Source organism: Hyla sarda, chromosome 1, assembly GCF_029499605.1.
Source record: "Hyla sarda isolate aHylSar1 chromosome 1, aHylSar1.hap1, whole genome shotgun sequence".
NCBI lineage: Eukaryota > Metazoa > Chordata > Amphibia > Anura > Hylidae > Hyla > Hyla sarda.
The window spans coordinates 603,050,472-603,113,724 of record NC_079189.1 but is presented as its reverse complement, the minus strand read 5'-3'; the positions used below and the strand labels follow the sequence as shown (position 1 = coordinate 603,113,724).

The 63,253-nt window shown below is 45.7% G+C and overlaps 1 pseudogene; it reads right to left on the bottom strand.

Moving 5' to 3' along the window:
* Positions 1-5,656: 5,656 nt before the first annotated feature.
* On the bottom strand, positions 5,657-60,884 carry LOC130295682 (zinc finger protein 260-like; annotated as a pseudogene).
* Positions 60,885-63,253: the final 2,369 nt, after the last annotated feature.

The following is a 63,253-nucleotide window of genomic DNA, read 5'->3' as shown; positions in this document are numbered from 1 at the left end:
ACATTGCTGTGTTAGTTTTGGACCCTGTAAGCTAGTAACCCCCCCCCCCCCCCCCCACCAGATTTGCGATCTGTTGTAAGATCATATGATCCAGATGCTATTCACCTAGAGGGGCAGATTGTGACAGTCTGCCTGCCAAGGAGTTGGAACTAACTTTATTATATACAGCTTACTGCTAAAGGAAGGTCTCTGCCTGTATATATCAGTCAGACATTGCAATATTTCTGCAAGATTCCTCCTTTTTGTCTATGAGACACAAGGACGTTTTTATCTCATCCAAAGAAAGCTGGAGGAGATGTATGAACCCAGCCTGCCATTACCTTCCTGGCCAGGTTTTCAGCTTGGCCCCAAGTCTTCACAGGTGTCGAGGTCGATTACAACTAAACTTACAGAAGATGTAACTCGGTCTGCTTTGGGAGGCTGAGAGAAAACTGACTCTGATGGGAGCTTTATTCTTGAAGGCTGAATCCTCAAAAAGGAGACTTTGTGTAACACATTTGTTGATCGTTTGTTGGGTGGCTGGTAGTAAGCCACCTGTATAGTCGGGCGTTGGGGGAGATTTATCAAAACCTGTGTAATCTTAATGAGCCCAAGTATATTAATAAAATAATAAACCAATTAAGACCCCCCAATAAAGGGGAAGATCATTAACAGCCCACTGTGTTGTAATCAAGTAATAAATGGTAAAGGTGGGAAATTTGTGTGCTGCTGTTTGGACTAAGGGAAAACAAATTATCATTAGAAATTAACGATTCCCTCACATCCTACTAGCAGCACAGATGGGGAGATAGCAAGAAGATTACCCTATGGGGGGCCTCTCCTTCCTGGAAGCACTAAAATAATCTGCCCAAAGGCCGAATATTCAGCAATCTTTGCATCTAGCCTAGAATGCGAGATAAAAGTTGACTCAGAACTCCAGGAGGCAGCAGAACAAATCATCATCTAGAGAGGAACAGCCCAAGTTAAACGGGCATTAACAAACCCCAGTGGGTCCAGAGACTGGGAACACAAGAGAAGATTTTCTTCTTTCGTAAACTCCTTTGATCTATCCACATTGATCCGGAGGCATCTAAAGATGTGCAAGGGATGAGGAACACATTCCTGAAAAGAGGTAGAAGGTGCTGTTAAAACTGGGAGAGAATTTGACCTGAATAGTATTCCGAACGGAAGGAACTTTAGGCTGAAAAGATGGTAGAAATCTCAAAAGGGCTCTGTCTTGAAGAAAGTTAGTATAGGGTTCGTAAGCTGAGAAAGCTTGAAGCTCAGATACCCTCTTGGCTGAAGTCACAGCTAATTGGAAAGCAAGCTTCCAGGTGATGAACTTGAAATCCACCTCTTACAAAGGGGGAGACGTTAACCCCTTAAGAACTACTGAAAGATCCCATTGTGGAATATGTTTCAGTATTGTAGGCTTCAATCTTTTGGGTCCTTTCAGGAAACATTTTAGAGAGGGTCCTGAGAAACAGGCTTGTTGAAGCAACCTGAGATTGCTGAAACTTGAACTCTCAAGATTGATGTAGATAGGCTCTTGTCTAGGCCGTCTTGTAAAAATTTAAGTATAGCAGGAAGGGGCGGATGTGTAGATGCCACCTTCATAGAGGTACACCAGGATGAGAAGATCCAAATAATCCGTGAGTAAGCCCTCTTAATGGATTCTGCTATGGAGTGAGACAGTGTTCTCAGGACCGACTCTAAAAGCCCTTCTACTCTGGGAAGGGACTGATAAACCTCCAGGCTGTCAGGTTGAATCTATGCAGAGATGAGTGTATCACGACACCAGGGTCTGCTGAGGTGGGAGCATTCAGAATTGCCCTCGACTCATCTAAATGAACAAGGTGAACCAGGATCTCTTCGGCCACAACTGGATGATGGCAATCACGAGGCCTGATCCTGACTAATTTTAATCAATACCCCTGGATAAAGGAAAACGAAAGGAAGATATAAGCCAGCCTGAACCTCCAGGATATTGACAGAGCATCTACTGCCAAAGGGTCATCCTCCCTATAAAGGGAACAAAACCTCTCCACTTTGGCATTGAACCTTGTTGCTATGAGATCCACCTCTGGCATACTCCATCTGTGGAAATCGGATTGAAAATCTTCAGGTGAAGGGACTACTCCACAGTTGGAAGACCACGGCTCAGCCGATTTGCTATCATGTTGAGGGAGCCTCAAATGTGGATAAGTGGATAAAGTTTGACTCTGCCCAATCCAGAATCCCCCCGATCTCCCCGATAAGAGGGGAAGTGATCTTGTGCCTCCCTGCTTGTTCATGTTGAGTACAGTAATATTGTCTGACTGCTCACCCCTGAATTTGGAGAGTGAAATGAAGAAGGGCTAGCCGGATTACTTATATCTCTTAGAAATTGGACGAAAGAAGCCGTTTTTGAGATCAAGTTTCATGACCTGGAATGTCAGAAAGATGCAAGCCCCAGCCTACTTGGGACACGTCTGACTTCAATATGATCCAAGATGGTTGAATCATAAACCTCTTGTCCTTGAGGCTGATCCACCACCTGAGGGAGTAACGATAGCATCTTCATGAGAGTCCAAATTGGGACTCAGTGGGATACAGACAGGAACTCTGCAATGCTCTCTATTCTAGAACTCCACGGTGCTCTCTATCTTCTCTCTGGGGTTAGCTGGAGCGATATCCCATGAAATGAATGATGAAGCCAAGGTCTTTCCCGGAAGTTGAAGGGCTTACATGTGACTTCTGCCAGTTGATGATCCATCCTAAACAGAGGAGAAATGAAAATGCTGAGGACTGCTTGAGAAGAAGCCTTCAGAATAACGGTTAGACCTTGAGGCCTGAGAGCCACCACCACAGCTTCTACAACCTTTGTGAAGGTGTGAGGGTGAGAAAAATGCCAAAAGGCAGGGCAACAAACTGGTGTATCCGGTGACACCCAAAACTTGGACTGCAATCTTGAGATCTGCTGGAGGCAAATACGCATCTTTGAGACCCAGAGTTGCCATCACGTCTACAGGGTTGAGGACGTGGATCACAGACCAGATGTTTTGCATAGAAACTTTCTTTTTCCTTATGTATTGATTGAAGAATCTTAAATCGATAATCATCCAGAGATCTCCTGACACCTTGGGAGCTAAAAAGACAGGAGAGTAGATTGCTAAGCCCTGCTCTCCTCCTCCAGAGCCCCCTTGAGATAATACTCTTGAATGTATGATTCCAGAATCTCTTGTTTGGAACCTAGAAGCTTTGTCTTAACGAATCTGTCTGGAGTAGAAGATCTATTGAGTAACCCTGGGAAACAATATTCAGCACCCCAGGATCTAGAATATTCTGAACCCATACTTCTTTAAAGTGCATTAGACAACCTCCAACAGGAGGCTGAGACATTGGAACAGGAAAGTGCTCTGAAGGAATGGCAGGAGTAATGGGGGCAACCAAGAGCCTCGAAAAGGCCCACAGTCAGGAGGAGGATTTCTTATCCCTGGCTGCACAGGAGTGCCACAAACCACTTCCCTGCGCTCCCCAGTCCCTCACGGATCTTAACTTCTGGGCAGACTTATGACTTTTGGGGAAGACTCTTCCCCATTTTTTAAGATAGGCCCTCCATAATTTTATCTAATTCAAAATCTAAAAGCCAACCTGGCTCAAATGGAAGGCCACATAAATTATATTAGGAAGCATCAGTAACCCACAGTAGGGGCCATGTACTTGGCCCCTACCTTCAGCTGGAAGTCCATCGCCAGGTTAGTGGTTTTAAAGGCCGCAACGATGTCACGAAAAACCTTTTGCTTGATGTTTGTTTGGATCTGGTTCAATCGGGTCCTCAGAAAGGTGGAGACTTCGGATGCAGTAATGGCCATGGAGGTAAAGCAGCAGTTGCAATATATCTGCATCTAAAAGCGCACTCTGGCCTTTTATCCATAGGGTTCTGAGTGTGCTTGGCAATTTGGCAATTGCCATGTCCACCTTGGGTATGGAACCCCATGATTGCACCAAGGAGTTTCTTCCACTCTGTCTTCACGAGGTCTGAAAATACTAAGAATAAAGAAATATAAAACACTCAGGGAGGGAAGTAAACATCCCAAAACCCAGGGCAAAATTGCACTAAAAACCAGCTCCGCAAGAGCGAGGAAAACTGAGGCCAAGCTGGATTGCGCCGGAAGTGATGCCCCATGGGTCTGACGTCACTTCCCCCAAAAAGGGAGCTGCCAAATCCGCAATAGCAGTGGAAGGATGCAGCTGAAAAAAAATGTGAGTATGAGAACTTTTTTTTAGGAGAAAGTACTCCCTACTGAACAATGGAGATTCAAGAAGAATCCCCAGAATAAAAAACAACAACACTATCCATGAGGACTGAAAAAACACACTGGACTGTGTCAATTGATTTATTTAATTCCTATACTTGAGCTCATTAAAATTCCATCGGTCCTACCAGTCCAAGGTAGTTGGATAACCTCCATCTGTGCTGCTGGTAGGACGTAATAGAGGCAGGATTTACGTTGCTTTTATGCCTTCATGTAAAAGCTGTATTTCTTGTTGCTGGAAAATAAGACAGGAGAATCCCTGGTTTGACCTATACGTCTGTGTCACTGTCTCAGACTGCTGTTTTAGTGTTATTTGCCTGGCTCTACCGCACTAATCTTTTACAACATGGAGAGAAGGAACAAAGAACAGTGTCCAGTGCTACTCCCGTTAAAACAATGCTGTTTTATTTCATAATACACCACAGGTACATAGACAAAGTAGACACAGGTGACGTGTAACCTGTGTCCACTTTGTCTATATACCTGTGGTGTATTATGAAATAAAACAGCATCATTTTAACGGGAGTAGCACTGGACACTGTTCTTTGTTCCTGGCTTGTGCATTGGTGAAGTCCGCGACAGTCCATGCGCCACGGGACGCGGTGGTGAGCTGAATACCGACACACAGCTTCTAACAAGGAGAGAAGATACAGAAAGAATCCTGATCATAAGAAGAGACTAACATAATTTCAACAGATATATAAAAATGATAAAGTATTTATCATAACAAAACAGGACAACGCGTTTCGAAGGTCAGACCACCCTCTTCGTCAGGTTCATTATAAAAGCAGTGTATACAGTTCTAAATACACACAAAAATGTCCGTAACCTGACAGGACTTACTCTTTCACAACAATAAATGAGGCGCAAATTTCATAAAATAACACAAAAACCTCTACCTATCCGATCCGCTGGTGTTCCTATCCAGAAGGCCGCTCCACCGTTGGTTTACTAAACCGTCTTTTTTGGATAAATGTACACACTTTTTGATCATAATTTATTGCTCTTAATTGCTTTCTCGCGGTTGTATCTTTATCTTGTACTATTTGTAAATAAAACTAGTTACAAAAAGAAAATGCAAAGAAAGAAAGGAAAAAATCCACTCACGCTTCCAGCAGAAAGTCCAATAGTCCCGAAGTAGCCAGGTGTACGGGCGTGACAGCCACAGTGTAGCCACAGTGTAGACTGAGAGAAACTACTCCGAGTGGGAGAAATCCAGCACTCCTGGCTCCATTCAGGATATATAAAATTAGAAAGATTTATTTCATCTTTTAAAAACCGTTATAAAACAGGGGGTAAAAAGGATAAAATAGCATATAAACACTGAGGCGTTTCGGGGACGATCCCATAAAGGGTCCTCCCGAAACGCGTCAGTATTTTTATGCTATTTTGTCCTTTCCCCCCCATTTTGTAATGGTTTTAAGAAGACAAAATAAAGCTTTCTATTTTTATATATCCTGACTGGAGCCTGGAGTGCTGGATTTCTCCCACCGGGAGTTGTTTCTCACAAAAACAAAATGGCTACATCCCCGTGTAAATTCTTTGGTGTTGAATAGGTAAAATGCTTCCCACATTATGATCATTAAATTGTTTTTCCTGTGTGAGTTCTCTGATGTGTAATTAAAACTGACTTTTGGCTAAAAGACTTTCCACATATGGTACATAAAAAATGCTTCTCCACTGTGTGAATTTTCTGATGTTTAGCAAGATATGATTTCATTAGAAAAGATTTCCCACATTCTGTACATAAAAATGGCTTCTCCCCTGTGTGAGTTCTCTGATGATCAACGAGATGTGATTTTCGTCTAAAACATTTTCCACACTCTAAACATGGAAATGGCCTTTCCCCTGTGTGGAGTGTTTGATGTTGAACAAGATTTGATTTCAAAATAAAACACTTCCCACATTCTGAACATGGAAATGGCTTCTCACCCTTGTGCAGTCTTTCATGTTCGTTAAGATAAGATTTCCGCATAAAACATTTCCCACATTCTGAACATGAATATGGCTTCTTCCCTGTGTGAGTTTTTTTCATGTTCGGTAAGATATGATTTCCTAATAAAACATTTCCCACATTTTGAACATGCAAATGGCTTTTTTCCTGTGTGGGGTCCTTTCATGTATAATAAGATTTGATTTATCGTTATAATTTTTCCCGCATTCTGAACATGAATATGGCTTCTCTCTTGTGTCAGCTCTTTGATATTCAACAACCCTCATGTAACTTTTATTATGATTAAACAGTCTGTGATGAACCAGGATATAGTACTGGTATAACAGGATGAGATGACAGATCTTGTCTGTGAAGGGCTGAGGGTGTATCTGGGATAATGGAATGTTCTTCATATGTATCTTGTGTGATATCATCATCTGCTTTATAATATGAAGATAGAAGATTCTCCTCTGATCTCACTGGTACTAGTTATCTGCAGAGAATAAAAACATATTTTATTGTTTTTGAATAATTTACCGTAAATATTTTGCACATATTCATATTTAGTATATTTTGTTTGCCATCGCTTCATCTAACGTTATACGTATAGATCAAAATCTGACATGGAACTTTCTCCCCATCCTACCCGCTCTACCATATGACCTGATCATGCATTTTCTCATTCACAGAGGTTCCAACAACACTGATGGCACTACAAGGTCCAGTCTACACACTGCACAACAGATCCAAAATCTCACTCTGTCTCTAGTCAGGCAATGGATTTAATATGTTGCTGCTAAAATAGAAAAAAAATGCATAAATTTGCAAGTCAATATCAAAAAAATGAAAATTTCAGATTTTTTTTTGCTAATTTTATTCTAAAGAAAAAACTTAAAGGGGTATTCCAGGCAAAAAACATTTTTATATATATCAACTGGCTCTGGAAAGTTAAACAGATTTGTAAATTACTTCTATTAAAAAATCTTAATCCTTCCAATAGTTATTAACTTCTGAAGTTTTCTGTCTAACTGCTCAATGATGATGTCACGTCCCGGGAGCTGTGCATGATGGGAGAATATCCCCATAGGAGCTGGACAGCTCCCGGGACGTGAGTCATCAGAGAGCAGTTAGACAGAAAACAGCAACTCAACTTCAGAAGCTAATAACTATTGGAAGGATTAAGATTTTTTAATAGAAGTAAATTACAAATCTGTTTAACTTTCCGGAGCCAGTTGATATATAAAAAAAAAGTTTTTGCCTGGAATACCCCTTTAAATTTCACATGGACGTAAGGACGCTAAGACCATTGAGAAACAAGATTCTGTGGTCTGATGAAACCAAGACCGATGTGTTTGGCCTCAAATCTAAGTATCATATCTGGAGAAAACCAGGCAATGCCCATCATAGGCTGGGACAGGGAGACTGGTCAGGGTCGAGGGAAAGCCGAATGGAGAAAAGTACAGAGATATTCATAGTAAAAACCTGAGTCCGAGCTCTGGACTTCAGACTGGGGTGATCATTCACCTTCCAACAAGACAATGACCCTAAGCAAACGGCCAAGACAACACAGGAGCGGCTTAGGGACAACTCTGTGAATGTCAGCCAGAGTATGAACCCAATACAACATCTCTTGAGAGACCTAAAATGGCTTCACCGACGGTCCATATCTAACCTGACAGAGCTGAGAGGATCTGTAGAAAAAAATGGCAGAAAATCCCCAAATCCAGGTGTGAAAACCTTGTGGCCTCATCCGCAAGAAGAATGGGAGGCAGGAATCACTGCATGAAGGAATTCAACTAGGCCCTGAGTAAAGGATCTGAATCTCTTTTCTGGATTTAGTGGTCAGCACTCACCTGGGCGGTTACCTGTAGAAATGTCCTCATTATACTGCTCATCACCGCTCACATCTGTCTCTTCTTCTTCTTTTATCTTAATGTCTAAACCATAAATATTGTTTAGACTGTTTCCTATTAGAATATCCTCCATAAACTGCTCATCGCTGCTCCCATCTGTCTTTATGTCTGTAGCATTAATATAGATCAGATCTTTCCCTGTGGGAATGTCCTCCTTATACTGCTCATCACCGCTCACATCTGTCTCTTCTTCTATTTTTATTATTATGTCTGGTGCCTTAATATAGTTCCAGTCGTCTCCCTGATTCATAAGCTGTGGAAGAAATATAGTAAAAGTCATCATACAGTAGAAGTCAAGGTTAGTTGAGCTAAATTGGGGTTCAAGATGTGATGTCTAGATGACTAGGTCACAGTTCACCATGTGTAGTATTTTAGTATTTGGTATCTAGCAAAGGTGATTCAAGAAAGGATAACCAGTCACAGTGTCAAGGATGTCTGAAACTTACTACAAGAGTTAAGCAAAGGTTTTAAAAAATTTGCTTTGCCAGCTTCACAAATATTATTAAAAGGATATTCAAAACGATTGTGTAGTGCCCATGTTCAAGCCACACATAGACACATAGCCCTTCTACAGATCATAGGGAATATCTCCATCTACCTGATCCTGATCCTGTGGAAGAAGAGGACGGGGACACCTCTCTGCTGCTGTTCTCTTACTGGATCTGACTGTAGGGAACACATACAGAGACTGAATTCATTCTTTACATACAAATAATGAGAGGACGTGTGTGTATATAGTCATGTCTATTACCTGCTGATGTGAGGGGCTGCTGATCCTCCATCATCACCTGATCCTTGTACTGATCCTTGTGTCCTTCTACATACTCCCACTCCTCCATGGAGAAATACACCGCCACGTCCTGACACCTTATAGGAACCTGACACACAATGATACAGTCATCACCCCGACCCCTCCAGTGGTGTTACTGTATAATGTCCCAGCATTCCCAGCAGTGTCACCTCTCCAGTCATCACCAGACCCCTCCATTACTGTATAATGTCCCAGCAGGGTCACCTCTCCAGTCATCACCAGACCCCTCCATTACTGTATAATGTCCCAGCATTCCCAGCAGTGTCACCTCTCCAGTCATCACCAGACCCCTCCATTACTGTATAATGTCCCAGCATTCCCAGCAGTGTCACCTCTCCAGTCATCACCAGACCCCTCCATTACTGTATAATGTCCCAGCATTCCCAGCAGTGTCACCTCTCCAGTCATCACCAGACCCCTCCATTACTGTATAATGTCCCAGCATTCCCAGCAGTGTCACCTCTCCAGTCATCACCAGACCCCTCCATTACTGTATAATGTCCCAGCATCCCCAGCAGTGTCACCTCTCCAGTCATCACCAGACCCCTCCATTACTGTATAATGTCCCAGCATTCCCAGCAGTGTCACCTCTCCAGTCATCACCAGACCCCTCCATTACTGTATAATGTCCCAGCATTCCCAGCAGTGTCACCTCTCCAGTCATCACCAGACCCCTCCATTACTGTATAATGTCCCAGCATTCCCAGCAGTGTCACCTCTCCAGTCATCACCAGACCCCTCCATTACTGTATAATGTCCCAGCAGTGTCACCTCTCCAGTCATCACCAGACCCCTCCATTACTGTATAATGTCCCAGCATTCCCAGCAGTGTCACCTCTCCAGTCATCACCAGACCCCTCCATTACTGTATAATGTCCCAGCATTCCCAGCAGTGTCACCTCTCCAGTCATCACCAGACCCCTCCATTACTGTATGATGTCCCAGCAGTGTCACCTCTCCAGTCATCACCAGATCCCTCCATTACTGTATAATGTCCCAGCATTCCCAGCAGTGTCACCTCTCCAGTCATCACCAGACCCCTCCATTACTGTATAATGTCCCAGCATTCCCAGCAGTGTCACCTCTCCAGTCACCACCAGACCCCTCCATTACTGTATAATGTCCCAGCATTCCCAGCAGTGTCACCTCTCCAGTCATCACCAGACCCCTCCATTACTGTATAATGTCCCAGCATTCCCAGCAGTGTCACCTCTCCAGTCATCACCAGACCCCTCCATTACTGTATAATGTCCCAGCAGTGTCACCTCTCCAGTCATCACCAGACCCCTCCATTACTGTATAATGTCCCAGCATTCCCAGCAGTGTCACCTCTCCAGTCATCATCAGACCTCTCCATTACTGTATAACGTCCCAGCATTCCCAGCAGTGTCACCTCTCCAGTCATCATCAGACCCCTCCATTACTGTATAATGTCCCAGCATTCCCAGCAGTGTCACCTCTCCAGTCATCACCCAGACCCCTCCATTACTGTATAATGTCCCAGCAGTGTCACCTCTCCAGTCATCACCAGACCCCTCCATTACTATATAATGTCCCAGCATTCCCAGCAGGGTCACCTCTCCAGTCATCACCAGACCCCTCCATTACTGTATAATGTCCCAGCAGTGTCACCTCTCCAGTCACCACCCAGACCCCTCCATTACTGTATAATGTCCCAGCATTCCCAGCAGTGTCACCTCTCCAGTCATCACCAGACCCCTCCATTACTGTATAATGTCCCAGCATTCCCAGCAGTGTCACCTCTCCAGTCATCATCAGACCCCTCCATTACTGTATAATGTCCCAGCAGTCACCTCTCCAGTCATCACCAGACCCCTCCATTACTGTATAATGTCCCAGCATTCCCAGCAGGGTCACCTCTCCAGTCATCACCAGACCCCTCCATTACTGTATAATGTCCAAGCATTCCCAGCAGGGTCACCTCTCCAGTCATCACCGGACCCCTCCATTACTGTATAATGTCCCAGCAGTGTCACCTCTCCAGTCATCACCAGACCCCCCCATTACTGTATAATGTCCCAGCAGTGTCACCTCTCCAGTCATCACCAGACCCCCTCCATTACTGTATAATGTCCCAGCAGTGTCACCTCTCCAGTCATCACCAGACCCCTCCATTACTGTATAATGTCCCAGCAGTGTCACCTCTCCAGTCATCACCAGACCCCTCCATTACTGTATAATGTCCCAGCATTCCCAGCAGTGTCACCTCTCCAGTCATCACCAGATCCCTCCATTACTGTATAATGTCCCAGCATTCCCAGCAGTGTCACCTCTCCAGTCATCACCAGACCCCTCCATTACTGTATAATGTCCCAGCATTTCCAGCAGTGTCACTTCTCCAGTCATCACCAGACCCCTCCATTACTGTATAATGTCCCAGCATTCCCAGCAGTGTCACCTCTCCAGTCATCACCAGACCCCTCCATTACTGTATAATGTCCCAGCATTCCCAGCAGTGTCACCTCTCCAGTCATCACCAGACCCCTCCATTACTGTATAATGTCCCAGCATTCCCAGCAGTGTCACCTCTCCAGTCATCACCAGACCCCCCCATTACTGTATAATGTCCCAGCAGTGTCACCTCTCCAGTCATCACCAGACCCCCTCCATTACTGTATAATGTCCCAGCAGTGTCACCTCTCCAGTCATCACCAGACCCCTCCATTACTGTATAATGTCCCAGCAGTGTCACCTCTCCAGTCATCACCAGACCCCTCCATTACTGTATAATGTCCCAGCATTCCCAGCAGTGTCACCTCTCCAGTCATCACCAGATCCCTCCATTACTGTATAATGTCCCAGCATTCCCAGCAGTGTCACCTCTCCAGTCATCACCAGACCCCTCCATTACTGTATAATGTCCCAGCATTTCCAGCAGTGTCACTTCTCCAGTCATCACCAGACCCCTCCATTACTGTATAATGTCCCAGCATTCCCAGCAGTGTCACCTCTCCAGTCATCACCAGACCCCTCCATTACTGTATAATGTCCCAGCATTCCCAGCAGTGTCACCTCTCCAGTCATCACCAGACCCCTCCATTACTGTATAATGTCCCAGCATTCCCAGCAGTGTCACCTCTCCAGTCATCACCAGACCCCTCCATTACTGTATAATGTCCCAGCATTCCCAGCAGTGTCACCTCTCCAGTCACCACCAGACCCCTCCATTACTGTATAATGTCCCAGCATTGTCACCTCTCCAGTCATCACCAGACCCCTCCGTTACTGTATAATGTCCCAGCAGTGTCACCTCTCCAGTCATCACCAGACCCCTCCATTACTGTATAATGTCCCAGCATTCCCAGCAGTGTCACCTCTCCAGTCATCACCAGACCCCTCCATTACTGTATAATGTCCCAGCATTCCCAGCAGTGTCACCTCTCCAGTCATCACCAGACCCCTCCATTACTGTATAATGTCCCAGCAGTGTCACCTCTCCAGTCATCACCAGACCCCTCCATTACTGTATAATGTCCCAGCATTCCAGCAGTGTCACCTCTCCAGTCATCATCAGACCCCTCCATTACTGTATAATGTCCCAGCAGTGTCACCTCTCCAGTCATCACCAGACCCCTCCATTACTATATAATGTCCCAGCATTCCCAGCAGTGTCACCTCTCCAGTCATCACCAGACCCCTCCATTACTGTATAATGTCTGTCCCAGCATTCCCAGCAGGGTCACCTCTCCAGTCATCACCAGACCCCTCCATTACTGTATAATGTCCCAGCATTCCCAGCAGTGTCACCTCTCCAGTCATCACCAGACCCCTCCATTACTGTATAATGTCCCAGCATTCCCAGCAGTGTCACCTCTCCAGTCATCATCAGACCCCTCCATTACTGTATAATGTCCCAGCAGTCACCTCTCCAGTCATCACCAGACCCCTCCATTACTGTATAATGTCCCAGCATTCCCAGCAGGGTCACCTCTCCAGTCATCACCAGACCCCTCCATTACTGTATAATGTCCCAGCATTCCCAGCAGTGTCACCTCTCCAGTCATCACCGGACCCCTCCATTACTGTATAATGTCCCAGCATTCCCAGCAGGGTCACCTCTCCAGTCATCACCAGACCCCTCCATTACTGTATAATGTCCCAGCAGTGTCACCTCTCCAGTCATCACCAGACCCCTCCATTACTGTATAATGTCCCAGCAGTGTCACCTCTCCAGTCATCACCAGACCCCTCCATTACTGTATAATGTCCCAGCAGTGTCACCTCTCCAGTCATCACCAGACCCCTCCATTACTGTATAATGTCCCAGCATTCCCAGCAGTGTCACCTCTCCAGTCATCACCAGACCCCTCCATTACTGTATAATGTCCCAGCAGTGTCACCTCTCCAGTCATCACCAGACCCCTCCATTACTGTATAATGTCCCAGCATTCCCAGCAGTGTCACCTCTCCAGTCATCACCAGACCCCTCCATTACTGTATAATGTCCCAGCATTCCCAGCAGTGTCACCTCTCCAGTCATCACCAGATCCCTCCATTACTGTATAATGTCCCAGCATTCCCAGCAGTGTCACCTCTCCAGTCATCACCAGACCCCTCCATTACTGTATAATGTCCCAGCATTCCCAGCAGGGTCACCTCTCCAGTCATCACCAGACCCCTCCATTACTGTATAATGTCCCAGCATTCCCAGCAGTGTCACCTCTCCAGTCATCACCGGACCCCTCCATTACTGTATAATGTCCCAGCATTCCCAGCAGGGTCACCTCTCCAGTCATCACCAGACCCCCTCCATTACTGTATAATGTCCCCAGCAGTGTCACCTCTCCAGTCATCACCAGACCCCTCCATTACTGTATAATGTCCCAGCAGTGTCACCTCTCCAGTCATCACCAGACCCCTCCATTACTGTATAATGTCCCAGCAGTGTCACCTCTCCAGTCATCACCAGACCCCTCCATTACTGTATAATGTCCCAGCATTCCCAGCAGTGTCACCTCTCCAGTCATCACCAGACCCCTCCATTACTGTATAATGTCCCAGCATTCCCAGCAGTGTCACCTCTCCAGTCATCACCAGACCTCTCCATTACTGTATAATGTCCCAGCATTCCCAGCAGTGTCACCTCTCCAGTCATCACCAGACCCCTCCATTACTGTATAATGTCCCAGCATTCCCAGCAGTGTCACCTCTCCAGTCATCACCAGACCCCTCCATTACTGTATAATGTCCCAGCATTCCCAGCAGTGTCACCTCTCCAGTCATCACCAGACCCCTCCATTACTGTATAATGTCCCAGCATTCCCAGCAGTGTCACCTCTCCAGTCATCACCAGACCCCTCCATTACTGTATAATGTCCCAGCATTCCCAGCAGTGTCACCTCTCCAGTCATCACCAGACCCCTCCATTACTGTATAATGTCCCAGCATTCCCAGCAGTGTCACCTCTCCAGTCATCACCAGACCCCTCCATTACTGTATAATGTCCCAGCATTCCCAGCAGGGTCACCTCTCCAGTCATCACCAGACCCCTCCATTACTGTATAATGTCCCAGCATTCCCAGCAGTGTCACCTCTCCAGTCACCACCAGACCCCTCCATTACTGTATAATGTCCCAGCATTCCCAGCAGTGTCACCTCTCCAGTCATCACCAGACCCCTCCATTACTGTATAATGTCCCAGCATTCCCAGCAGTGTCACCTCTCCAGTCATCACCAGACCCCTCCATTACTGTATAATGTCCCAGCATTCCCAGCAGTGTCACCTCTCCAGTCATCACCGGACCCCTCCATTACTGTATAATGTCCCAGCATTCCCAGCAGTGTAACCTCTCCAGTCATCACCAGACTCCTCCATTACTGTATAATGTCCCAGCAGTGTCACCTCTCCAGTCATCACCAGACCCCTCCATTACTGTATAATGTCCCAGCATGGTCACCTCTCCAGTCATCACCAGACCCCTCCATTACTGTATAATGTCCCAGCATGGTCACCTCTCCAGTCATCACCAGACCCCTCCATTACTGTATAATGTCCCAGCATTCCCAGCAGTGTCACCTCTCCAGTCATCATCAGACCTCTCCATTACTGTATAATGTCCCAGCATTCCCAGCAGTGTCACCTCTCCAGTCATCACCAGACCCCTCCATTACTGTATAATGTCCCAGCATTCCCAGCAGTGTCACCTCTCCAGTCATCACCCAGACCCCTCCATTACTGTATAATGTCCCAGCAGTGTCACCTCTCCAGTCATCACCAGACCCCTCCATTACTATATAATGTCCCAGCATTCCCAGCAGTGTCACCTCTCTAGTCATCACCAGACCCCTCCATTACTGTATAATGTCCCAGCAGTGTCACCTCTCCAGTCACCACCCAGACCCCTCCATTACTGTATAATGTCCCAGCATTCCCAGCAGTGTCACCTCTCCAGTCATCACCAGACCCCTCCATTACTGTATAATGTCCCAGCATTCCCAGCAGGGTCACCTCTCCAGTCATCACCAGACCCCTCCATTACTGTATAATGTCCCAGCATTCCCAGCAGTGTCACCTCTCCAGTCATCATCAGACCCCTCCATTACTGTATAATGTCCCAGCATTCCCAGCAGTGTCACCTCTCCAGTCATCACCAGACCCCTCCATTACTGTATAATGTCCCAGCAGTGTCACCTCCCCAGTCATCACCAGACCCCTCCATTACTGTATAATGTCCCAGCAGTGTCACCTCTCCAGTCATCACCAGACCCCTCCATTACTGTATAATGTCCCAGCATTCCCAGCAGTGTCACCTCTCCAGTCATCACCAGACCCCTCCATTACTGTATAATGTCCCAGCATTCCCAGCAGTGTCACCTCTCCAGTCATCACCGGACCCCTCCATTACTGTATAATGTCCCAGCATTCCCAGCAGGGTCACCTCTCCAGTCATCACCAGACCCCTCCATTACTGTATAATGTCCCAGCATTCCCAGCAGTGTCACCTCTCCAGTCATCACCAGACCCCCTCCATTACTGTATAATGTCCCAGCAGTGTCACCTCTCCAGTCATCACCAGACCCCTCCATTACTGTATAATGTCCCAGCATTCCCAGCAGTGTCACCTCTCCAGTCATCACCAGACCCCTCCATTACTGTATAATGTCCCAGCATTCCCAGCAGTGTCACCTCTCCAGTCATCACCAGACCCCTCCATTACTGTATAATGTCCCAGCAGTGTCACCTCTCCAGTCATCACCAGACCCCTCCATTACTGTATAATGTCCCAGCATTCCCAGCAGTGTCACCTCTCCAGTCATCACGGGACCCCTCCATTACTGTATAATGTCCCAGCATTCCCAGCAGTGTCACCTCTCCAGTCATCACCAGACCCCTCCATTACTGTATAATGTCCCAGCATTCCCAGCAGGGTCACCTCTCCAGTCATCACCAGACCCCTCCATTACTGTATAATGTCCCAGCAGTGTCACCTCTCCAGTCATCACCAGACCCCTCCATTACTGTATAATGTCCCAGCATTCCCAGCAGGGTCACCTCTCCAGTCATCACCAGACCCCTCCATTACTGTATAATGTCCCAGCAGTGTCACCTCTCCAGACATCACCAGACCCCTCCATTACTGTATAATGTCCCAGCAGTGTCACCTCTCCAGTCATCACCAGACCCCTCCATTACTGTATAATGTCCCAGCATTCCCAGCAGTGTCACCTCTCCAGTCATCACCAGACCCCTCCATTACTGTATAATGTCCCAGCATTCCCAGCAGTGTCACCTCTCCAGTCATCACCAGACCCCACCATTACTGTATAATGTCCCAGCAGTGTCACCTCTCCAGTCATCACCAGACCCCTCCATTACTGTATAATGTCCCAGCAGTGTCACCTCTCCAGTCATCACCAGACCCCTCCATTACTGTATAATGTCCCAGCAGTGTCACCTCTCCAGTCATCACCCAGACCCCTCCATTACTGTATAATGTCCCAGCATTCCCAGCAGTGTCACCTCTCCAGTCATCACCAGACCCCTCCATTACTGTATAATGTCCCAGCATTCCCAGCAGTGTCACCTCTCCAGTCATCACCAGACCCCTCCATTACTGTATAATGTCCCAGCATTCCCAGCAGTGTCACCTCTCCAGTCATCACCAGACCCCTCCATTACTGTATAATGTCCCAGCATTCCCAGCAGTGTCACCTCTCCAGTCATCACCAGACCCCTCCATTACTGTATAATGTCCCAGCAGTGTCACCTCTCCAGTCATCACCAGACCCCTCCATTACTGTATAATGTCCCAGCAGGGTCACCTCTCCAGTCATCACCAGACCCCTCCATTACTGTATAATGTCCCAGCAGTGTCACCTCTCCAGTCATCACCAGACCCCTCCATTACTGTATAATGTCCCAGCATTCCCAGCAGTGTCACCTCTCCAGTCATCACCAGACCCCTTCATTACTGTATAATGTCCCAGCAGTGTCACCTCTCCAGTCATCACCAGACCCCTCCATTACTGTATAATGTCCCAGCATTCCCAGCAGTGTCACCTCTCCAGTCATCACCAGACCCCTCCATTACTGTATAATGTCCCAGCATTCCCAGCAGTGTCACCTCTCCAGTCATCACCAGACCCCTCCATTACTGTATAATGTCCCAGCATTCCCAGCAGTGTCACCTCTCCAGTCATCACCAGACCCCTCCATTACTGTATAATGTCCCAGCAGTGTCACCTCTCCAGTCATCACCAGACCCCTCCATTACTGTATAATGTCCCAGCAGTGTCACCTCTCCAGTCATCACCAGACCCCTCCATTACTGTATAATGTCCCAGCATTCCCAGCAGTGTCACCTCTCCAGTCATCACCAGACCCCTCCATTACTGTATAATGTCCCAGCATTCCCAGCAGTGTCACCTCTCCAGTCATCACCAGACCCCTCCATTACTGTATAATGTCCCAGCATTCCCAGCAGTGTCACCTCTCCAGTCATCACCAGACCCCTCCATTACTGTATGATGTCCCAGCAGTGTCACCTCTCCAGTCATCACCAGACCCCTCCATTACTGTATAATGTCCCAGCAGTGTCACCTCTCCAGTCATCACCAGACCCCTCCATTACTGTATAATGTCCCAGCATTCCCAGCAGTGTCACCTCTCCAGTCATCACCAGACCCCTCCATTACTGTATAATGTCCCAGCATTCCCAGCAGTGTCACCTCTCCAGTCATCACCAGACCCCTCCATTACTGTATAATGTCCCAGCAGTGTCACCTCTCCAGTCATCACCAGACCCTCCATTACTGTATAATGTCCCAGCATTCCCAGCAGTGTCACCTCTCCAGTCATCACCAGACCCCTCCATTACTGTATAATGTCCCAGCATTCCCAGCAGGGTCACCTCTCCAGTCAGCAGCTCCATCATCTTTTTGGTGAGTTCTAGGATCTTCTGTTCATTTATTTTCTTTTGTGCTTCAGAAACTGGGGCCCGACTGCGCCCACTAGAGGCCTTTTTCACTACTGTGTAATCCTGTACATGGAGAGACACATTAATATCACTACATACATTCCCAGAATCCCTCACCTCTCCAGTCATATCCATCAGTTATTACATAGATAAGAATGAGGTCATGTGACATCACTCCCAGAATCCCTCACCTCTCCAGTCATTTCCATCTGTTATTCCATAGATAAGAATGAGGTCATGTGACATCACTCCCAGAATCCCTCACCTCTCCAGTCATATCCATCTGTTATTACATAGATAAGAATGAGGTCATGTGACATCACTCCCAGAATACCTCACCTCTCCAGTCATATCCATCTGTTATTACATAGATAAGAATGACGTCATGTGACATCACTCCCAGAATCCCTCACCTCTCCATTCATATCCATCTGCTATTACATAAATAAGAATGAGGTCATGTGACATCACTCCCAGAATCCCTCACCTCTCCAGTCATATCCATCTGTAATTACAGAGATAAGAATGGTCATGTGACATCACTCCCAGAATCCCTCACCTCTCCAGTCATATCCATCTGTTATTACATAGATAAGAATGAGGTCATGTGACATCACTCCCAGAATCCCTCACCTCTCCAGTCATATCCATCTGTTATTACATAGATAAGAATGAGGTCATGTGACATCACTCCCAGAATCCCTCACCTCTCCAGTCATATCCATCTGTTATTACATAGATAAGAATGACGTCATGTGACATCACTCCCAGAATCCCTCACCTCTCCAGTCATATCCATCTGTTATTCCATAGATAAGAATGAGGTCATGTGACATCACTCCCAGAATCCCTCACCTCTCCAGTAAGCCGGAAGAGTATCTGTAGGGTGAGGTTTATTATCCTGTCGGCCATCTTGTTCCTGTCTCTCTCCATGGTTGATCAGGAAACTTCTCTTATATAGAAGATATCAGCAGAGGATCCTGGGTTGGAGAAACCTGAAGGGAAGAAGAGGAGACGATGCAAAATCTAAACAAAATCCCATGTAAAAAAAAAAAAACACAATACAATTATAGTTGATATTATGGGCAAACATTTGAGGAGATTTACTGCCACATTAAAAAAAAAAAACCTTTGACATGTAAACATTTGGATTGTTCAGGGTCACTAGACTGATCACTAGATAGACCTAGCAGAAGTATGTGATGTTACTCACCCCCCATGCTCGCTCCACTGCTGACTTGTAGAAGTCGGGCTTCATATAACAAGGCGCCACTCACATGGCGGAATTTCCGTCTGGAAAAGTTTAAACAGATTAAACATTCCATTTGTGGCAGCTGCTGGCAGAAAAAGCCAGCACTAGGACCACTCGGAGATGCGTCGTCTCCATAGACAGCAACGTGCCGGAGCCACCTGCCTAGATTTAATACCGGTCTGCAGCGATGGGAGGTGGTCGGGAAAGCCGAAAACAGCCAAAGTGGGGAACGTATACAATTTGCATAGCTCCCAATGGCTAACCTGCTGGTCTACGCCATTTGCGCAATTCTTATTACAGTCAATGGGGGTTACGCAAATTGCATAACTTCCCCACTTTCCCAGAAAACCCTGAGATACGGAGATGGGACATCCTCTTTATATCTTATCCCCACGGTGACCGTTCCGATGCAATGACCAGAATTACAATGATCTGATTGTGGGGTTCCGGTGGATTCTATGGCTTTATGCCGGACACCGAACTATTAGAGAAGTGATCGGCAGGTCATATGGTGAAGTTCTTTTGGGCATGTTTACATATAGGGGGGGGAGTGATTATTCCCTGCACCAATGCAGAGTGGAAAAATTGTACAAATGTTTGATTAAACCCCCCCCCCCCAAAAAAAGGTGCGAAAATAGAGCTTGAGTTAAAACTGAAGCCCGTCTTCGAGGGTGGGAACACGACTGCAACGAGGACAGGTGAGTAACTAGGCCCCCATACAGGAGATAGCGGGGAAGGGTACACCCAACCCCACCCCCTGATCAGAAACATTTCCCCAATTCTGTGGATAGGGAATACGTTTTGTTTTATTCCACCAAAATTCCCCTTTTATGCCCCAAAATTTTCTTTTCACTTTTCAATTGTCTTCTTCCATGTGCCGTAACTCTTTTCTTTTTTTTTTTTTTTTTTTTTTTTTTTGTCGACAAAGCCATACGAGGGCTTGTTTTTTGTGGGATAAGTTGTACAATCTACTGCTACCATCTTGGGGTTTACATGTCTTATTATTTCATTTTTATTAATGGAGAAGTCTAATACCAAAAAACGTATCCCCTAGCTGCAGGATATAAGGATACGTTTTAGATCGTGGGGGGGATCCGATTGCTGGGACCCTCCGTGATCTCCTGTATGGAGCCCCATCTCTCCCCAGGAATGAAGCATCATGACCCCTGCCTAAAGGGGAGCCCGCCACGTCCTCTGCATATATCTCTATGGGAAAGCCAAAAATAGCTGAACGACTCTCCCATAGAGATATATCGAGAGGCCGTGGCGGGCTCCCCTTTAGGCAGGGGTCATGATGCTGCATTCCTGGGGAGAGACACAGGGGGTCCGTACAGGAGACACAGGGGGTCCCAGCAGTCAGACCGTCTGAGATCTAAAAATCATCCCCTCTCCTATCTCTTTTAACGTTTGCAGAAGAACAAATGAAATTTTGTCATTCCACTTTTGCATTGTAAATTTACACTGTTCACCATATGATAAAAAAAATTTAGTTTATGAGTATGAAGGCAGCCATACATTTATATATATTTTTTCTTTACATTTTACTGATTTGGCACAATATGGACACTCCCCCCCCCCAATTTTTCCCTTTTATGGTAAAATTTGCAGTTTGTATTGGTATACCTTTTGAAATACATATGACTTAGAGGGGTACTCCGGTGAAAACCTTTTTTCTTTTAAATCAACTGGTGGCAGAAAGTTAAACATATTTGTAAATTACTTCTATTAAAAAATCTTAATCCTTCCAGTACTTATTAGCTGCTGAATGCTATAGAGGAAATTCCTTTCTTTTTGGAACACTGATGACATCACGAGCACAGTGCTCTCTGCTGACATCTCTGTCCATTTTAGCAACCATGCATAGCAGATATATGCTAAGGGCAGCATGGTGGCTCAGTGGTTAGCACTGCTGCCTTGCAGTGCTGGGGACTTGGGTTCAAATCCCACTAAGGACAACAATAAATAAAGTGTTATTATTATTATTATTATAACGTCAGCAGAGAGCACTGTGCTCGTGATGTCATCAGAGAGCATTCCAAAAAGAAAAGAATTTCCTCTGTAGTATTCAGCAGCTAATAAGTACAGGAAGGATTAAGATTTTTTAATAGAAGTCCTTTACAAATATGTTTAACTTTCTGCCACCAGTTGATTTAAAAGAAAAAAGGTTTTCACCGGAGTACCCCTTTAAAGACTTAATTATTTTATTTTCCCATTTATCGGGAGGCAGATTAATAAAATACAGCTATCATTTTATTTTATTTTTTTTGTTGTTGTTTTACAGTGCTGATTTAATAAGAATATAGTTTTATTGTTTGGGTCATTATGGATGAGTATTATTATAATTTAAAAAACATTTCATGTAGAAAAATCGAATTCTTTTTTTTTACATTTCATTTTAACTCCTTAAGGACTTTTCCGTTTTTGCACTTTCGTTTTTTCCTCCTTACATTTAAAAAAATCATAATTCTTTCAATTTTGCACCTATAAATCCATATGATGGCTTATTTTTTGAGCCACCAATTCTACTGTAATGACATCAGTCATTTTACCCAAAAATATACAGCGAAATGGAAAAAAAATCATTGTGCGACAAAATTGAAGATAAACGCCATTTTGTAAATTTTGGGGGCTTCCGTTTCTATGCAGTAAAATTTTCGGTAAAAATGACACCTGATCTTTATTCTGTAGGTCCATACGGTTAAAATGATCCCCTACTTATATAGGTTTGATTTTGTCGTACTTCTGGAAAAAATCATAACTACATGCAGGAAAATGTATATGTTTAAAATTGGCATCTTCTGACCGCTATAACTTTTTTATTTTTTCGTGTATGGGGCGGTATGAGGAGTAATTTTTTGCGCTGTGATCTGAAGTTTTTAGCGGTACCATGTATTGATTTGTATTGATCGGACTTATTGATCGCATTTTATTCATTTTTTCATGATATAAAAAGTTACCAAAAATACTCTATTTTGGACTTTGGAATTTTTTTGCGCGTACGCCATTGACCGTGTGGTTTAACTAATGATATATTTTTATAATTCGGACATTTCTGCACTTGGCGATACCACATATACCACAAACTTTTATTAGGGAAGGGGTTAAATGATCTTTATTAACTTTTTTTTGCAGTGTTATAGCTCCCATAGGGACCTATAACACTGCACACACTGATCTCTTACACTGATCATTGTTATCTCATAGGGACCTATAACACTGCACACACTGATCATTGTTATCCCATAGGGACCTATAACACTGCAGACACTGATCTCTTATACTGATCATTGTTATCCCATAGGGACCTATAACACTGCACACACTGATCATTGTTATCCCATAGGGACCTATAACACTACACACACTGATCTCTTATACTGATCATTGTTATCCCATAGGGACCTATAACACTGCACACACTGATCATTATTATCCCATAGGGACCTATAACACTGCACACACTGATCTATTACATTGATCACTGGTTTCTCATAAGAAACCACTGATCGATGATTCTGCCGCTTGACTGCTCATGTCTGGATCTCAGGCACTGAGCAGTCATTCTGTGATCGGACACCAGGAGGCAGGTAAGGGACCCTCCTGCTGTCCTACAGCTGTTCGGAATGCCACGATTTTGCCGCGGCGGTCCCGAACAGCCCCCTAAGCTAACCGGCAGCACTTTAGTTTCACTTTAGACGCATCGATCAACTTTGAACACCGCGACTAAAGGGTTAATAGCACGCTCCACCGCCATCAGTGCCGCACGCTATTAGCCACGGGGCCCGACTTGCTGTTATAGAACGGGAGCGGACTCAGGATGTACAGGTACGCCCTGAGTCCTTAAGGAATTAAAAAAGAAGAATGAGGGGTCCGACCGATGAGACCCCCCCGCACTAAGTGGTGGTTGACACGCCCCCACCATGCATCTCTATGAACCTAGCCCAGTGTTTCCCATCCAGGGTGCCTCCAGCTTTTGCATAACTACTACTACCAGCATGCCCGGACAGCCATCAGCTGTCCGGGCATGCTAGGAGTTTTAAAACAGCTGGAGGCACCCTTGTTGGGAAACACTGGGCTAGGTTCACACTCTCAATCCTGGCACGGTGAACTCGTGCTGCCATACTCTAGCCTGCCATAAAAGCATGGCGGGCTATAATAAGTATCCTTAAAGGGGTGCTCCACCTTTCAACATCTTATGCCTTATCCAAAGGATAGGAGATAAGATGTCTGATTGTTGGAGGTCTGGCTGCTGGGACCCCCGCAATCTCTGTGCAGCATCCCAGTCACCCGATGCACAGTGCTCCGTGTCAGATGACAGGCGATTATAGCCGCCACGCCCCCTCCCATAGACATGAATAGAGAGGGCGTGGCAAGACGTCACGAACACAGAAGCGCCAAGCTTCCGTGTTCACAGCGCCGCGGTGCCGACCAGGAGATCGTGGGGGTCCCAGTGGCCGGACCCCCAAAATCAGACACCTTATCCCCTATCCTTTGGATAGGGGATAAGATGTCTAGGGACAGAGTACCCCTTTAATGACTGCCGTAAAAAGGTGTATCGGTGCCCATTAAGAGGATTAAGAAACCCTTAATTTTACTGTAAAACAAAAAACGAGTATATATTTGTTGGCTGGAAAAAAAAACACAATTCTGCGACATTTGAGAAGGTTTCTGACGCCTTCCTACAGTAAGATTCTCTCTGTTGCCCGTAGCAACCAATCACAGCTCAGCTTTCATTTCTCATGCAGCTGTGGGTGGTAAAATGAAAGCTGAGCTGTGATTGGTTGCTACGGGCAACGGAGAGAATTAATAAATGAAGACAACCTGAATTCCCTTCGCTACATACCTTCTGTACGGGAGCCGTGTGCTGATAGGACCTGCGATGATGTCACAGTCATGTGATCGGTCACATGGAGGGGGAGGAGGAGTCACATGATCAGGGACTGCTGCTCTAGGCTCATCTGCTCAGTGTATGCAGGACTCTGCTGTGCTGGTTGTGATCGCTGCTGGATGAGCTGAAGTTATGTGTATGCAGCAGAGCTGTGTGTGTGTGATGTGCGTGGTGCAGAGCTGTGTATGTGTGTGTTATATATGTCTGCAGCAGAGCTGTGTGTAATGTGCATGTAGCTGAGCTGTATGTGTACACAGTAGAGCTGTATATGTGTAATGTGCATGTAGCTGAGCTGTATGTGTACACAGTAGAGCTGTATATGTGTAATGTGCATGTAGCTGAGCTGTATGTGTACACAGTAGAGCTGTATATGTGTAATGTACATGTAGCTGAGCTGTATGTGTACACAGTAGAGCTGGATATGTGTAATGTGCATGTAGCTGAGATGTATGTGTACACAGTAGAGCTGTATATGTGTAATGTGCATGTAGCTGAGCTGTATGTGTACACAGTAGAGCTGTATATGTGTAATGTACATGTAGCTGAGCTGTATGTGTACACAGTAGAGCTGTATATGTGTAATGTGCATGTAGCTGAGCTGTATGTGTACACAGTAGAGCTGTATATGTGTAATGTACATGTAGCTGAGCTGTATGTGTACACAGTAGAGCTGTATATGTGTTATGTGCATGTAGCTGAGCTGTATGTGTACACAGTAGAGCTGTATATGTGTTATGTGCATGTAGCTGAGCTGTATGTGTACACAGTAGTTTTCTACCTTCATATCGCTCTGTATTTTCTGCTCAGTCAGATTCACAGACTGGGAAGAGGCGTTCCCCATCAGGCGTGACATCATCTGAAGCCAGGGGAGAACGTCCTCCCTCACTCTGCTACACACAGCCCAGAGCAGTTAAGGCTGCACACATCCCCCTTCATCACTCCAGACAGCATTTACTGAACTCTTGCAGGAACTGCTGACACACTCCAGCCACATGAGGTCTAGCATTGTCTTGCATTAGGAGGAACCCAGGGCCAACCGCACAAGAATATGGTCTGAGGATCTCATCTCGGTACCTAATGGCAGTCGGGCTGGCAAGCACATGGGGGGGCTGTGCGGCCCCCCCCAAAGAAATGCCACCCCACACCATTACTGACCCACCGCCAAACCGGTCATGCTGGAGGATGTTGCAGACAGCAGAACGTTCTCCATGGCGTCTCCAGACTCTGTCACTTGCTCAGTGTGAACCTGTTTCATCTGTGAAGAGCACAGGGCCCCAGTGGAGAATTTGCCAATCTTGTTGTTCTCTGGCAAATGCCAAACATCTTGCAAGGTGTTGGACTGTAAGCACAACCCCCACCTGTGGATGTCGGGCCCTCATGGAGTCTGTCCGGGCATGCAGGGAGTTGTAGTTTTGCAACAGCTGGAGGCACCCTGGTTGGGAAACACTGGTCTAGAACAAGACAAAAGGTCCCATTCAAGAACCAGATGAATAATCACTGCACAAATCCTAGGAACCACAAATCTCTGTATGAGCGGCTCTTGCAAAACCTTTTACCCCAGAGCAGTAGACGATGCCAAAAGTTGCACTATTCCAAGATGTAAGACCCCTTATTATTTCCAAGATGTAAGACCCTTATCATTACCCCTTGTAGAAAATCCAGGACATTCTGGATAAGGCTGCATTCACACTATGTTTTTGCAATACAGTTCCCGTATCAGGTTTTTGATGAAAAACTGATTCCTCAAAACCGGACTAAACTGTATCGAAACGTGTGTACAAATTCCAACTCGTATACAGTTTGAAAAATGATGTCTGGTTGCATCCGTTTTTTTACTTTTTCACTCCATTATGAATAAAGTTTCACTTGTTTGATCGAAATTCCAAGAAAAAAAACTGTGCAAAGTCGAAAACCGGATGGAACCGTACGCACATACAGTTCTGTACGGTTCCCATTGACTCCCATGTTAAAAAATAAATAAAAAATAAAAAAAAAGTTTACGGTTTGATCTGGTTTTTACCCGGACCAAAAAACGTGGTAGTCTAGTTTTGGGTACTGGGAAAAAAACTGGACAAAACCGTATATGGGTGCAGTCACACCACATTTTTGCAATACAGTTCCCGTATACGTTTGCAATGTGAAAACCGCACTGGACCATATTGAAAACCGTATACAGTGACTCTCCATTGAAAACCATATGCCAAACGATGCATCAGGTTGTGTCCGTTTTGCATCCTGTACGGTTTTGTCATTTTTTTTACCTGTACTCAAAACCGTAGCCTACCACGTTTTTTGGTCCGGGTGAAAAACTGTATTAAACCGTATATGTTTTTTTTTTTGTCTTTTTTTAAATGGGAGTCAATGGGAACCGTATGTGCGTACGGTTCCATCTGGTTTTCACCATACGGTTTTTGACTTCGCACAGTTTTTTTTTCTTGGAATTTCAATCAAACAAGTGAAACTTTATTCATAATGGAGTGAAAAGTTAAAAACGTATACGTTTTTTTTTCTTACAAAATGGATGCAACCGGACATCATTTTTCAAACCGTATTCAGTTTTTAACCGTATACGGGTTGAAATTTGTACACAAGGTTTTGATACAGTTTAGTCAGGTTTTGAGGAATCCGTCTTTCATCAAAAACCTGATACAAGAACTGTATTGCAGAAACGTGCTGTACATGCAACTAGAGATGAGCGAACTTACAGTAAATTCGATTCGTCACGAACTTCCCGGCTCTGCAGTTGATGTCTTATCCTGCATAAATTAGTTCAGCTTCCAGGTGCTCCGATGGGCTGGAAAAGGTGGATACAGTCCTAGGAAAGAGTCTCCTAGGACTGTATCCACCTTTTCCAGCCCACGGGAGCACCGGAAAGCTGAACTAATTTATGCAGGAAAAGCCATCAACTGCCGAGCCGAGAAGTTCGTGACGAATCGAATTTACTGTAAGTTCGCTCATCTCTACATGCAACCTATGACGCAAAATGGACTAAACCGGATGATGCGTTTGACATATGGTTTACAATGTTAAAGGGTCACTCTCATTAAAACTAATTTTTGCTATTGCACTCCTTATGGCAAATAAATAATATTTCTAATATACTTTGTTTAAAAAAAATTATAGTTTTCTGTTTTACTTGTGCTTAAAAAAGCTCGAGCACATTTTTCCCCATCTTATACACAGACTTAGGACCGAGGTCCAAACACAGGAAGTGCAGCCTGGAGTGCTGAGGGGGGTGTGTCCAGCCTCGTCCAATCATAGCTCCTCTCACACTAAACTGCAATATGCTGTTGGTTGGACACACCCCCCTCAGCACTCCAGGCTGCACTTCCTGTGTTTGGACTTTGGTCCTAAGTCTGTGTATAAGATGGGGGAAAATGTGCTCTTGAGCTTTTTTAAGCACAAGTAAAACAGAAAACTTCATTTTTTTTAAACAAAGTATATTAGAAATATTTTCTATTTACCATAAGGAGTGCAATAGCAAAAATTAGTTTTAATGAGAGTGACCCTTTAAATGCATAATGTTTTCTATACGATTCCGTACGGTTTTTAACTTGAAACCGTATACGGGGACTGTATAGCAAAAACGTAGTGTGCACCCTAATAGGAGAGAAAAAAGGAACCAGGTTCCTGTAACACCCCCCACTACAGTGTGCCAGAACATTGATAACAATCCAAGCTAGATTTGACCTGTCACCTTTCAGGCTATGTAGGGCAGGGTAGCGGCCATCTTGAATAACCAGATTTTGTTATCTTTAAAAACCTCCCAATAAATTCCTCTGACCATCAACAATAGCGGCCATGTTAGGCCATGACTTAGGACTTTTCCCATTTGACCTTCTTGCAAGACCTTTGTGATCATCTGGAAAGGAATAAATATACACAATGGAAATTCCACAGGCCCATGGCCTGTCTCTCCTATACAGGGAGGCTACCTTGGCTTTCTTGGCCATTAAAGGGGTACTCCGGTGAAAATCTTTTTTCTTTTAAATCAACTGGTGGCAGAAAGTTAAACATATTTGTAAATTACTTCTATTAAAACATCTTAATCCTTCCAGTACTTATTAGCTGCTGAATGCTACAGAGGAAATTCCTTTCTTTTTGGAACACTGATGACATCACGAGCACAGTGCTCTCTGCTGACATCTCTGTCCATTTTAGCAATCATGCATAGCAGATGTATGCTAAGGGCAGCATGGTGGCTCAGTGGTTAGCACTGCTGCCTTGCAGTGCTGGGGACTTGGGTTCAAATCCCACTAAGGACAACAATAAATAAAGCATTATTATTATTATAATAACGTCAGCAGAGAGAACTGTGCTCGTGATGTCATCAGAGAGCATTCCGAAAAGAAAAGAATTTCCTCTGTAGTATTCAGCAGCTAATAAGTACAGGAAGGATTAAGATTTTTTAATAGAAGTAATTTACAAATATGTTTAACTTTCTGCCACCAGTTGATTTAAAAGAAAGAAGGTTTTCACCGGAGTACCCCTTTAAATCCACTTGTGAGAGACTCTAGAGGTCTGCAATCTGTTGGAAGATCATCAGATTCAGATGCTATTCACATAGAGGGGCAGATCATGACTTAAAGGGGTTATCCAGGAATAGAAAAACAGAACTAATTTCTTTCAAAAATGGCTCCACGTCTGTCCCCAGGTTGGTTGTGGTATTACAACTTGGCTCCATTCACTTCAATGGAACAGAGCTGCAGGACCACACCCAACATGGAGACAGACAGTTTTTGAAAGAAATTAGTTCTGTTTTTATATTCCTGGATAGCCCCTTTAAGGCTGCTTTCACACTGCCGTTATAATGTTCTGTTATGAAAACTCTTAAAAACTGCCGGTACAAAATCCTATTAAATTCGATGGGATTTTTACATTATCCGTTTTAACTTGTCATAGCCCGTTACTAATAACAGACGTTATTTTGCAACGCAAGAAAAATAGTTCATGTACGTTTTTTTTCTTCCGTCACAAATAACATCCGTTCTTAATAACGGGCTATGACGGGTTAAAACGGATAAACGGTAAAAATTCTATAGACTTTAATGGTATTTTCTAACTGCTGTTTTAAGGGTTTTCATAACGGAAAATTATAACGGAAATTTTTACTCGCCTTCCTGCGTTCCCCGGGAGCTGATTGGTCTTCTACAGCTGATCGGTCTTCTGGTCCGGTCATCTTCCTGCACGGTTCGTCACACGGCCCTTCAGCCTATCACTGGCCAAAGCAGGAAATCGCTGCGAACGGTGATAGGCTGAGCCCCGTGTGACGATCCGTGCACCAGAGGAACGCAGGAAGGTGAGTGAAAGTTCCTTTTGTATTTTTTTTTTTACAGCCCGGGCACAATGGAGTAGGAATAGTCTGCAGTAGACTACTCCATTAAAGGGTGTCTTTCATCAAAAAAACTTTTGATATATTATAGATTAATGTATGCAGAATAACTTTCCAATTGAATGTTATTAAAAAAATATGCTTCTTTCTACTTAATTTTCCACCATGAAAAAATGACCACTAGAGGTCTCCCTACCAGTCCTGGCTGCAAGACCCTTTGTATAGATTTCAGACTCATGCTGGAGTCCTAAATCTCAGACTGCAGCCAGGACACAGACAAGCTCAGCTGGCAGCTCTGAATCTTCTCCTCTCTGTTTACAACTGCATGTGCAGAGAGAAGAAAGATCGGAGCTCAGTTAGTAAAATTAATGAGGGCATGCAGAAAGGCAGAGTCAGGAGTATGCCCTGCTGTGCTATGAGCACAGTGCTGGCTCCTATCTGTCTGATTGACAGGCAGGGAGCAGTGCTGAGCTTGTCTGTGTCCCGGCTGCAGATTTAGGACTCCAGCATGAGTCTGAAATCTATAAAAAGGGCTGGTAGGGAGACCTCTAGTGGTCATTATTTCAAAGTGGAAAATTAAATAGAAAGAACCATATTTTTTAATAACATGCTATTGGAAAGTTATTCTGCATACATTAATCTATAATATATCAAAAGATTTTTTGATGAAAAGTACCCTTTAAAGGAGTACTTTTTTACTTTTATTTTTTTATCAAGTGGTGCCAGAAAGTTAAACAGATTTGTAAATCACTTCTATTGAAACATCTTGATCCTTCCAGTACTAATCAGCTGCTGTATATTACAGAGGAAGCATCTTAACCCCTTAACGACCACGGACGTAAATGAATGTCCTGGTTTGGCGGTACTTCGCGCACCAGGATGTACATTTACATCCTGTGTATGACCGCGAGCATTGCTCGCGTCATACCCGGCAGGTTCCCGCCGGTAATGGCCGACATCCGCGATCGTGCGGATGTCCGCCATTAACCCCCTCAGATGCCGTGATCAGTACAGATCACAGCATCTGCCGCAAATCGCATGTTAAAATAGATGATCGGATCGCCTGCAGCGCTGCGGCAGCGATCCGATCATCTGTAATGGTGGACTGAGGTCCCCTCACCTGGCTCTGTCCATCTCCCGGCGTCTTCTGCTCTGGTCTGAGATCGAGCAGACCAGAGCAGAAGATCACCGATAATACTGATCAGTGCTATGCCCTATGCATAGCATTGAACAGTATCGGCAATCAAATGATTGCTATAGATAGTCCTATCTATAGATAGTCCTATGGGGACATAAAAAGTGTTTAAAAAAGAAAGTGAAAAATCCCCTCCCCCAATAAAAATTGTCAGTTTTTCCCATTTTACCCCCAAAAAGCGTACATTTTTTTTTTTATAAACCTATTTGGTATCGCCGCATCCGTAAGTGTCCGAGCTATCAAAATATAATGTTAATGATCCTGTACGGTGAACGGCGTAAACGTAAAAAATGAAAAAAAGTCCAAAAATGCTGCTTTTTTGTCCCATTTTATTCCCCAAAAAATTAATAAAAAATGATCTAAAAGTTTTATATACGCAAATGTGGTATAGATAAAAAAGTACAGATGACGGCGAAAAAAATGAGCCCCCATACCGCCCTATATACGGAAAAATGAAAAAGTTCTAGGTGGTCAAAATAAGGCGATTTTAGATTACTGATTTTGTACAAAAAGTTTTAGATTTTTTTTTAAGCGGTACAAAAATATAAAAGTATCTAGTCATGGGTATCATTTTCATTGTATTGACCCACAGAATAAAGAACACATGTCATTTTTATCGTAACGTGCACAGTGTGAAAGCAAAACCCTCCAAAATGTGCAAAATTGTGGTTTTCATTTAAATTTCCTCCCTAAAAAATGATTTTTGGGGGGTTCGCCGTACAATTGGTCACACGAAAAACAAGCCCTTATATGGGTCTGTAGATGGAAATATAAAAGAGTTATGGATTTTAGGAGGCGATGGAGGAAAAAACGAAAACGCTAAAATAAAATTGGCCTGGTCCTAAAGGTTAAAATGGGCTTGGTCCTTAAGAGGTTAAATAGGTCAGGCAAAGGAGATATATATATATATATATATATATATATATATATATATATATATATGTGTGTAATTATTTATATATATATATATATATATATATATATATATGTGTGTGTATGTGTAATTATATATATATATATATATATAAACACACTTTGGGAATAAACATACCTACTTAGGCTGGGTTCACACCACGTTTTTCAAATATGGTTACCGTATACGGTTTTCCGCTAAAAAACGTATGGCAAAAACCGTATACAACCGTATGACTCCAAATTAAAACGTATACGGTTTTCCCCAGTACGGTTCTAACTGTTTGCATCCGTTTTTGCCAACGGTTTTGCTATTTTGTTGGAATTAGTTTTCCAGCAATTTAATAAAGTTACTATTGTTCTATTGAAATTCCAATCTGCGCATGTGTCAACTCCAAAAACGGACTAGAAAAACCGTGTACAACCGTATTCTGAAATTCTGTGTACGGTTCTCATAGACAACACTGTTAAAAGAACCGCATACGGTTTTCCAACCGGAGGCAAAAACGTGGTCGACAGCGTTTTTTGCCTACGGTTGAAAAATCGGCAAAACCGTATCTGAGGCAAAACGGATGCAACCGTACACAACATTTGGAATACGGTTTACAATGCATACGGTTCCAGATATGGTCGTGTACGTTTTTTTGCGGAAAACGGTATACGGTTACCGTATTTGAAAAACGTGGCGTGAACCCAGCCTTACTTCTCCGATCCCATGGTGATCCAATGCAGAAGCTTCTATGGACGCTCCCTGTTTACAATACGCTGACATGTGCACCCAATCGGTGGCCTCACTGGTCACATGCAGTACTACCGGCATCACCGCGCAGCAATGGAAGCCGTACGGCACATGACCGGTCTTTTTTGGAGATCAGACATCTACTGATAAACACACACTTTTTTATCATAATTTATTATTCTAAGTTGCTTTCCCTTTCTGTGACTATTACTGTAGTGTTTGTACTTTTTTCTTGTACTATACATCAATAAAACCAGTTACAAAAAAAAGAAAATTTCTACGCCCCAGTGTGAGTTCTTTGGTGTTTTGTAGGTAACATTTATTGCCACATTCTGGTCAGGACAATGTTTTCCCTGTGTGAGTTTTCTGATGTGTTATTAGAACTGACTTTTGGCTAAAAGCCTTTCCACATACGGTACATGAAAATGGCTTCTCCCCCACATGAATCTTCTGATGTTTAACAAGATATGATTTCATGATAAAACATTTCCCACATTCTGAGCATGAGAACGGTTTCTCCCCCGTGTGACTCCTCTGATGTAGGACAAGATGTGATTTCAATGTAAAACATTTCCCACATTCTGAACATGAAAATGGCTTCTCCCCTGTGTGAATTCTCTGATGTTCGACAAGCTGGGATTTCCGGCTAAAACTTTTCCCACATTCTGAGCATGAAAACGGCTTCTCTCCTGTGTGATTTCTTTGATGGAGGACAAGATCTAATTTACGAGTAAAATATTTCATACATTCTGGACATGAAAATGGCTTCTCCCCTGTGTGGATTTTGAGATGTTCAAAAAGATTTGATTTCCGATTAAAACATTTCCCACATTCTTGGCACGAAAATGGTTTCTCCCCTGTGTGGGTTTTTTGATGTTGAATAAGATTCGATTTCTGAATAAAATATTTCCCACATTCTGCACAGGAAAATGGCTTCTCTCCTGTGTGAATTCTCTGATGTTTAACAAGATCCGATTTGTGAATAAAATATTTCCCGCATTCTGAACATGAAAATGGCTTCTTCTGAGGTCTCTGACTTGATTTGCGAGTACATATCTCACAATGTGAACATGAATATGGCTTCTCAATTGTGTCAGCGCTTTGGTGTCCAACAACTCTTATGTGGGTATTATTTTGTGTAACAGTCTGTGATGGATCAGTAGACAGGACGGGTATAACAGGATGAGATGAGAGATCTTGGCTGTGAAGGGCTGAGGGTGTATCTGGGATAATGGAATGTTCTTCATATGTATCTTGTGTGATATCATCATCTGCTTTATAATATGAAGATATAAGATTCTCCTCTGATCTCCCAGTACAAGAATCTGCCAAAGATAAAACCAATATTATTTTTAAGTAATTTAATTATCGTACATTTATAGTCTTTTTTGTTTATTATGTTAACCCCTTAAGGATCCAGGGTTTTTTCCGTTTTTGCATTTTCGTTTTTTCCTCCTTACCTTTAAAAAATCATAACTCTTTCAATTTTTCCCCTAAAAATCCATATTATGGCTTATTTTTTGCGTCACCAATTCTACTTCGTAATGACATCAGTAATTTTACCCCAAAATCTCCGACGAAACAGAAAAAAAAATCATTGTGAGACAAAATAAATAAAAAAAAAACGCCATTTTGTAACTTTTGGGGGCTGCCGTTTCTAGGCAGTACATATTTTGGTACAAATGACACCTGATCTTTATTCTGTAGGTCCATACGGTTAAAATGATCCCCTACTTATATAGGTTTGATTTTGTCGTACTTCTGGAAAAAATCATAAATACATGCAGGAAAATGTATACGTTTAAAATTGCCATCTTCTGACCCCTGTAACTTTTTAATTTTTCCACGTATGGGGCGGTATGAGGGCTAATTTTTTGCGCCGTGATCTGAAGTTTTTATCGGTACCATTTTTGTATTGATCGGACTTTTTGATCGCTTTTTATTCATTTTTTCATGATATAAAAAGTGACCAAAAATACGCTATTTTGGACTTTTGAATTTTTTTTGCGCGTACGCCATTGACCGTGCGGTTTAATTAATTATATATTTTTATAATTCGTACATTTCTGCACGCAGCGATACCACATTTGTTTATTTTTATTTTTAAATGGGAAAAGGGGGGTGATTCAAACTTTTATTAGGGAAGGGGTTAAATGACCTTTATTCACTTTTTTTTCCTACCTGTAGAGCTCAGAGACAGGATTGTGTGAAGGCAGAGATCTGGGGGAAAAAAAAAAAAGCAAACTATTTTTGCGGCACTGAACGTTCCGCGCAGTGGCCTCCATAATTCTTACATGGAAGAAGGTCGAAACTATCAGAACTAGAGATGGCTACCCCACGAAACTTAGTAATTGTGCGAGCATGTCCTAGGTAACCTAATGTTTCTCCTTTCCTAAATAAAAGGCACTTAAAAGGGATATTCCTGGAAAAAACTGCCTCCAGAAAGTTAAACAGATTTGTAAATTACTTCTATTAAAAAATCTTAATCCTTCCAATAATTATCAGCTGCTGAAGTTGGGTTGTTCTTTTCTGTCTGGCAACAGTGCTCTCTGCTGACATCTCTGCTTGTCTCGGGAACTGCACAGAGTAGAAGAGGTTTTCCTATGGGGATTTGCTTCTACTCTGGACAGTTCCCGAGACAGGTGTCTTCAGAGAGCACTTAGACAGAAAGAACAACTCAACTTCAGCAGCTCATAAGTACTAAAAAGATTAAGACTTTTCAATAGAAGTAATTTACAAATCTGTTTAACTTTCTGGAGCCAGTTGATATATATATATGTTTTTTCCTGGATAACCCCTTTAAAGGGGTACTCTGCCGAAAAACATCTTACCCCCTATCCCGCGATCTCTGGGCCTGCAGCAGCGGCGTCCAGAACAAGGAAGCTTGGAGCTTCCATGTTCGTGATGTCACACCACTCCCCCTCCACTCATATCTATGGGAGGGGGGGTGGCGGCTGTAGTCGCCAGTCATCTGGCACGGTGCAGAGTTCGCCGGAGCCATGCCGGAGATCGCGGGGGTCCACAGCGGCGGCACCCCTACGATTAGACATCTTATCCCCTATCCTTTGGATGGTTTATTTTTTCGGCGGAGAACCCTTTTAAAAACTGCCTGAATGTTCTCTATTCTGGTATCCGTTTCCACCGAACCAAGAGAGTGCACTGTTCAGCTTGGATGGATTATGTCTGTGTAGTAGGGATCGACCGATATCGTTTTTTTAGGGCCGATACCGATAATCGGTGCAGGTTAGGGCCGATAACTTATACCGATATTCCGGTATAAGTTATCGGCTATTTAACCCCCTGCGACACGGCTGCAGATCATTGATTTAAAGCGGGCGCTTTAAATCAATGATCTGCAGTGGCTTTTGCGGGGCCATAGGCCGCCGCCACCACCCACTTCTCTCCCCCTACCTGTCAGGGAGGTCCGGGCCATCCATTCTTCCTTCCTGTAGTGTCCGGGGGCGTTCCGGGTGAAGAGTGAACCGGTCCGGGCTGTCCTTCTTCTCCGGCGGTCATCTTCTCAACTCCAGGCAGGCTCCGGCCTAGTACCCTGCATAGACGCCGCTGTGCAGTGACGCCCGTGCGCAGCGACGCACCTGAGACGCACCTGACGTCACGGCGTCTATGCAGCGTACTAGGCCGGAGCCTGCCCGGAGTGGAGAAGATGACCGCCGGAGAAGGACAGCCCGGACCGGTTCACTCTTCACCCGGAACGTCCCCGGACACTACAGGAAGGAAGGATGGATGGCCCGGACCACCCCCATTACTGGTAAGTTAAATTTTTTTATTGACTCGGAGGGTGGGGGAGGGGCCCGACCGGTATAGCGGTATGGGCAAAAATCCATACCGGTATACCGCCCAGCATCACGGTGGGGGGTGCGACGCGGTGCGGTCGGTCGGGGGGGGGGGGGGTCGGGTGGTGGTCGTGGGGCATTATCGGTAATTGCCGATACCGATAATGCCCAAAATCGTGATTATCGGCCATACCGATAATCGCTCGATCCCTAGTGTGTAGGTTCTGAGGTAACTTACAAAAAACTACTTGATAGATTTGTTTTAAACTTCATGTGACAATAAATTAGGGGCCTCGCAGAATTCTGTGAGCAGAGATTCCGTTCAAAATACTCAGTGTGAACGTACCCTTAGATTAGACTGATAATAACCAAGCTCCTTACTATATTACGAATGTACAGCGTGAGGTCTACTGTTCACTTAAAGGAGAACTCCAATGCAAATCTTTTCCTGTGACAATGAAGCAGTAATGAAAGTTATAAAAGTTAGGCTTGTACTTGCATTTCCTATTCTTTATTGAAAGCCGAGGTACGTGCTCTTAAATCACCCAAGTGCAAGTGTTGACACAAAAAAACGTGCACGAGGATGCGGTCTATCACAAGCCCTTCTCCGAAAGGAGAGAGGCCCCCCAACAAACCAAACCCTTTGCCTCCGGGCCAAAAGGCACCTGCAAGGTTCCAGGTACAATGTCCCCTTTCGCCGAAGCTACTCAGGGACCGAAAGTGTCCCCGGCAGACAACTAGGCGTTAACCAGGTTGTCACCAAGGAACCAGTAAAACCGGCTTGGCATCCTGCCGAAACAGGATGCTACGGGGTATAGCAGGGAGGTGAGGAACCTCATGGCCACACACACCTCCCCTAGACCGGCAGGAGGGACACCCAGAAGGGCTACCGCACCCTACCAAATCCTAGTGGACAAAACAAACACAAAAAGTGGACACAGTGACAAAAAGAATAAATAAATAAGTGGATGTGCGCAGTGTGTAATACTGCCCGGACATCGGACCGGATCTATAAAAATTCCCTGATCCTAGCCGGAAGGCCGGGATACTAAGGGTGAGTGCCCAGAAGAGTGAGAGAAAAAAAGCGTGCTCTGTGCTTTCCTTCAAGTGGTGTTGCCAATCCCAAGTGAATTCCGGCACCCTGGGGTCACCACTCCCAGGGCACTTGTGCACCTCTACCTTCACTCTCCCCGGACCTTAAGGCCAGAACAGGTCTCATCGGGGATGATTGCTGTGCTATACAGCCATCCCTGGTACACCCGTCCTACTGTGTGGTTCCACATCCTGCCTTGGTGGTCTTCCCCACCGCCAACTAACAGGAAAGGTACTACACTTCATCTTAGCCAAAAGGCCGAGAAGCGATCTCTGGCGCGGCACCCCACTTGCATTTCGTATTCTGTAGCTCTGATAGACATTTTCTGTTTTTTTCCTCCGACCGGATGTTCAGTAGTCCTGGCTGGAGTGATGACGCTCGACCTGTTTTTTTTTCTCATTGTGGCCGACATCTCTAGCCTGATGACTCCTCCTCCCAGCAGTCCTTGCGATCTTCCCCTGCTTCCTGGGCCAGTGTCGGCTACTCCCCATGTATGAATATTCATATATTTGGCGCTTGCAGAGCCCTAATTGGCCCATCTCTGCAAACGCCCGTCTTCTAGCCTCGCCCAATCGCATGCGCATTTTTCAGGGGGAGGGTAGAAGCGGACCGGACATTATGCTAAGGCATTATGGGAGATGTAGTCTTTTATGCTACACTCCCTATGCACTGTACACGGAAGTGACTGGATTTTCGGACGGGCATAGCGGAGGAACTGCTGGACCGATTCGCGTGAAAATGGGTATTACTTTAGTGCATCGGAGTTCTCCTTTAAAGCGGTGGAAAACTTTTTTTTTTTTAATCAACTGGTGCCAGAAAGTTAAACAGATTTGTAAAAAAATCTTAATCCTTCCAGTACTTATCGGCTGCTGTATGATCCACATGAAGTTCTTTTCTTTTTGAATTTCCTTTCTGTCTGACCACAGTGCTCTCTGCTGACACCTCTGTCCATGTCAGGAACTGTCCAGAGCAGAAGAAAATCCCCATTGCACACCTCTACTGCTCTGGACAGTTCCTGACATGGATAGAGGTGTCAGCAGAGAGCACTGTGGACAACACAAAAAATTAATTAAAAAAGAAAATAATTTCCCCTGTAGCATACAGCTGCTAAAAAGTACTGGAAGGGTAAAGATTTTTTAATAGAAGTAATTTACAAATCTGTTAAAGGGGTAGTCCAGTGGTGAAAAACTTATCCCCTATCCTAAGGATAGGGGATAAGTTTGAGATCGCGGGGGGTCCGACCGCTGGGGCCCCCCGCGATCTCTCTGTACGGGGCCCCGGCTCTCCGCCGAGATAGCGGGTGTCGACCCCCGCACGAGGCGGCGGCCGACACGCCCCCTCAATACATCTCTATGGCAGAGCCGGAGATTGCCGAAGGCAGCGCTTCGGCTCTGCCATAGAGTTGTATTGAGGGGGCGTGTCGGACGCCGCCTCGTGCGGAGGTCGACACGCCCCCTTCCCGTGGGCTGTCGGGGCTCCGTACAGGAGATCGCAGGGGGCCCCAGCGGTCGGACCCCCCGCGATCTGCAACTTATCCCCTATCCTTAGGATAGGGGATAAGTTGCTCACCACTGAATCACCACTGGACTACTCCTTTAAACTTTCTGGCACCAGTTGATTTAAAAAAAAATGTTTTCCACCGGAGTACCCCTTTAACTACTAGTATATCTTGTCTTAACATTAATTTGAAGATAAATAGAAGCCCCAGAATTGGGCAAATACTTTTCCCTCCTCAGTAGTGACAGCAGATCATGATGAAGTAGGAGTCCCTCACCTTTCATTTCTATATTCCAATTTTATTCTTCATCCATATTATAAATGTACACTAGAGGCTACTCACCTGGGCAGTCACCTATAGGAATGTCCTCCTTAAACTGCTCATCACTGCTCACATCTGTCTCTTCTTTTACTATTATATCTATAGCATTAATATAGTTCAGATCTTCATCCTGATCCATAACCTGTGGAGGAAATATTGTAAAAGTCATAAGACGGTAGAAGACATCATGTGAAAAGTTTTATATGAGAAGAAAAGATCATTAATAATCGTAAGGGCCAAAAATGACAGGAAGAGTTATGTGAGGTCCATAGCTACAGGTCTCCTAAAAGATGGACATAAGTACAGTATTGTATTAGATGATGGATCGATAACCAAAATCACATTTACTGATCAGTCATAACCTACGGGAGGCGAAGAGAATAACATGGATGATCTGGTGACAATGCCGCCTGCCAAGAGGTGGGATATTTTAGGAAGTTAGTGACTAGTCGGTTCATGGATGCAGGAAAATTAAAGTGTACCTGTCGTTAACGAAAACTTTTGATATAATGTAGATAATACTATTATATGTATATTTGTAATATAAATTGGTTAAAAGTTGTGTATATTTTTGGGTGAAAAAATGCTGTCCCTGCAGCTATTCCCTGTGTGTCTCTAGGAGGAGTCCAAACACAGGAAGTGAGGGCGGGACAAGAAGGGGTCTGTACAGGCTCCTGGCTTGTCAATCATCCTGATGTGTGAGCCGGGATCATGTCATAGAGCCTCACTGCACACTGTCCTGCTTTTCCCTAGTACACAGAGCCCTGCTTGTCCACTCTCACTTCCTGTATTTGGTCTCCTCACAGAGACACACAGGGAATAGCTGCAGGGACAAAAATATACACATTTTTTAACCAATGTATATTACAAATATACGTATAATGGTATTAAAGGACATCTGCAGTGTGATTAACAATTATCCCCTATCCACAGGATAGGGGATAAGTGTTTGATCGCGGGGGGTCTGACCGCTGGGACCCCCTGTGATCTCCTGTACGGGGCCGCAGCTCTCCCATGCAGGGGGCGTGCCAGCCGCAGCATGACGTTGCAGCCGGCATGCCTCCTCCATACATCTCTATGGAAGAGGCGGGGAGGCAGGGTTCGTGCCTCCCCATCTCCCCCATAGAACTGTATGGGGACGGGGGAGGAGACGGGGCGTCACCGTTGACCTCTAGGTCGACGCTACGTCACCATGGGCGCTAATGGCGGCGCCCAGTTAGGGAGATCGAGGGGGGTCCCAGCGGTCGGACCACCCCCCCCCTGCAATCAAACACTTATCCCCTATCCTGTGGATAGGGGATAAGTGTCATACGGCTGCAGTTGTCCTTTAACTACATTATATAAAAGGTTTTTGTTGACAACAGGTACACTTTAAGTTTAAGGTTCTGAGCTTGATGGATTAGGGTGAAGATGTGATGTCTAGATGACTGGGTCACAAAATATCCTCCAAAATTTCAGGTGCTCAAAGGTAAGATAACCAGAGACCAAACACAGGGTCAAGGTTGACCAAGACTGACTTAGGAAGGGTTGGAGGCTAGGCAGAACCCATGAGATCGAATCCCAATAAGTGTTAGTGCACCAGACTTTTTTGGAAACATGATAGTGGATATGATACAAAGGTGCCAGAGAACCCAGCACAGGAGGTTACAAAGCTGCAGACTGGTCATTGTGTCCATGTTTGACCCCCAAAGCCTTGATGTCTGATACCACAGGAGATTATCAGAAATCGTGTAGCATCAAGAAGGATATGACTGATCAGTGTATATCCCCCATGGCTAGACGGGCTTCAGGTTGTGTCAGTGGAGGAGATCAGCTCCTGCCAGACACCTCTGGGGTTTGTCTCGGGGGAAATAAAGGTCAGATGGGTATAAATCCAACCTGTTGTTTCCTTATTCCAACCAGCAGTCTCCATAGCCAGAAAACTGTGAGAAGATCCAGACAACATGTAATGTCTATGGTCGGCTTTATCCTGTTGTCACGATGCCGGCTGGCAGGAGGTGGATCCTCTGTGCCAGAGAGGGATTGGCGTGGACCGTGCTAGTGGACCGGTTCTAAGTCACTACTGGTGTTCACCAGAGCCCGCCGCAAAGCGGGATGGTCTTGCTGCGGCGGTAGTGACCAGGTCGTATCCACTAGCAACGGCTCAACCTCTCTGACTGCTGAAGATAGGCGCGGTACAAGGGAGTAGACAGAAGCAAGGTCGGACGTAGCAGAAGGTCGGGGCAGGCAGCAAGGATCGTAGTCAGGGGCAACGGCAGGAGGTCTGGAACACAGGCTAGGAACACACAAGGAAACGCTTTCACTGGCACAATGGCAACAAGATCCGGCGAGGGAGTGCAGGGGAAGTGAGGTATACATAGGGAGTGCACAGGTGAACACACTAATTAGAACCACTGCGCCAATCAGCGGCGCAGTGGCCCTTTAAATCGCAGAGACCCGGCGCGCGCGCGCCCTAGGGAGCGGGGCCGCGCGCGCCGGGACAGGACCGACGGAGAGCGAGTCAGGTACGGAAGCCGGGGTGCGCATCGCGAGCGGGCGCCACCCACATCGCAAATCGCATCCCGGCTGGAGGCAGGATCGCAGCGCACCGGGTCAGTGGATCTGACCGGAGCGCTGCAATAGCGAGAGTGTAGCGAGCACTCCGGGGAGGAGCGGGGACCCGGAGCGCTCGGCGTAACAGTACCCCCCCCCCTTGGGTCTCCCCCTCTTCTTGGAGCCTGAGAACCTGAGGACCAGACTTTTGTCTAGGATATTGTCCTCAGGTTCCCAGGATCTCTCTTCAGGACCACAGCCCTCCCAATCGACCAAAAAAAAGGTTTTCCCTCTGACCTTCTTGGAGGCCAGTATCTCCTTTACGGAGAAGATGTCCGAGGAGCCGGAAACAGGAGTGGGAGAAACAAGTTTGGGAGAGAAACGGTTGATGATGAGTGGTTTAAGAAGAGAAACGTGAAAGGCATTAGGAATACGAAGAGAAGGAGGAAGAAGAAGTTTGTAAGAGACAGGATTAATCTGGCACAAAATTTTGAAAGGACCAAGATAGCGTGGTCCCAATTTGTAGCTGGGAACACGGAAGCGGACATATTTAGCGGAGAGCCATACCTTGTCTCCGGGAGAAAAAATGGGGGGAGCTCTTCTTTTCTTATCAGCAAACTTCTTCATGCGTGATGAAGCCTGTAAGAGAGAATTTTGGGTCTCTTTCCAAATGGTGGAAAGATCACGAGTTATTTCATCCACAGCGGGCAAACCAGAGGGCAAGGGAGTAGGGAGGGGGGGAAGAGGGTGACGGCCGTACACCACGAAAAATGGGGATTTGGAAGAAGACTCAGAGACTCTGAAGTTATACGAGAATTCGGCCCATGGTAGAAGATCTGCCCAGTCATCCTGGCGGGAGGAAACAAAATGCCGTAAATAATCACCCAGGACCTGGTTAACTCTTTCTACTTGCCCATTGGACTGAGGATGATAAGCAGAAGAAAAGTTTAATTTAATCTTGAGTTGTTTACAGAGAGCCCTCCAGAATTTTGACACGAATTGGACGCCTCTATCCGAGACGATCTGCGTGGGCAACCCGTGAAGACGAAAAATGTGTACAAAAAATTGTTTTGCCAACTGAGGCGCTGAAGGAAGACCAGGAAGAGGAATAAAATGTGCCATCTTGGAAAATCGATCAACGACCACCCAAACAACAGTGTTGCCACGGGATGGGGGTAAGTCTGTAATAAAGTCCATACCAATCAGAGACCAAGGCTGTTCGGGGACAGGCAGAGGATGAAGAAGGCCAGCGGGCTTCTGGCGAGGAGTCTTATCCCGGGCACAGACAGTGCAGGCTCGCACAAAATCAACAACATCCGTCTCCAGAGTCGGCCACCAATAGAAACGAGAGATGAGTTGCACGGATTTCTTGATGCCCGCATGGCCTGCGAGATGGGAGGAGTGACCCCATTTGAGGATTCCGAGGCGTTGGCGTGGAGAGACGAAGGTCTTCCCTGGAGGAGTTTGCCTGATGGAGGCTGGAGAAGTGGAGATCAGGCAGTCAGGAGGAATGATGTGTTGCGGAGAGAGCTCTACTTCCGAGGCGTCCGAGGAACGAGAGAGAGCATCGGCCCTAATGTTCTTATCGGCAGGGAGAAAGTGAATTTCAAAATTAAACCGGGCAAAGAACAGAGACCACCTGGCCTGGCGAGGATTCAGCCGTTGGGCAGACTGGAGATTCTTGTGATCGGTGTAAATAATAACTGGAAATTTTGATCCCTCCAGCAGATGCCTCCATTCCTCAAGTGCCAATTTAATGGCCAGTAGCTCTTGATCCCCGATGGAGTAGTTCCTCTCCGCCGGAGAAAAGGTCCTAGAAAAAAACCCACAAGTAACAGTATGCCCGGAAGAATTTTTTTGTAGAAGAACCGCTCCAGCTCCTACTGAGGAGGCATCAACCTCCAATAGGAAGGGTTTAGAAGGGTCAGGTCTGGAGAGCACGGGAGCAGAAGAAAAGGCAGCCTTGAGCCGTTTAAAGGCGTCTTCCGCTTGAGGAGGCCATGACTTAGGATTGGCATTCTTTTTGGTTAAAGCCACGATAGGAGCCACAATGGTGGAAAAATGAGGAATAAATTGTCTGTAATAATTGGCGAACCCCAAAAAACGTTGGATAGCACGGAGTCCGGAGGGGCGTGGCCAATCTAAGACGGCAGAGAGTTTGTCTGGATCCATTTGTAGTCCCCGGCCAGAGACCAAGTATCCTAGGAAAGGAAGAGATTGACATTCAAACAGACATTTCTCCATTTTGGCATAAAGTTGATTGTCACGAAGTCTCTGAAGAACCATGCGGACATGTTGGCGGTGTTCTTCTAGGTTAGCAGAAAAAATCAGAATATCATCCAGATACACAACAACACAGGAATATAAGAGATCACGAAAAATTTCATTAACAAAGTCTTGGAAGACGGCAGGGGCGTTGCACAGGCCAAAGGGCGTGACCAGATACTCAAAGTGTCCATCTCTAGTGTTAAATGCCGTTTTCCATTCATCCCCCTCCCTGATGCGGATGAGATTATAAGCACCTCTTAAGTCCAGTTTGGTAAAGATGTGGGCACCTTGGAGGCGATCAAAGAGTTCAGAGATAAGAGGTAGAGGATAGCGGTTCTTTACCGTGATTTTATTAAGACCGCGGTAGTCAATGCAAGGACGTAGGGAGCCATCTTTTTTGGACACAAAGAAAAATCCAGCTCCGGCAGGAGAGGAGGATTTGCGGATAAAGCCCTTTTTTAAATTTTCCTGGATGTACTCAGACATAGCAAGAGTCTCTGGGGCGGACAGAGGATAAATTCTGCCCCGGGGTGGAGTAGTGCCCGGGAGGAGGTCAATAGGACAGTCATAAGGCCTGTGAGGAAGTAGAGTCTCAGCTTGTTTTTTGCAAAATACATCAGCAAAGTCCATATAGGCCTTAGGGAGACCGGTTACAGGGGGAACCACAGGGTCACGGCAGGGAGTACTGGGAACCGGTTTAAGGCAGTCCTTGAAACAAGAGGTACCCCAACTCTTGATCTCCCCTGTGGACCAATCCAGGGTTGGGGAATGGTGTTGAAGCCAGGGTAGTCCAAGGAGAATTTCAGAAGTGCAATTGGGGAGGACCAAAAGCTCAATTTTTTCGTGATGAGGTCCGATGCACATTAGGAGGGGCTCCGTGCGGAAACGTATGGTACAGTCCAATTTTTCATTGTTAACACAATTGATGTAGAGGGGTCTGGCGAGACTGGTCACCGGGATGTTGAACCTGTTGATGAGAGAGGCCAAGATAAAATTTCCTGCAGATCCGGAATCCAAGAAGGCCATAGTAGAGAAGGAGAAGGTAGAGGCAGATATCCGCACAGGCACAGTAAGACGTGGAGAAGCAGAGTTGACATCAAGGACTGTCTCACCTTTGTGCGGAGTCAGCGTACGTCTTTCCAGGCGGGGAGGACGGATAGGACAATCCTTCAGGAAGTGTTCGGTACCGGCACAGTACAGGCAGAGATTCTCCATGCGGCGTCGTGTCCTCTCTTGAGGTGTCAGGCGAGACCGGTCAACTTGCATAGCCTCCACGGCGGGAGGCACAGGAACGGATTGCAGGGGACCAGAGGAGAGAGGAGCCGGGGAGAAAAAACGCCTCGTGCGAACAAAGTCCATATCCTGGCGGAGCTCCTGACGCCTTTCGGAAAAACGCATGTCAATGCGAGTGGCTAGATGAATGAGTTCATGTAGGTTAGCAGGGATTTCTCGTGCGGCCAGAACATCTTTAATGTTGCTGGATAGGCCTTTTTTAAAGGTCGCGCAGAGGGCCTCATTATTCCAGGATAGTTCTGAAGCAAGAGTACGGAATTGTACGGCGTACTCGCCAACGGAAGAATTACCCTGGACCAGGTTCAACAGGGCAGTCTCAGCAGAAGAGGCTCGGGCAGGTTCCTCAAAGACACTTCGAATTTCCGAGAAGAAGGAGTATACAGAGGCAGTGACGGGGTCATTGCGGTCCCAGAGCGGTGTGGCCCATGACAGAGCTTTTCCAGACAGAAGGCTGACTACGAAAGCCACCTTAGACCTTTCAGTAGGAAACTGGTCCGACATCATCTCCAAATGCAGGGAACATTGCGAAAGAAAGCCACGGCAAAATTTAGAGTCCCCATCAAATTTATCCGGCAAGGATAGTCGTAGGCCTGAAGCGGCCACTCGCTGCGGAGGAGGTGCAGGAGCTGGCGGAGGAGATGATTGCTGAAGCTGAGGTAGTAGCTGCTGTAGCATCACGGTCAGTTGAGACAGCTGGTGGCCTTGTTGCGCTATCTGTTGTGACTGCTGGGCGACCACCGTGGTGAGGTCGGCGACAACTGGCAGAGGAACTTCAGCGGGATCCATGGCCGGATCTACTGTCACGATGCCGGCTGGCAGGAGGTGGATCCTCTGTGCCAGAGAGGGATTGGCGTGGACCGTGCTAGTGGACCGGTTCTAAGTCACTACTGGTGTTCACCAGAGCCCGCCGCAAAGCGGGATGGTCTTGCTGCGGCGGTAGTGACCAGGTCGTATCCACTAGCAACGGCTCAACCTCTCTGACTGCTGAAGATAGGCGCGGTACAAGGGAGTAGACAGAAGCAAGGTCGGACGTAGCAGAAGGTCGGGGCAGGCAGCAAGGATCGTAGTCAGGGGCAACGGCAGGAGGTCTGGAACACAGGCTAGGAACACACAAGGAAACGCTTTCACTGGCACAATGGCAACAAGATCCGGCGAGGGAGTGCAGGGGAAGTGAGGTATACATAGGGAGTGCACAGGTGAACACACTAATTAGAACCACTGCGCCAATCAGCGGCGCAGTGGCCCTTTAAATCGCAGAGACCCGGCGCGCGCGCGCCCTAGGGAGCAGGGCCGCGCGCGCCGGGACAGGACCGACGGAGAGCGAGTCAGGTACGGGAGTCGGGGTGCGCATCGCGAGCGGGCGCCACCCGCATCGCGAATCGCATCCCGGCTGGAGGCAGGATCGCAGCGCACCGGGTCAGTGGATCTGACCGGAGCGCTCCGGGGAGGAGCGGGGACCCGGAGCGCTCGGCGTAACACCTGTCATCTCCACCTTTCTCATTCCACAAGTATAAAGCATATAATACTGTAGGATAAAACAAGACTGAACACAAGAGCTTCACAGCCCTTCTACAGATCATAGGGAATATCTCCATCTACCTGATCCTGATCCTGTGGAAGAAGAGGACGGGGACACCTCTCTGCTGCTGTTCTCTTACTGGATCTGACTGTAGGGAACACATACAGAGACTGAATTCATTCTTTACATACAAATAATGAGAGGACGTGTGTATATAGTCATGTCTATTACCTGCTGATGTGAGGGGCTGCTGATCCTCCATCATCACCTGATCCTTGTACTGATCCTTGTGTCCTTCTACATACTCCCACTCCTCCATGGAGAAATAGACCGCCACGTCCTGACACCTTATAGGAACCTGACACACAATGATACAGTCATCACCCCGACCCCTCCAGTGGTGTTACTGTATAATGTCCCAGCATTCCCAGCAGTGTCACCTCTCCAGTCATCACCAGACCCCTCCATTACTGTATAATGTCCCAGCATTCCCAGCAGTGTCACCTCTCCAGTCATCACCAGACCCCTCCATTACTGTATAATGTCCCAGCAGTGTCACCTCTCCAGTCATCACCAGACCCCTCCATTACTGTATAATGTCCCAGCATTCCCAGCAGTGTCACCTCTCCAGTCATCACCAGACCCCTCCATTACTGTATAATGTCCCAGCATTCCCAGCAGTGTCACCTCTCCAGTCATCACCAGACCCCTCCATTACTGTATAATGTCCCAGCATTCCCAGCAGTGTCACCTCTCCAGTCATCACCAGACCCCTCCATTACTGTATAATGTCCCAGCAGTGTCACCTCTCCAGTCATCACCAGACCCCTCCATTACTGTATAATGTCCCAGCATTCCCAGCAGTGTCACCTCTCCAGTCATCACCAGACCCCTCCATTACTGTATAATGTCCCAGCATTCCCAGCAGTGTCACCTCTCCAGTCATCACCAGACCCCTCCATTACTGTATAATGTCCCAGCATTCCCAGCAGTGTCACCTCTCCAGTCATCACCAGACCCCACCATTACTGTATAATGTCCCAGCATTCCCAGCAGTGTCACCTCTCCAGTCATCACCAGACCCCTCCATTACTGTATAATGTCCCAGCATTCCCAGCAGTGTCACCTCTCCAGTCATCACCAGACCCCTCCATTACTGTATAATGTCCCAGCATTCCCAGCAGTGTCACCTCTCCAGTCATCACCAGACCCCTCCATTACTGTACAATGTCCGAGCATTCCCAGCAGTGTCACCTCTCCAGTCATCACCAGACCCCTCCATTACTGTATAATGTCCCAGCAGTGTCACCTCTCCAGTCATCACCAGACCCCTCCATTACTGTATAATGTCCCAGCATTCCCAGCAGTGTCACCTCTCCAGTCATCACCAGACCCCTCCATTACTGTATAATGTCCCAGCATTCCCAGCAGTGTCACCTCTCCAGTCATCACCAGACCCCTCCATTACTGTATAATGTCCCAGCATTCCCAGCAGGGTCACCTCTCCAGTCAGCAGCTCCATCATCTTGTTGATCAGTTCTAGGATCTTCTGTTCATCCATTTCCTCACGTATCAGGGAGTGAGGTGGGGGCCCCGGGATTGGACTCAGGGTTCCTTCCCATTCTTCACACACAAGGGCCCGACAGCGCCCACTAGAGGACTTCTTCACTACTGTGTAATCCTGTGTATAGAGAGACACATTAATATCACTACATACATTCCCAGAATCCCTCACCTCTCCAGTCATATCCATCTGTATTACATAGATAAGAATGAGGTCATGTGACATCACTCCCAGAATCCCTCATCTCTTCAGTCATATCCATCTGTTATTACATAGATAAGAATGAGGTCATGTGACATCACTCCCAGAATCCCTCACCTCTCCAATCATATCCATCTGTTATTACATAGATAAGAATGAGGTCATGTGACATCACTCCCAGAATCCCTCACCTCTCCAGTCATATCCATCTGTTATTACATAGATAAGAATGAGGTCATGTGACATCACTCCCAGAATCCCTCACCTCTCCAGTCATATCCATCTGTTATTACAGAGATAAGAATGAGGTCATGTGACATCACTCCCAGAATCCCTCACCTCTCTGTGATGTCCCAGTATGGATATAGTCCTGTACAGTCCTTAGGCCCTGTCAGGTTGAGTCCCTCTGTGTCCTAGGGGCTCTCCTGTAGTGTCTCCCCCATAATAACATATGTAATGTATAGTGTTATGTTACATAGTTAGTACGGTCGAAAAAAGACATATGTCCATCAAGTTCAACCAGGGAATTAAGGGGTAGGGGTGTGGCGCGATATTGGGGAAGGGATGGGATTTTATATTTCTTCATAAGCATTAATGTTATTTTGTTCCATGAATGTATCTAATACTGTTTTAAAGCTGTTAATTGTTCCTGCTGTGACCAGTTCCTGAGGTAGACCGCTCCATAAATTCACAGTCCTCACGGTAAAGAAGGCGTGTCGCCCCTTGAGACTAAACCTTTTCTTCTCCAGACGGAGGGAGTGCCCCCTCGTCCTTTGGGGGGGTTTAACCTGGAACAGTTTTTCTCCATATTTTTTGTATGGGCCATTTATATACTTATATACGTTTATCATATTCCCCCTTAAACGTCTCTTCTCAAGACAACAATTGTAACTCCTTTAATCGCTCCTCATAGCTAAGATGTTCCATGCCCCATGCCCCATGTATACAGGACCTTTAAGGACCTTTGAGTTAGTCACATGATAATGTGTTCACATGATGTGTTTGTTACCCAGAGAGCCCCAGCTAACCAGGTGACCTGCAGCTTGACCTATGGGCTTCTGGCTCAGCCCCCCTTTATAAGAGGGGCAGCCATTACAATCTCTCTCGCATCACTCCTGCTGAGGAACAGTAAAGACCAGACGTCCAGAGCCAGTGTCCAGCACATCTGAAGGCATCAAGACACCTACAGCCACATGTCAGTAAGTCAAGTCATCTATGTCTGCTGTCACTATCTACAACCCAGTCCAGTCTAAAGTCAAATCTATTATAGTCAGAGTGGCTGAACTAAAGTCTGTCAAAGTCACTACAAGTCCCAGCAAGCTGCAAGGTCCTTCTGTGTTACCGGCCACCTCTTTAGGATCCTGGCCTAGCTGTAAAGACTATTTCCATCTGTTTACCTCAGTAAATCTACCGTTAACCCTTACCTGGTTTTGGACTATTATTGCCCTGTCTAACATTGGGATAGAGGTACTACCGTTCGGGTGGTTACCGGGAAAACCCTGCACTGGCATCACAAACATTTATGGGTTAAGAACACCTTGCCCTTGGGCTACAACATCTGCCCCCTACACCTAACCTTCACACCCGACACATCCCGTGGGTTCGCCACAACTTTGGCGAACTTTGGCGAATCACGAACAGGATATGGGTGTGTGCCTTAGCCATAAAGCCGCAAGTCCTCCCCCCTAGTCTGAGTCTGAACTGTGTCCAAAGTAAATCGCATGCAGTTGCGAAAAAGTTTGCGCCAGAAGATTGTACGGGACTTTTTCATTGTAATGTGTTACTGCTGTGGCGCTGTTAAAGTAGAGTGGGAGGTGAAGAAAACTGTGTTGTTCATTGTAGAAAAAGTCTGTGAAAGTTTAATTGACATTGTGCAAGATCAGAACGGAGGCCAAAATGTCTGCTGTACCTGCAAGGGTTAACCTAATGGTCGAGAAGCGCGTGAAAGGTTCCCGCCAGAGCCAGCGTCCCACCCCTGGGCGCAGATATCATGTTGCCATGTCCAGTCCGAAGTGGAATTTGAAAGGTCCGCCCCTTGTTGCCAGGGGGGAGGACAAAGAGGATGCACCACTGAGTGGCTTCCGGTCCCAGGCCCCGCTGATGACGTCTTTCCGGCCAGCGGCCATCTTGTCGGAGACCAGTATAAGAAGCGACGTGGAGCGTGACCTCTTCAGTTCACCAGAAGCGCTGGCGAAGAGCAAGAAGATGGCAGAGTCGCAGCAAACCACGTGTGCCGAGAGTCCCAAGATGGAACTGGAGGATCGGCTGATTGCCACGGCGAAGGTGTTCCATGAGTTATTGGATCGCCTGTACAAGCTCTCCATTGGGGCCGAAGACGCCCACCTGAAGGTGCCCTTGCCAGAGGGCGATGGAGAGTGGGCCGCAACCCCGGCTGAAGGTACGCCGGAGTCAAAACGAGAGCTGTCGTCGGTGAGGCTGTCTCCCCATCACCGGAGCTGGGAATCCTAGGCCAAGATACAGTCAGAGGAGTCAGAAATAAGTACCTCGGCTGAGGCAGCGTTCTCTACCCCTCCATCTACCCCAGACCAGAGCCCGCACCCCAGGCCAAGCAGCCAACAGCACGTCCTTTGTCGCCACCATTACCCAGATGGCTGTTTGGCGACGAGCCCGCATTGATCAGATACATGAGAACATCTCCTTCCCTTGCCAGGGAAGCCCCTCCCCTTAGTTCCTCCGGCCCATCCTGAAAGGGCCAAAAGAGGCGCTGAGGTTGCTGCCATCATGGAGGAACTGAGGGCCCAGAGATTAGAGAGATGCGAACCTAAGCTGCTGCCGTTCGAGATACGCCAGAAACAGCAGCAGGACACCAAGGAGCTGGAGGTCCTATACATACAGAAGTTAGAGCACCCCCGAGAGGGTGAACCACCCCTGTAGCGCTGTCGTGTGAACAGGAGGGCAGTGCAGAGGGGCTATCTCCCCCCAGACATGCATTATCTCAAGAGCGGGGAGATTGTGTAATATACCCCAGTGCAAAGCCTGCGAGGGGAATGGGCAGCAGCCGTCACCAGGCTTAAGAACCCTACACAGATTCCTTTTGCCTATTTCCACTCTGAAGATTGGGAAGTAGATCCCTTTGGTCTTCTACCTCTAAGTGTCAAGGGAGCAGTTGTCCAAGAGGAGTATCCAGATCTACCTGCGATGGATCCCAAGTATCTACGTCAAAGCTCCTTTACAGATGTGCCCAGGCCTACTCCTAGGAGCGAGGAGGTTTGGCCTGATCATCGGGCACCAACAGAAGTACCAAGGCCTGCTCCTGCCGTTGAGGAGGTGTGGCCTAACCAGCGGGTAAGTGCCTCGGCCTACTCCAGCAGTTGCGGAGGTTTGGCTGGATCAGAGGGCACCAACAAGCTATTCCCCCAGAGGCGCAAGCTGCTGCGGTGCAGGTGGTAGTCGTCGTCAGTCAGACTATCACTGACTCCCGTTTGTCCCATGTTTCCTGGGACACTCATGTCGACCCCATGTGGGGAGCCCAGGCTCGCAACCCTAGATTCATCTCTCAACCTAGGGCCCAGTCCAACAGGCGAGGCTGGGAAAGAAAGTTGTCAAAATAACCCGTGTACAGTAAATTCAAAAGACTTGGTCGTATGACTAACTGACTTGAGTGTACAAGCACAAACTTTTGTTGTTTCAGGTTCTACAGTAATGTTCAAGAACAGTACCTGACGGACTCGTCAAGAAAGTTTTGCAGTAACCAACCTTGTAAGTGTTGTGCCTGGCTTTGGCCGAGAGACTCCTTAGGTACAGGAGATTTACCTGAGCTCTTAGCTAATGAACTCTATAGTGTATGTGGACTGCTGAGCAATACATGGACAGTCGTGTAAATATTCCAAAGTAATATATTTTCGTTGCTACTGTGCAAAAGAAAAAGAAACAAAGTGTTACGGTCTTGTACTGAAATGTTTATGGTCCTGTAGTTGTTGTACACAAAACGTCATAGGGGGACATTTATCATTATTTGTCTATTGTAGACACAGATCTACCCCTTTACACTGCTGTCTAATTTACACTCTTGCTCAAAATTTACTAAAGTTGTGCACTCTTTGATAAATTTTGTGCCGCGGTTTACACTATTCACTTCAGTTTTGTAAAAGTGGGTGTGTCCACGTATATTGTCTGCTTTACGTTATATTTTCAAAGGCATGAGAGTCCAGTTTACATAAAAAATTTCAAACCAGCTTTTTGATAGTGTAGAAATCACAGAAATGGTTGTAGTATTATTGTTTTTGTTTTCTTCTCATTTTAGATACGTGAATGCGGAGGACTACGTCAGATTCGGCGGATTGCGATGATGAACCGCGTTTTTTTAAATGTCAATAAAGGGTTAACAAGGGCTGTGGGGGGGGGGGTGTTTTTTTTTAATAAAACATTTTTTTTTCAATGTGTTGTATTTTTATAATTGAATTTTCAGGCTTAGTAGTGGAAGGCGTCTTATAGACAGAATCCATTACTAAGCCAGGGCTTAGCCTTAGCCCCAAAATCAGCTAGCACTAAGCCCAAATTATTGCTCCCCGGTACCCACCGCCACAGGGATGCCGGGAAGAGCCGGTACCAACAGGCCCAGAGCGTCAAAAATGGCGCTCCTGGGCCTAAGCGGTAACAGACTGGTGTTATTTAGGCTGGGGAGGGCCAGTAACAATGGTCCTCGCCCCACCCTGGTAACGTCAGGCTGTTGCTGCTTGGTTGGCATCTGGCTCATATTGAAAAAATGGGGAACCCCACACGTTTTATTTGTTTAAAATAAAATTTAAAAAAATAAAAACGCATAGGGTTCCCCCTATTTTCAGTATCAGCCATATGCCAACCAAGCAGCAACAGCCTGACGTTACCAGGGTGGGTGATGACCACTGTTACTGGCCCTCCCCAGCCTAAATAACACCAGCCTGTTAGCGCCTAGGCCCAGGAGCGCCATTTTTGACGCTGTTGGTACCAGCTCTTCCCGGCACCCCTGTGGCGGTGGGTACCAAGGTAATAATCAGAGGTTAGTGTTAGCTGATTTTGGGTCTAACGCTAAGCCCTGGCATAGTAGTGGATTCCGTCTATAAGACGGCTTCCACTACTAAGCCTGAAAATTCAATTATAAAAAACACAACACATTGAAAAAACATTTTTATTTAAAAAAACAATCTCCCATAGCCCTCGTTAACCATTTTATTGAAATTTAAAAAAACGCTGGTCATTGTCGCAGTCCACTGAATCTGATGTTGTCCTCCGCATTCACTGATCTGAAATGAGAAGGAAAGAAAAACAAGAAATATAGGTTAGTATATTTTTTGCGCTCTGCCCTGGGAAGAGCGCACATAATGCAGCGTGTTCATAAACAGGGAGCCTCCAATTGTTGCTAAACTACAACTTCCATCATGGGGGCTGTAGTTAAGCAACAGCTGGAGTCTCCATGTTTGGGAACACACTGCCAGAAAGGCTCTGTTCTCTACCCTTGGACTACTACTCCCATCATGGGACAGACTCTGTCCCATGATGGGAGTAGTTGTAGTACCGCAGTGCTGAGGGATGGAACTTGCACATCCCCCAGCTGCGGGACTTTTAGGACTACTACTCCCATTATGGACAGACTTCGTCCATGATGAGAGTTGTAGTCCAAGGGCTGAGGTGCAGATCGTACCAGGTCATTCTCCAGGGACCCCCTGCGATCGGCATTTATTAACTGTAAAAGCTGGTGGCACATGTGTTACACTGCGCTGCCGCCGGCTCCTGTATACTGTATCACATTTCATAATCCCCACCCGGGAGACGGGAGCTCTGATTGGTGAAAAGCTATTCACCAATCAGAGCTCCTGTCTCCCGGCGGCGGGGATTATGAATTATGAGAGATGTATACAGGCGCCGGCGGCCAGCGCAGTGTAGCCGCATGTTCCGCCGGCTTTTACAGTTAATAAATGTGGATCGCAGCGGATCTCTGGAGAATGACCCGGTACGATCTGCACCTCAGCCCCTGGACTACAACTCCCATCATGGGACTGAGTCTTTCCCATGATGGGGCGTAGTTTTAGTACCGCAGCGCTGAGGGATGGCACTTGCACATCCCCCGGCTTCGGCACTTTTAGGACTATTATTTCCATCATGAACAGACTCCGTCCATGATGGGAGTTATAGTCCAGGGACTGAGGTGCAGATCGCAGCAGGTCATTCTCCAGAGACCCGCTGCGATCCGCATTTATTAACTGTAAAACCGGCGGCACATGCGGCTACACTGCGCTGCCCGCCGGCTCCAGTATACACCGCTCATAATTCATATTACCCCCGGAGCTCTGATTGGTGAATTTCTTTTCACCAATCAGAGTTCCCATCTCTCGGGCGGGGATTATGAAATGTGATACAGTATACAGGAGCCGGTGGGCAGCGCAGTGTAGCCGCATGTGCCGCCGGCTTTTACAGTTAATAAATGCAGATGGCAGCGGGTCTCTGGAGAATGACCTACTGCGATCTGCACCTCAGCCCCTGGACTACAACTCCCATCATGGGCAGAGTCTGACCATGATGGGAGTAGTAGTCCTAACTGTCCCAAAATAGTTAATGGCTATGGAGAATTCTATCAGATTTTGCGCAAAAAAAACTCTTGCACAATTTCTGCGTTAAAAAATAGACAAAAAAAGAGCTCTATCTACAATGATAAATTCCCCCTATAGTGTACAGTATTTTTTTGATGTCTGGTAGTTTTCTTGTAGGGGTTGTCCTGAACCAATCAGGAGAAGCAGCATTTCATCATGTTATCTACAAAAATGTCTAGCATAAGAAAAATGTCTAGCATAAAAGTAACTAGTGTTCTGGGGAGAAGTGTGTAATGCCAAGGGACTCCAGTAGCCAAGGCATTGGGCAGAAAGCCTCAGGCAACCCAATCCGCCAGTGTCATGTCTAGTCTTGTATAAAGTATTGTTATGCATAGTCAAATGTCATAATATGCATAGTCAAATTGTTATAGTATATATAGTCATAGTCCATAAGTTGTGTTATACCATAGTCATAGCCACATGTCAGTAAGTCAAGTCATCTATGTCTGCTGTCACTATCTACAACCCAGTCCAGTCTAAAGTAAAATCTATTATAGTCAGCGTGGCTGAACTAAAAACTGTCAAAGTCATTACAAGTCCCAGCAAGCTGCGAGGTCCTTCTGTGTTACTGGCCACCTCTCTGGGATCCTGGCCTAGCTGTAAAGACTATTTCCATCTGTCTACCTCAGTAAAGCTACCGTTAACCCTAACCTGGTCTTGGACTATTATTGCCCTGCCTAACATTGTGATAGAGGTACTACCGTTCGGGTGGTTACCGGAAAAAAACTCAGACTGGTGTCCTGAACATTTAGTGGTTAATAACACCTTGCCCCCTGGGCTACAACATCTGCCCATACACCTCACCTTTACACCCCGAGACAACCAGTGGCTCCGCCACAACTCCAATTATATCCATTTACTCCATAGATAAGAATGAGGTCATGTGACATCACTCCCAGAATCCCTCACCTCTCCAGTCATATCCATCTGTTATTACATAGATAAGAATGAGGTCATGTGACCTCACTCCCAGAATCCCTCACCTCTCCAGTCATATCCATCTGTTATTACATAGAAAAGAATGAGGTCATGTGACATGACTCCCAGAATCCCTCACCTCTCCAGTCATATCCATCTGTTATTACATAGATAAGAATGAGGTCATGGGACATCACTTCCAGAATCCCTCACCTCACCAGTCATACCCATCTGTTATTATAGATAAGAATGAGGTCATGTGACATCATTCCCAGAACCCCTCACCTCTCCAGTCATATCCATCTGTTATTACATAGATAAGAATGAGGTCATGTGACATCAGTCCCAGAATCCCTCACCTCTCCAGTCATATCCATCTGTTATTACATAGAAAAGAATGAGGTCATGTGACATGACTCCCAGAATCCCTCACCTCTCCAGTCATATCCATCTGTTATTACATAGATAAGAATGAGGTCATGTGACATCAATCCCAGAATCCCTCACCTCTCCAGTCATATCCATCTGTTATTACATAGATAAGAATGAGGTCATGGGACATCAATCCCAGAATCCCTCACCTCACCAGTCATACCCATCTGTTATTATAGATAAGAATGAGGTCATGTGACATCATTCCCAGAACCCCTCACCTCTCCAGTCATATCCATCTGTATTACATAGATAAGAATGAGGTCATGTGACATCACTCCCAGAATCCCTCACCTCTCCAGTCATATCAATCTGTTATTACATAGATAAGAATGAGGTCATGTGACATAACTCCCAGAATCCCTCACCTCTCCAGTCATATCCATCTGTTATTACATAGATAAGAATGAGGTCATGGGACATCACTCCCAGAATCCCTCACCTCTCCAGTCATATCCATCTATTACACAGATAAGAATGAGGTCATGTGACATCACTCCCAGAATCCCTCACCTCTCCAGTCATATCCATCTATTACATAGATAAGAATGAGGTCATGTGACATCACTCCCAGAATCCCTCACCTCTCCAGTCATATCCATCTATTACATAGATAAGAATGAGGTCATGTGACATCACTCCCAGAATCCCTCACCTCTCCAGTAAGGCTGAAGAGTATCTGTAGGGTGAGGTCTATTATCCTGTCGGCCATCTTGTTCCTGTCTCTCTCCATGGTTGATCAGGAAACTTCTCTTATATAGAAGATATCAGCAGAGGATCCCGGGTTGGAGAAACCTGAAGGGAAGAAGAGGAGACGATAAAAAGTACAAGTCCCAGAAATAACAGAAAAAAGACATGAAAGAATTCTGGGTCATGTGATGGTCAATGGGGAAATAAAGAGCAGGTCCTGAAGGGGTTAATGGTGCTGTCCCCTCCCCCACCCCTCCTGATGACCTCACACATACCTCCACCTGCAGACTGTACAGAGCCGTGTACTTACCCTGTGCTTACACCACCTGCCATGATGTCACAGTCATGTGATCAGTCACATGGAGAAAGAGGAGGAGGAGTCACATGATCAGGGGCTGCTGCTCTAGGCTCATCTGCTCAGTGTATGCAGGACTCTGCTGTGCTGGTTGTGATCGCTGCTGGATGAGCTGAAGTTATGTGTATGCAGCAGAGCTGTGTGTGTGTGATGTGCGTGGTGCAGAGCTGTGTATGTGTGTGTTATATATGTCTGCAGCAGAGCTGTGTGTAATGTGCATGTAGCTGAGCTGTATGTGTACACAGTAGAGCTGTATATGTGTAATGTGCATGTAGCTGAGCTGTATGTGTACACAGTAGAGCTGTATATGTGTAATGTACATGTAGCTGAGCTGTATGTGTACACAGTAGAGCTGTATATGTGTAATGTACATGTAGCTGAGCTGTATGTGTACACAGTAGAGCTGTATATGTGTAATGTACATGTAGCTGAGCTGTATGTGTACACAGTAGAGCTGTATATGTGTAATGTACATGTAGCTGAGCTGTATGTGTACACAGTAGAGCTGTATATGTGTAATGTACATGTAGCTGAGCTGTATGTGTACACAGTAGAGCTGTGTGTAATGTGCATGTAGCTGAGCTGTATGTGTACACAGTAGTGCTGTATATGTGTAATGTACATGTAGCTGAGCTGTATGTGTACACAGTAGAGCTGTATATGTGTAATGTACATGTAGCTGAGCTGTATGTGTACACAGTAGAGCTGTATGTGTGTAATGTACATGTAGCTGAGCTGTATGTGTACACAGTAGTGCTGTATATATGTAATGTACATGTAGCTGAGCTGTATGTGTACACAGTAGTGCTGTATATGTGTAATGTGCATGTAGCTGAGCTGTATGTGTACACAGTAGAGCTGTATATGTGTAATGTACATGTAGCTGAGCTGTATGTGTACACAGTAGTGCTGTATATGTGTAATGTGCATGTAGCTGAGCTGTATGTGTACACAGTAGTGCTGTATATGTGTAATGTACATGTAGCTGAGCTGTATGTGTACACAGTAGAGCTGTATATGTGTAATGTACATGTAGCTGAGCTGTATGTGTACACAGTAGAGCTGTATATGTGTAATGTGCATGTAGCTGAGCTGGCTGTGTGTAATGTGCATGTAGCTGAGCTGTATGTGTACACAGTAGAGCTGTATATGTGTAATGTGCATGTAGCTGAGCTGTATGTGTGCACAGTACTGCTGTATATGTGTAATGTACATGTAGCTGAGCAGTATGTGTACACAGTAGAGCTGTATATGTGTAATGTGCATGTAGCTGAGCTGTATGTGTACACAGTAGAGCTGTATGTGTACACAGTAGAGCTGTATATGTGTAATGTACATGTAGCTGAGCTGTATGTGTACACAGTAGAGCTGTATGTGTAATGTACATGTAGGTGAGCTGTATGTGTACACAGTAGAGCTGTATATGTGTAATGTACATGTAGCTGAGCTGTATGTGTACACAGTAGAGCTGTGTGTAATGTGCATGTAGCTGAGCTGTATGTGTACACAGTAGTGCTGTATATGTGTAATGTACATGTAGCGGAGCTGTATGTGTACACAGTAGTGCTGTATATGTGTAATGTGCATGTAGCTGAGCTGTATGTGTACACAGTAGAGCTGTGTGTAATGTGCATGTAGCTGAGCTGTATGTGTACACAGTAGAGCTGTATATGTGTAATGTGCATGTAGCTGAGCTGTATGTGTACACAGTAGAGCTGTATATGTGTAATGTGCATGTAGCTGAGCTGTATGTGTACACAGTAGAGCTGTATATGTGTAATGTGCATGTAGCTGAGCTGTATGTGTACACAGTAGAGCTGTATATGTGTAATGTACATGTAGCTGAGCTGTATGTGTACACAGTAGAGCTGTATATGTGTAATGTACATGTAGCTGAGCTGTATGTGTACACAGTAGAGCTGTATATGTGTAATGTACATGTAGCTGAGCTGTATATGTACACAGTAGAGCTGTATATGTGTAATGTACATGTAGCTGAGCTGTATGTGTACACAGTAGAGCTGTATATGTGTAATGTACATGTAGCTGAGCTGTATGTGTACACAGTAGAGCTGTATATGTGTAATGTGCATGTAGCTGAGCTGTATGTGTACACAGTAGAGCTGTATATGTGTAATGTACATGTAGCTGAGCTGTATATGTACACAGTAGAGCTGTATATGTGTAATGTACATGTAGCTGAGCTGTATGTGTACACAGTAGAGCTGTATATGTGTAATGTACATGTAGCTGAGCTGTATGTGTACACAGTAGAGCTGTATGTGTGTAATGTACATGTAGCTGAGCTGTATGTGTACACAGTAGAGCTGTATGTGTGTAATGTGCATGTAGCTGAGCTGTATGTGTACACAGTAGAGCTGTATATGTGTAATGTGCATGTAGCTGAGCTGTATGTGTACACAGTAGAGCTGTATATGTGTAATGTACATGTAGCTGAGCTGTATGTGTACACAGTAGAGCTGTATATGTGTAATGTACATGTAGCTGAGCTGTATGTGTACACAGTAGAGCTGTATATGTGTAATGTACATGTAGCTGAGCTGTATGTGTACACAGGAGAGCTGTATATGTGTAATGTACATGTAGCTGAGCTGTATGTGTACACAGGAGAGCTGTATATGTGTAATGTACATGTAGCTGAGCTGTATGTGTAATGTACATGTAGCTGAGCTGTATGTGTACACAGGAGAGCTGTATATGTGTAATGTACATGTAGCTGAGCTGTATGTGTACACAGGAGAGCTGTATATGTGTAATGTACATGTAGCTGAGCTGTATGTGTACACAGTAGAGCTGTGGCTTAGGCCATGTTTACATGACGTCATTTCTGCCGGTGCCCACTATTTGCAGAATGTGTGCCGCGTTTCTTCCAGCCGGAAATTCTGCAAATATTGTGTGGAGTGAACAGACCTTTATCCATTACTCACCAAAGGCTTTGAAGTCGCTGACACAGCAGGAGATTTGGTCACTGGTCAGTTGTCAGATATGTTATCCAGTAATGTGGCTGCTGGCGCCTCCTCTGTGCGGTGGAGGAGTGGGGTAGCACCTAATCATTATGGGGGAGATTTATCAAAACCTGTGCAAAGGAAAAGTTGCCCATAGCAACCAATCAGATCCCTTCTTTCATTTTGCAGAGTCCTTGTTAAAAATGAAAGAAGCGAGCTGGTTGGTTGCTATGGGCAACCAGGCAACTTTTCCTCTGCACAGGTTTTGATAAATCCCCCCTATATCCCTCCTTTCACTGTGAATCGTGGCATAAATATTGGTGTCCAAGGATATTACCTCTTGCATTTTGTAAAAAAAAATAAAAAAAATATTGGAGATGATATATTGATGGACATTGGGGGAGATTTATCAAAACCTGTCCATAGGAAAAGTTGCCCAGTTGCCCATAGCAACCAATCAAATCACCTTTCATTTTGCAGAGGCCTGTGAAAAATGAAAGAAGCGATCTGATTGGTTGCTATGGGAAACTTTTCCTATGGACAGGTATTTATAAATCTCCCCCATTGTCTCCCAATCCTTTTTACCCAGCAGTTCCGAGCTGCAAAGCAGCCATGGACCTTCATTGATGTGCCAGATATACCTTAAAGGGGTACTCTGCCCCTAGACATCTTATCCCCTATCCAAAGGATGGGGGGGATAAGATGCCTGAGCGTAGGGGTTCTGCCGCTGGGGACCCCCGCAATCTCCCTGCTGCACCCGGCGTTCGGGTGCAGCGCCGGAGGCTCGTGATGTCACGTCCACGCCCCCTCAATGCAAGTCTATGGGAGGGGGCGTGACGCCCCCTCCCATGGACTTGCATTGAGGGGGCGTGGGCATGACATCACGAGCAAGACGCAACCGTGACGTCACAACGCTCCGCATCGCCAGTCATCCGGTACGGAGCAAAGTTCGCTCCATGCACTGGATGTCTGGTGTGCCGCAGCCGAGATCGCAGGGGTCCCCAGCGGCAGGACCCCCACGATCAAACATCTTATCCCCTATTCTTTGAAGGAAGGATGGAATCCAACAGTATATTTGTGGTCTCCCAGCACCAATGGCTGTCCTGTCAGCTTGACATTGCCTTGGGCAGGCCTGCTGCTCCTGTATTGGGCCCACTGCTTTGTTGTTTAACCCCCTAAGGACCGAGCGTTTTTCCACTTTCATTTTTTCCTCCTCACCTTTTAAAAATCATAACCCTTTAAATTTTGCACCTAAAAATCCATATGATTGCTTATTTTTTGCGCCACCAATTCTACTTTGTAATGACATCAGTCATTTGACTCAAAAATCTACGGCGAGATGGAAAAAAAAATCATTGTGCGACAAAATCGAAGAAAAAACGCCATTTTGTAAATTTTTGGGGGCTTCCGTTTCTACAGTACATTTTCCGGTAAAAATGACACCATGAGGGAGATTTATCAAAACCAATCCAGAGGAAAAGTTGCTGTGTTGCCCATAGCAACCAATCAGATCGCTTCTTTCATTTTGCAGAGACCTTGTTAAAAATGAAAGAAGCGATTGATTGGTTGCTATGGGCAACTCAGCAACTTTTCCTCTGAAAAGGTTTTAAAAAAAATCTCGCTCCTTATCATTATTCTGTAGGTCCATATGATTAAAATGATACTCTACTTATTTAGGTTTGATTTTGTATTACTTCTGGAAAAAATCATAACTACATGCACGAAAATTAATAAGTTTAAAATTTTAATTTTCTGACCGCTATAACAGTTAAATTTTTCTGCATATGGGGCGGTATGAGGGCTAATTTTTTGCTCCGTGATCTGAAGTTTTTAGCGGTACTACTTTTGTATTGATCGGACTTTTTGATCGCTTTTTATAAATTTTTTCATGATATAAAAAGTGACCAAAAATAAGCTATTTTGTACTTTGGAATTTATTTTGCGCGTACGCCATTGACTTTGCGGTCTAACTATATATTTTTATTGTGCGGACATTTACGCACGCGGCGATACCACATATGTTTATTTCTATTTACACTTTTTTTTTTTTATGGGAAAAGAGGGGAGGGAGGGGTGATTCTTACTTTTATTAGGGGAGAGGTTAAATGATCTTTATTTACTTATTTTTTTTGCAATGTTATAGCTCCCATAGGGGACTATAACATGCAGTACATTGATTCAATACACTGATCAATGCCATTGCATTGACCAGTGTTATCGGCGGTCGATTGCTCAAGCCTGGATTTCAGGCTTCGAACAATCAATCGCCGATCGGACGTGCAGAAGGCAGGTAAGGGACCCTTCTGCTGCGGGAAGTTTTCACTTTAGACGCTGTGATTAGAGATGAGCGAATTTACAGTAAATTCGATTCGTCATGAACTTCTCGGCTCGGCAGTTGATGACTTATCCTGCATAAATTAGTTCAGGTTTCAGGTGCTCCGGTGGCTGGAAAAGGTGGATACAGTCCTAGGAGACTCTTTCCAAGACTGTATCCATCTTTTCCAGCCCACCGGAGCACCTGAAAGCTGAACTA